Source organism: Choloepus didactylus, chromosome 2 (assembly GCF_015220235.1).
Source record: "Choloepus didactylus isolate mChoDid1 chromosome 2, mChoDid1.pri, whole genome shotgun sequence".
NCBI lineage: Eukaryota > Metazoa > Chordata > Mammalia > Pilosa > Megalonychidae > Choloepus > Choloepus didactylus.
In genome coordinates this window covers 117,107,844-117,179,932 of record NC_051308.1, presented here as the reverse complement: position 1 = coordinate 117,179,932, position 72,089 = coordinate 117,107,844, and the positions used below count along the sequence as shown (strand labels likewise).

The following is a 72,089-nucleotide window of genomic DNA, read 5'->3' as shown; positions in this document are numbered from 1 at the left end:
GGATTTCATCAGATTTAAAATTTTCTGCTCATCAAAAACCACCATAAGGAAAAAAAAACACCATAAGAAAGTGAAAAGGCTAGGCATAGACTGTGAGTAGATGTTTACAATATGCTTATCTGAAAAAAGAATCAAGTCTTGAATATTAGAGAACTTTTAGAACTCAATAATAAAAAGCCAAGCCAATTAAAAATAGACAAAATTCTTGAATAGGATTTCTTCACAAAGGATAACATTTTTTTCAAGCAGTTTTATTCACACACCACACAATCCATCCAATGTGTACAATGAATAGCTCTCAGTACAATCACAGAGTTGTACTTTCATCACCACAATCAATTTTAGAACATTTTCACTGCTCCAGAAAGAAAAACCCCATACCCTTTGTACACTCCTATTATTGGCACTTAACATTGATGTGGTACCTTTGTTAGAAGTGATGGAAGAATATTATATTACTGTCAACTATAGTCCATAGTTTGCATTAGGTATATTTTTTCTCATATATCACCCTGTTATTAATACCATGGAATAGTGACATATTTTGTTCTAGTTCATGGAAGAACATTCTTATATTTGTACTATTAAGCACTTCATCATCCACAACAGGGTTAACTATGTTATACAGTTCCATGTTTCATCCTCTAGCTCTCCTTCTAGTAGCATATATGACCCTAAACTTCTCCTGTCAACAACAATAACAAACATGATTCAGCACTGTTGATTACACTCACAATAATATGCTACATCACCTTTATCCATTTCCAAATATTTACAATCAACCTTATTAAAAATTCTGCACAAATTGAGCTTCAGCTTCCCATTCTCTACCCTCTTTTGATCTTCTGGTAACCTATATTATAGATATTAATTCCTTCAGTTTGCTCATTATATTTAGTTCACATTAGTGAGATTCTTGCAATATATGTCCTTCTGTGTCTGGCTTATTTCTCTCAACATAATGTCCTCAAGGTTCATCCATGTTGTTGCATGCATCAGGATTTCATTCCTTCTTACAACTGAATAATATTCCATTATAAGCATATACAACATTTTTTTATCCAGTCATCAGTTGATTGTCAATTGAGTTGTTTTTATCTTTTAGCAACTGTGAATAATGCCACTATAAACATCAGTGTGAAAATGTCTATTTGCGTTTGTGCTATCAGGTCTTCTGAGTACATACCTAGTAGGGGGATTGCCATATAATGTGCAGTTCTATACTTAGCTTCCTGAGGAAATACCAAATCATCTTCCACAGTGGCTGTACATGAGCATCTTGCACATCCTCTTCAACACTTGTAGTTTTTTGTTTGTTTAATAGTGGCCATTCTAGTAGTTGTGAAATATCTCATTGTGGTTTTTGTTTCCATTTCTCTGATAGCTAGTGATGTTAAGAATCTTTTCATGTGCTTTTTAGCCATTTGTACTTCCTCTTTGGAAAGATATCTATTCACATCTTTTTTGTCTGTTTATTGTTGGGTTTTAGGATTTCTTTATATATTCTGGGTATTAAACACTTATCAGATAACCTTTTAAAAATTCTGGCTTTAATATGTGGTTTTCAAATATTTTCTCCCATTGAATAGGCTGCCTTTTCACTTTCTTGGCAAAGTCCTTTGAAGCACAAAAGTTTCTGATTTTGAAGAGGTCCCATTTATCTATTTTTTCTTTCATTTCTTGAGCTTTGGGTTTACAGTCTAAGAAACCACCACCTACCAAGATCTTGAAGATGCTTCCCTACATTTTCTTGTAGGAGTGTTATGGTCTTGGCTTTTATATTTAGGCTTTTGATCCATTTTGATTTGATTTTTGTATAAGGTATGAAAAAGGGGTCCTCTTTCATTCTTTTGCATATGGATATCCAAATCTCCCAGCACCATGTATCGAAGAGATTGTTCTGTTCCAGTTGAGGGGTACTTGGCAGCCAAATCAATTGACAATAAATGTGTGGGTATATTTCTGAACTTGCAATTCAGTTCCAGTGATCAATATGTCTATTGATCCATTGTGAATAGATACAATCTATTGAATATTATACCTGGGATAAAACCCACTTGATTATAGTGTGTAATGCTTTTAATGTGCTGTTGGAATTGATTTGCAAGTATTTTGTTGAGGATTTTTGCACCCATATTCATTAGACCGATTGGTCTGTAATATTCTTTCAGCATCTTTATCTGGCTTTGGTACTAGGGTGATTCTGGCTTCCCAGAATGAGTTAGGTAGTGTTCCCTCCTCATCAATATTTTGGAAGAATTTGAACAGGATTTGTATTCATTTTTCTTGGAATGAATGGTAGAATTCACCTGTGAAGCCATCCTGGGTTTTTCTTTGTTGGGAGGTTTTCGATGACTATTTCAGTCTCTACTTGTGATTGCTTTGTTGAGGTCTTCTATTTATTCTAGTGTCAATGTAAGTTGTTCATGTGTTTCTAGGAAATTGCCCATTTCATATAGGTTGTTGAGTTTGGCATACAGTTGCTCATAATAACCTCTTATGATCTTTTTTATTTCTGTGTGGTCAGTAGTAATGCCCCCCCCACCCCTGCTAATTTCTGGTATTATTTATTTGCATTTTTCTCTTTTTTTCTTCATCAGTCTAGCTAAGTGTTTGTCAATTTTATTGATATTCTCAAAGAATCAACTTCTGGTTTTGTTGATTCTCTCTACTGTTTATTTTGTTGTTGCTTTTGTTTTCAATTTCATTTATTTGTGCTCTAATTTTTGTTATTTTCTTTCCCTCTGCTTCCTTTGGGATTGGTTTGCTGTTCTTTTTCTAGTTCTTCTAGGTGTACAATTATGTCTTTGATTTGATGCCTTTCTTCCTTCTTAATGTAGGCATTTAGGGATATAAGTTTCCCTCTCAGCTCTGCCTTCGCTGCATCCCATAAGTTTTGATATGCTGTGCATTTTCATTCATCTGGAGATAAGTCATTGATTTCTCTTGCAATTTCTTCTTTGACCTGATTGTTTAAGACTGTGTTGTTTCTAACGTCTATATATTTGTGAAGTTTCCAGCTCTCCAGTTGTTATTGATTTCCAGCTTCATTCCATTATGATCAGAGAAAGTGCTTTGTATAATTTCATTCTTTTTAAATTTATTGATACCTGTTTTGTGACCAAACATGTGATCTATCCTGGAGAATGATTCATGATCACTAGAGAAGACTGTATATCCTGCAGTTTTAGGATTTAATGTTCTCTATATGTCTGTTAGGTCTAGTTCTTTTATCATATTATTGAAGTTTTCTGTTTCATTATTGATCCTCTGTCTAGATGTTCTATCTGTTGAGAGAGATGTATTGAAGTCTCCAACTATTGTTGTACACACATCTATTTCTCCCTGTAGTTTTGCCGGTATTTGCCTCGTGTATTTTGGGGCACCACAGTTAGGTGCATAAATATTTATGATTGTTATTTATTCTTGGTGTTTCACCTCTTTTATTAATATGTAGTGTCCTTCTTTGTCTTTTATAACAGTATTGCATTTAAGGTCTATTTTGTCTGATATTGGTATAGCTACTGCAGCTCTTTTTTAGTTACTGTTTGTGCAGAATATCTTTTTCCAACCTTTTACTTTCAACCTATTTGTGTCTCGGAGTCTAAGATGAATCTCATATAGGCAGCATCATCTGAATAGGCCTATGCCAAGACACTGAATAATCAGATTATCAAACATCAAAGGCAGAGTATAGATGGAACATTTTTTTTTAATCCATTCTGCCAAACTGTGTTTTTTGATTGGAGAGTTTAATCAATCAACATTCAATGTTATTACTGTAAAGGCAGCTTTTATTTCAACCATTTTATCCTTTTGCTTAGAATTTCTTTCTTTCCACTGAATATTTTTGCATTTGATTTGCTTTTGTCTTTCTTTTCAGAGTCGTTCTAATCTTTGAGCTGTGTTTGAGCGTCTTCTAAAACCAAAGTCCCAACTTGAGGTAATACCTACTGACTGCGCATATACATAGCCCTGAGTCTCACCATTGCTTCCCTGAATTTCTGACCCACTGTCTCCAGGCATTGAAGGAGGATGAATCTTCTCTAGGTCAACATCATGATCAATAAGAACCATCTCACACATTCCTGTGTCATCACTGGTTGCATGTGACTGTCGAATATGAGCTAGAATGATATTTGGATTGTCCAAGAAGGCCATCCTTTCTGTGGGCCAGTTTCCTTAAAAGCCTATTTTCCCCTCTTCACCTTGTTTCATGGGCTCACCTACCTGAAGTTGCTCCCACACAGCGGGCCAGGCTGGCCCCAGGACACGTTTCAGAGGAAAGAGCCAGGTTCCCCGGCACCTCCCGGCCCCTACTGCGAACTCCACACTCTCGGGATCCTCGGGGGTCCGGTTCTTCCAGCCCAATCAGCTGCCACGTCCCAGACTCGCCCTCATGCCCCCATCGCCGTGTCCATATACTTTTGAAATTAAATTAATCTTATCCTTTTGGTTACAAATCATGCTGCCGTCATCTATCTTGTACACATCTTTGGCAGCTTGTGCAAGTATTTCTATTGGGTTGAGTCGTGGAACAGCAATTGCTCTATCATAATGTTTTCATGGATTTTAGTGATTCCATTTTTATCTCCTTTGTTGGTCTATTGGCTATAACCTTTGTCTTTTGATTTTAGTGACTACCTTAAGGTTTATAGCATATATCTTTATCTTATCACAGCCTGCCTTCAAGTAATATTATAGCTCTTCATACTTCTCCCCTTCCAGCCTTTATGCTTTTACTTTTATACATGTTATAAATGCCATAATCCATTGTTATTGATTTTTGTTTAAATGGTCAAATGTTTTAAAAAGAGATTTAAATAATAATAATAAAATATATCGACCAATGTAGATGCCATTTCTGGTGCTCTTCACTCTTTCGGACAGATCCAGATATTCATCTGCTCAGTTTCCTTCTCTGGGAAACATGTCTTTCTAACATTTCTTGCAGTGTGGGTCTGCTGCTGATAAATCCTCTCAGCTTTTGTATATCTGAAAATGTCAATGTTTCACTTTCATTTGGGGAAGAGATTTTTTTTTTTCAGCATCAAATTCCAGGTGAACTTTTTTTACTCTTACAGTTGTTTAAAGACTTTGCCCCACTATCTTCTGATGTAATCCTTATTTGTATTCCTCTGTGTACTTGTTTCCTAGGGCTGCCATAATACATTACCACAAATTGGGTGGCTTAAAAACAGCAGATTTTTATTCTATCAGGCTAGAAGTCTGAAATCAAGGTGTTGGCAGGGCCAGGCTCCCTTTGAAGCCTCTAGGGGAGGATCCTTCCTTGCCTCTTCCAGCTTCTGGTAGCCCCAGGCATTCTTTGGATTGTGGCAGCGTAACTCCAGTCTCTGCCTCCATGTTCACATGGCCATCTTTCTTCTGTGCCTGAACATCTGGGTCCAAATTTTCCTCTTCTTTAAGGGCAGCAGTCATATTGGACTAGGGCCCATTCTAATCCACTATGATCTCATCTTATCTAATTACATCTGCAAAGACTCTATTTCCAAATAAGTCCATATTCCCAGGTTCCAGGTGGACATTAATTTGGGGAGGATACTATCTGACCCAGTAAAATCTCTGGGAAACATGTCTTTTCCTCTCATTGCTTTTAAGATTTTTGTTTTTTGCTAGACTTGAGGAATTTGATTATGATGTGCTGATGTATGGTTTTCTTAATGTTTCCTGTGCTTGGGGTTCATGCTTGGATTGATGGGTTTATAATATTCATTATGATTATGACTCAAAATTTTTTAGCCATTATTCCTTTAATACTTTCTCCCTCTTTCCCCACCTCCCGCCACCCCACCACACACACGATGCCTTTTCAAGGACTCTAATTATTCATATATTAGGCTTCTTAAAGTTGCCCTACAGTTCATCAACGTGCTTTTTATTTTTGGAAATTCTTTGTCTGTGAATTTCATTTGGGATATTTTCAATTTCTGATGGCTTTATGTTCCCTGATCTTTTATTCTGCGATGTCTACTCTGCAGTTAATCCCATGTGATGAATTTTTAATCAGACGTTATCTCTAAAGTCTGGTTTATGCCATTTTTATAGCTTCTGCGTCTCTACTTAACTCTTGAACATATGGGATACAGTAATAATAACTGTTTTAAGGTCCTTAGCTGCTGTTCTAGTTTGCTAATGCTGTGGAATGCAAAACACCAGAGATGGATTGGCTTCCATAAAAAGGGGGTTTATTTGGCTACACAGTTACAGTGTTAAGGCCATAAAGTGTCCAAGGTAACATCAGCAATCGGGTACCTTCACTGGAGGATGGCCAATGGCGTCCGGAAAACCTCTGTTAGCTGGGAAGGCACGTGGCTGGCGTCTGCTCCAAAGTTCTGGTTTCAAAATGGCTTTCTCCCAGGATGTTCCTCTCTAGCAAGCTTGCTCCTCTTCAAAACGTCACTCACAACTGCACTGAGCTTTTTATCTTTGAGTCAGAATGTTTATATGGCTCCACTGATCAAGGCCCACCCTGAATGGGTGGGGCCACGCCTCCATGGAAATATCCCATCAGTTATCATCTACAGTTGGGTGGGGCGCATCTCCATGCAAACAACTAATCCAAACGTTCCAACTTAATCCCCACTATTATGTCTGCCCCACAAGATTGCATCAAAGAATATAGCTTTTTCTGGGGGACATAATACATTCAAACCGGCACATTCCACCCCCTGGACCCCAGAAAAAACATATTCTTTCCAAATACAAAATACATTCATCCCACAATACCACAGAAGCTTAAATCATTTCAGTAACAATAGTTAAGTACAAGATCCCATCAAAATCAAATATAGGCTTGGTCAGTCCTAAGGCATACTTTTCCTTTAGCTTTGGATCTGTGGACTTAGAACAAGTTATATGCTTCCAATATACAAAGGAGGGACATTCATAGGATAAACATTCCCAATGCCATAAAGAGAAAGAGTAAGGAAAACAGGGTTAACAGGACCAAAACAGTTCCTAAAACCTGCAGGACAAACTCCATTAGATTTTAAAGTCTGAGAGTCATTAACAGAACGAAGTTGCATCCTTGGGGCTTGAGAGAGCGGGAGTCTAACCCTTCTTAAGGGCCTTTCTGGCAGCCCTTTCCTCTCCAAATGCTTAGGTGAGTGCTCCAACATATCCACACATTGGGGAGACCACCTTCTCAGCCCCACCCTCCTCAAACGTTGGGGCAGATCCCAGATTCCCTTCCATCTCCAGGGCACATGCTCAACCCTGCTCAACCCCTTCAGAACAGTGTGGTGGCAGCCAGGCTCTCCCCAATTCCCTGGGAATGTGCTCCACCCTCTTTGGGGCTTGGGGTGGCAGGACATTTCCTGAGCATCGAGGTGGAAGACCCACCCTCGACCTCCAGGGCAAACTCACCCTTTCCATGCATGTGGGCTGTTCTGCTCTCCTAGCCCGAGACCTCTTGACTCCAGACATCAACCTCCATGGCTCTGTCTTTGAAGAAATTTTTCCTTCAGTTTTTTCCTTGTCTGTCTCCTCCAGTCCAGACTGGCAATGTCTCTGTCAGTAAAGATCTTGCAAGAATTCTGTTGGCTTCGCATGAAGCATACAGGGGTCAAAGCCATCAGACAATAGGACTTTCCACAAATCCTTTCTGGATAATTTCTTTTCCAATCTTGGCTTGTACTGAAATGGCAGCTGGGTTCCATGTTTGGTTACATCCTCACGTTGGGCTGTAGCTTCTGGGATTCCACCCCCTGGAAGCCCATAATTTTCCAAACCATCAGCTTCTGGTTTCTTTGAACCCAAGAGTTCAGTTCTAAGTTTATCTCTCTCCACTCGCATTTTACTATAAGCTGCAAGGAGAAGCCAGGGTACATCATCCACACGTAGTCTGGAGATCTCCTCAGCTAAGTATTCCAGGTTGTCGCTTTCAAATTCTTCCTTCCATCCGACACCAGGAAACAATTTTGCCAAATTCTCTGCCACTTTAAAACAAGGATCGCCTTCCTTCCAGTTTGCAACAACACTTCATCATTTCTGTTCAAGGCCTCATCAGAAGTATCTTTAGAGTCCATATTTCCACAAACAGTCTCTTCAAAGCAGTTTAGGCCTTTTCTATCAAGAGTCTCACAATTCTTCCAGAATCTTCCCCTTACCCATGTAAAAAGCCATTCCAACATGTTTGGTATTTGTAGACTCAGCAGCAAAAGCACCGCACTCTCGGTACAAAATCTGTTTTAGTTTGCTAATGCTGTGGAATGCAAAACACCAGAGATGGATTGGCTTCCATTAAAAGGGGGTTTATTTGGCTACACAGTTACAGTCTTAAGGCCATAAAGTGCCCAAGGTAACACATCAGTAATCAGGTACCTTCAGTGGAGGATGGCCAATGGCTTCCGGAAAACCTCTGTTAGCTGGGAAGGCACATGGCTGGCATCTGCTCCAAAGTTCTGGTTTCAAAATGGCTTTCTCCCAGGATGTTCCTCTCCAGCAAGCCTGCTCCTCTTCAAAACGTCACTCACAACTGCACTGAGCTTTTCCTCTTTGAGTCAGCACATTTATATGGCTCCACTGATCAAGGCCCACCCTGAATGGGTGGGGCCACGCCTCCATGGAAATATCCCATCAGTTATCATCTACAGTTGGGTGGGGCGCATCTCCATGCAAACAACCTAATCCAAACGTTCCAACTTAATCCCCACTATTATGTCTGCCCCACAAGATTGCATCAAAGAATATGGCTTTTTCTGGGGGACATAATACATTCAAACCAGCACAGCTGATAATTCTAAAATGTGTCATCCTGGATAGGTTTCAATTGATTGATTATTCTCCTCATCATGGGTCACATTTCCTGCTTCTTTGTATGCCTGGTATTCTTTGATTGCATGCCAGACATTGTGAATTTTATCTTCTTAGGTATTGGCTATTTTGCTTTTCCTATAAATCTTCTTGAGTTTGTTAACAACACTAGGATGCAGTTAAATGACTTGGACCCAGTTTGATCCTTTTGGGTCTTATTTGTATGATTATTTAGGTGGGTGAGTAGTAGTGCTCAGTCTAGGGATGATTATTCCCCACTACTGAGGCAAGACTTTCCTGAGTACTCTACCCACTGCCCCATGAATTATGAGTAGCCCAGTCTGGCTAGTGGGAGCAGGCACTCTTTCCTGTTCTGTGTGAGCTCCAGGCCCTGTTCAAATCTTGTTAGATGTTTTTCTTTGACCTCAGGTAGTTATTTCACAAGTATGTGCTGCACAGAACACTACTGAATGCTCCAAGGGGAACCTCTACATATCTTATTCCCAGATTCTCTCTCTTGCCAGTTCTCTCATCACTGAATCTTTTATTTGTCCTGTGAACTCTAGCTGCCTTGCTGTCCCTAGACACTCAGCTTCAGCTCCTCAAGCCAGGTAGTCTTCCTTAGATTCCCCTGCTTGTGTTCAGTTTGGAAACTATGAAGGCAGTAAGCTGGGGCAATCATAGAGCTCACCTTGTTTGTTTCCTGTCTCTGAGGGATTACTGTCTTTTTTTTTTTTTTGCCTGATTTCCAGTGTTTTGAAAACCATAATTTCATACAGTTTGTCTTTATTGGGATCAGAATATTTCAGTTCCCTGTCACTCCACCTTTGCCAGAAACAGAAGGCATCTCTTTAAACATTCTTAGTTTGATTTCAATAGGAGGTGAATGAATTTACAATCCAATGTAACTTTCCAAATCAATGAGAGAGAATTTTTTTTTCATTCTCTTGCCAGCACAACAAACTTTCTATACATCTATCTGATATTATAATAAGGGGAGTGTTGCCATCCTTACTTAACTAAGTGGGAGGTACAACAGAAAGATATGATAGACATTATGCAGAGATATCCTGTTGTATATATTCAACAGCTAAACTTCAAAGATGTTTTGAAAGTCTTCCAATAACTAATTTTTTTTTCTGTGGTGACCTAATTTAACCTGGTCTAGAAAATACTGGCCATAGTGTTCACTCATAGCTTCCTGCCAAACAGCTTATCCAAAGGAGAAAAAACTCACTCATATCAGACTTGTTCGTCTTCCCTTTTCTTTATGAATTGCATTTTTGCCTTTGTTGGATGCAAACAATCTAATGACTGTTCTCCCTCTTATCCAAGGGTAAATTCACATACTGATAACTTTCTCTGTATTAATCCTGGATAATGTTTGATTATTTCTGCAAAACTTATCCCACTTGAGACAAATTGTTGGAATCCTACACCTGATTGTGCACTGTGCAGATGTGGACCCTTACATGTATTGGCTCAGGTTCCCTTGGTTCTTCTGTTGAATCATATTGACAAAAATGAGCTCTTTGGCTTTTATGCACTAAATCTGGTTCTTGGGCCTATTGTCTCTCTGAGTGTTTCTGTCCCTCATACTCCAGGCCACCCCCAGGTGCTAACTGCCGTTTTGTGGTATAGTCATTTAGGGTTGTTTTGAAAATTAAAAGATTAATCATTAGGTAGGGCCCCCTCAAGGACATATTTATCTTAAAATTCTATCCCTTTGAGCCTCCATTGTTCCATAGCTCCATTGTTCCATAGCCAGCATCTACCTCAACTCAGATGATGAAAATCCTGCCTGAATGCTCAACAGTATTAGGAGAAGAAAAACATTTTGCAAAAGGTGTATTTTAGGCAAAAATTCAGTTCTGGAGCTCCAGAGCCTATGTATCCCATGTTCGCTGCACACCTTCCTTCCCTTCCCTTTCTTTACCTCAGGCTGGGAGTTTTTGTTTTTGTTTTTGTTTTTTTAACAGTTACACCTCCCTGAAAGGCTGGAAATTCCTAGTAAGAAGAACAAGAGAACCTCAGATTCTAATGAGGCCACAGACTCAGGGAATCCTGATTCAGTCATGGTGAGACTTTAAAGAAGTTATTGAAGTTTTCTGTCCTGCATTTCTGCATAGGAGGACTCCCCATATGCATTGTCCAAATATAAATGAGACACTCAGATAAAGCTTTGAGCCCAGTGTTGAGTACATACAACAAGCTCAATCAACATTAATTAGCAGTGGAGTAGTAGTAGTATCACCACCACCATCATCATCATCAGTAGTCTCATAGTCACTATCATCATTATCTATATCAAACTTTTAATATCTCCATAGACTTCCATGGTATTATTGTATCATTATTTATTTAAACATTCCCAAGTTGATGGACATAAAATTAACTCCAATGCTTATTATTACAAATACTGCTACAGGGAACACCCTTATACATTTATCCATGGTCACACGTGAGTTTCTCTAGGATAACTTCCTAGAGATGGAATTGCCAACTCTAATTTTGCTAATTCCTGCCTGATCGCCCTATAAAGAAGATGTAGCAAGTCATATTCCTAACAGTTCTGAGAATGATTTTTCCTCCATCCTCTTGTCAACACTATACAATATCTCTTGTTGGATGATTTTCACAAATGTATGTACACTCATTTGGACGCTGGACTCTGGACATTTGGTTACAACTTTACTGTTCTCCTGGAAAGTGTGAAACAAATACGACTTTTCTCTGTTCACTTCTTTTTTCTCTCTGCTCTGGTCTCTTAGATAATCTGGCATCCAATAGCAGTGCAAAACCATCACTATCTTGGGGGATACAACTGCTTGTTGGTTTCATACATTGTTCAGTATTTTATGGGTAAGGGACTGGTTCACAAAAGAGACTTGAATTTGGGTTAACTTGACTGCAGAGATGCTTACAGAGGTAAATCTGCCCCTGCAACAGAGAGCCCAGGCTGCAGTGAACTGGAAACACACACACTGTAAGGAGTGCAACCACCATATTTGGGCCTAAGAAGAATAAAAAATTGTAAAGGGGAAATTTTTAAGTTTAAAATTTCATTATATTGGGACTTTAAATAATGGAGTATGTCCTTAACTTCCTGTAGCAACAAGAGAAGAGATTGCATTGTTAGGACTTTAGTTTATTTGGAGGGATTTAATAATAATGATTGATCTATTGCTGTTGCTGAATTGTTTGGTATGTTTGTTACAACTGAAGAAAACACATTTTTATAACTGTACTATTAACTGTGGTCCATGGATTAACTTAGGGCTCACTATTAGTATTGTGCTGTTCCATGGATTTTTTTAACTTTTTTTCTAATAACATATATATAACCCAAATTTTCCCCTATTAACCACATTCACATATATAATTCAGTGCTGTTAATTATATTCACAATGTTGTGCTACCACCATTCATTACTAAAACTTTACTATCAACCCAAATAGAAACTCTGTACAATTTAAGCATTAACTCCACATTCCCTACACACCACCCACCCCCATCCCCTGGTAACCTGTATTCTAGATTCTGACTCTTGAGTTTGCTTATTCTAATAATTTCATATGAGTGATGTCATACAATATTTGTTCTTTGTGTCTGGCTTGTTTCACTCAACATGATTTCTTCAGGGTTCATCCACATTGTCGCATGTATCAGAACTTCATTCCTTTTTATAGCTGAATAATATTTTTTTGTGTCTATATATGCCAGATTTTGTTTATACATTCATCATTTAATGGACACTTAGGTTGCATCCTTCTTCGTCTAAAAGGTGTTCCAAGTCAGGTAGGAATAAAATGTTTCCCCCTTTCCATTAAACTTGAAATCACATTCCAATTACTTAGGAGATTTCATCTAATAGGTTAACCTAGGAGGTATCACTAAGTAGGAAAGAATGCATTTCTGTGAATGTTCCTAAGATAACTGATATTGGGCCAATTTGGAAGTGATTTGAACTTGATTAGAGACCCCCACAATATCTACAGTATATTTACTCTGAGGTATGGACTGCTTCCATAGGAAGGGATTAATAGCAGAGAGAGTAGCACTGGTACTGAGTAAGATGGTGCAAAATTTTCCATTAGTTTTGAGTTTTCGTGCCCCTTGCTGGTTAATTGTGAGGGCTGGAAGAAACCCAAAGTAACCTCAGAGGGCAGTCAGTGGCTATTACATGGTGGATGGAGGACATGGATTGGCAGCTTTTTCATGATGTTTGATTTTAATTTAAAGCAGTCCTTTTCCCAGTACCCCAGTTTTCTGCAATAATGACAGAACCCAGGAGGCCTTAGGGTATGGGATTTCTTAGGAGGGGCTTGCAACTGTAAATATAGGGAAAGTAGTTTGACTTGTTTAGTAGTCTTTTTGGTTTCTAGAGAGCAAGCTTACTGTTCTGTTAAGTGTGTCTTTCTACTAAGGTGTTCCAGTTTGCTAATGCTGCCATTATGAAAAATACCAGAAATGGATTGGCTTTTATAAAGGTTTATTTGGTAACAAAGTTACAGTCCTATGGCCATAGAAGTGTCTAAATTAAGGCATCAATAATAGGATATCTTTATTGAAGAATGGCTGGTGTTACCTGGAAAACCTCTGTTAGCTGGGAAGGTATGTGGCTGGCGTCTGTCCCAGGTTGTGTTTCAGTTCCTCTCTCAGCTCCTGAGTGTCCTTAGCTTAGCATATCCAAAAGTCTCCAAGCATCTGCTTTCAATGGCCATCTCCAAAATGTCTCTCTCAGCTTCTTTTGGGGTGTTTTGTCCTCTCTTAGTGTCTCTGGAGCAAACTCTGGACCAGCATTTCTTAGCTAAGGATTTGGGTCTTGGCTTAGCATATCCCAGGGCATTTTCATCCCTCTGCTCTCTATGAGAGCTCCCTTTAAAGGACTCCAGTATACTAATCAAGACCTACCCTGAATGGGTAGGGTCAAATCTCCATGGAAATATTCAATCAAGAGGTCACATCCTAATCAATGAACTAATAAATCTGCCCCCACAAGATTGTATTAAACAATATGACTCTTTGGGGGACATAATACATTCAAATCAGCATATAATGTAATGAGGTCAAGCTTTAGCACATTGACAAACATAACATTAAAAGCAATTCCAACTCTATGTTCATATAGGGATAGTCTGGAGTATTCAGCAATGTTTTTGCTAGTCTTTCTTGAAAATCAAAGACAGGTTCCTCTTTGCCTTGCTTGCAGCCTTGGACCTTGGCTCAATTAATTTCATGGGGGATGGCTTTAGGAACGGCATCTAACGATTGTTGAGATATGGTTTTAGATCTATCTAGAGCTAGGGGAGATACTTTAATAGTCATATCTTTTTTGGGTCCTTCCACTTTGCATTCTATTCCAATTTTGAGCTTTTCTGGATCCAATTAACATATGAATGAGTTGATAAAATTCATGTAGGCTGGCTTGATAGGCCTGATATAAGATGGAAAATTCTTCAGTAAACTTCTGAGTGTCTTCTTTTGGTTTAAAGAATTCTTTAGCTATAGCCCCAAGTTTAGCCTTAGATCAGGGGACTAGGTAATTTTGTCAGGCCTCTGAGTGCCATCAGAGTTTGTGTTTTCTGCAGGTTTTATCAAGGCATTTGAAAATGAGCCTCAGAGTGGAAAGGAAGTTTGGATAGTGAAGAAGAGGGAGCATGGTAAGCTGGCAAAGGGATATAGAGGTAGTATGGATCCAGGGGAATTTGGGGTATATATTTGGGATTTTAGTTCCTGATTAGCTTGAGATAATTTAGAGACATTGTCTTCTAGGGATGCAATTTTAGAATCTTCAGCCAGTTTTGAGGCTTGTAAGTACCAATTGAAATAAGCACCACATTGTACTTGTCTCATTTTAGAACTTCAGTTTTCCAATTGCAATCATAAAACACAAGTTTATCTAATGAAAAGATCCCCAAATTGGCTGTTGATTAGACAGACTATCCTGGGTGAAATTTTGCCACTGACCTGGAAACAAACATGAATGAGTAACGTAATGCTTAAAGATGTAGTGGTAGGGAGTCCCTGAAGGGAATTCAGAAGCCCTTTGTTTGAATTACTGGCACCCATGACCAGGACAATAAACAAAGATACTTACCTAAACTCAAGTAACAAACTGAAATTAAAGCTTGAAGTGCAGCAACACAAAGAAGTGGATCTTGGATCTGAGAGAACTTACCTTTTGCCTTCGAAAATGCTGGAGGAGGTGGAGAGCCTAAAGGATTCAGTGAGTAACAGCCCTCATGTCCAGCAGAGACCTCAGAGGCCAATGGAGAGTGTCTTCAGATCCCACTTCTGACACCAAAATTGTAAAAGTAACTGCTACAGTAAATAGATGAAACCTTTATTAACAGTGAGACATTTCATAAATTTGGCAACACCAAGTGAATAAAGGGGGATCTAAAGCATTTAGGGGCATTGGGAATTCATGGTCCAAAAAAAAGGGAAACTGCAGTTGTCAGGTGAGGTCTGTTCTAGTGGCTTATTGGAACATATTTTTAAAATCTTCTAGAAATCAACAATAAAAAGTCAAGGCTTGCCCTCATGGAGCTCATTACTGCAAAGGAGAGGCTAAACCTTCTAATACTTGTGCCTAAGAATCTCCCCCTGAGTACCTCTAAAAAGGATAAAGGGAGTGTGATCCACAAGGCTTTCACAATCACACTTTCACCACTTGTAAGCTACATTGTTATACAATCATCTTCAAGAGTCAAGGCAACTGGGTTGCGGTTTGATAGTTTCAGGTATTTACTTCTAGCTATTCCAGTATATTAAAACCTAAAAAGGGTTATCTACATAGTATGTAAGAGTGCCTAACCGAGTGACCTCTCTACTCCATTTGTAATCTCTCAGTCACAAAAGCTTTATTTTGTTTCATTTCACATCCCTTTTTTGGTCAAGATGTTCTCAATCCCACAATATTGGGTCCAGATTCATCCTTGGAAGTCATATTCTGTGTTGTCAGGGAGATTTCCACCTCTGGGAGTCAGGTCCACATAGGGGGGAGGGCAGTGAGTTCACTTGCTGAGTTGGGTTAGCTGGAGAGAGAGGGCCATCTGAGCAACAAGGAGGTACTCAGGGGGAGACTCTTAGGCACATATAAATAAATGCAAATATCTTTTCCCAGGATGGGGCTTGCCATTTTACTTTCTTACTCATGACTGATGAGCAGAAGTTGTTAATTTTGATGTAATACAATTTACCTTTATTTTCTATTTCAGAGCAACAGCCTTTTGTATTCTCTAAAAAGAAATCTACCCTACCCCAGGATCATAAACAGATTTTCTATATTTTCTTAAAAAAGCTTTAGAGTCTTCACTTTCATTTTAAAATCTATGACTCCTCTTAAATTGATCTCCTCACCACAGCATGCTTGGGACACTAACCCCTAGAGAATCATGGCAGAGCCACTTACAACCAGGCCTTCCAGAAATCTTTATACCCTTGGAGCTAAAATCATGCTTTCTTGCTCTGTTTCTCAACAGCTACCTTTCTTGACCACCTTTCCTTCTCTCTCCTTTTCTCACCCCTACAGCTGAAAAAATCAGAAATACCTATATCTGAGAAGAAAAAAGACCTAGTCTAATCTGTGCTCAAGAACACAGGTTCTGGGTTGTAAAGCTACATTTGCCTGGGTGTGTTCTTTCACACGGAACTTAAACTTATTGGCTATTTATATATCTTTCTTTCTAAAGTGTCTGTAGGATTCTTTTGCCCATTTTTAATGGGTTTTTTCATTTTCTAAATTAAGCTTTAATAACTCATAATATATTCTGGAAACAGGTACTTTGTCAGATATATTTCATGAATATTTTTTCCCAGTCTGTGGCTTGCTTTTTCACTTTCTTAATGTCATCTGTTGATAGGAAGTTAACTTTTTAATGTCAGCGAAGTCTAATTTATCATTACTTTCTTTTCTACTGATTGTTTTTTCTGTCCTGTGTGAGGAATCTTTGCCTACCACCAGGCAACAAAGGTATTCTCATATGTTTTCTTCTAAAAGCTTTTTCTCCCTAAAAGTCCTTTTTCACGTTGGAGATACTGAGCACTGCCTCCTCTCCTACTCCCTGCAACCTCATCCACTCATCCATGGCCCCAGCCCCTATGACTGTCTCTACACATTTGTGCCTTCTAAAGGTCTGTCTCTGGGCCAGTGTTTGAGTACAGCCCAGAAGATCCACTTTGTGCCCTGGGCTTGTGGTCCTGGAAGAGAGGAAATGGACATAGGGGAGGAAAGAGATGGCAGACCAGGATGCTGAGGCAAACAGAGCAATTTTCTTTTTTTTCCCCCTAAATTGTTTTGTTTTATTTTTTTAAAAAAGATGTGGTAAAATATACAGAACTTAAAACCATTTTAAGCATTTTTAAGTGTACAATTCTGTGGCATTAAGTACATTGACAATGTTGTGTAACTTCCACCACTATTGTAGACTATTTCCATCATCCCAAACAGAAACTCATGGCCATTAAACAATAATTCCCCATTCCACCCACTCCATAGCTCCTAGTAAGGACTTATTCTGTTTTCTGTCTATATGAATTTGCCTATTCTAATGATTTCCTGTAAGAGAAATCATACAGTATTGGTCCTTTTTTGACTGGCTTTTTTCTCTCAACATGATGTCTTCAATGTATCAGTACTTTGTTTCTTTTTGTGGCTAAAAAATATTCCATTGTATGTATATACCACATTTTGTTTATCCATTTTTCTGGCAATGGACTCTTGAGTCATTTCTAACTTTTGGTTGTGAGCAATGGTGCTATGAGCCACTGGTGTCTGTTTGAGTCCCTGTTTTCAGTTCTTGAGGGTATGTACCTAGATGTGATATTTTCAGGTCATATTGTAATTCTATCTTTATCTTTTGGAGGAACTGCCAAACTGTTTTCCGTAGCAGTTCCACCATTTTATACTAACATTAGAGGAAGCTTCTTAGTTCTCAACATCCTCACTAACACTTGTAATTTTCCATTTTTTTTTTTAAATAATTGCCATCCTAGTGGATGTGGAGTGGTATCTTGTACTTTTAATTTGCAGTTCCCTGAAAGCTAATGATATTGAGCATCTTTTTATGCTCATATTGGCCATTTATATATCATCTATGGAAAAATGTCTGTGCAAGACCTTTGCCCATGTTTTAATTGGCTTGTCTTTTTGTTGTTGAGTAGTAAGAATTCTTTACATATCCTGGATATTAAACTTGTATTAGATACACGATTTCCAAATATTTTCTCCCATTCTATATGTTGTATTTTCACATAAAAGTTTTTAATTTTGATGAAATCCCATTTATCTATTTCTTCTTTTGTTGCTCATGCTTTTGGTGCCATAGCTAAGATTCCATTGCATAATAAAATGTTCTGAAGTATTTCCCTGTGTTTTCTTCTAAGAGTTTTATAGTGTTGTCTCTTATATTTACATCATTGATCCATTTTGAGTTTATTTTTGTATACACTAAGATTTAGAGGTCAAAATTCATTCTTTTGCATGTGGATTTCCAGTTGTCCCAGCACCATTAATGAAGAGACTATGTTTTCTCCTTTAAATAGGCTTGGCACCCTTGTCAAAAATCAACTGGCCATAGATGTGTGGATTTATTTCTGGGCTCTCAATTCTATTCCACTGGTCTAGCACCACACTGTTTTAACTATTGTAGCTTTGAGTAAGTTTTTAAATCAGGAAGTGTGAGTATTCCTACTCTGTTTTTTTTCAAAATTGTTTGGATATTCAGGGCTCCTTGCATTTCCATATGAATTTGATGATTGGCTTTTCCATTTATGCAAAAAAAAAAAAAGGGGGCTGCTGGAGTTTTAATAGAAATTGCATTTACTTTGTATTGTTTATAGGTAGTTTTGATATCTTTTTTTTTAATCTTCATTTTATTGAGATATATTCACATGCCATGCAGTCATACAAAACACATCGTACATTCGATTGTTCACAGTACCGTTACATAGCTGTACATTCGTCACCTAAATCAATCCCTGACACCTTCATTAGCACACACACAAAAATAACAAGAATAATAATTAAAGTGAAAAAGAGCAACTGAAGTAAAAAAGAACACTGGGTACCTTTGTCTGTTTGTTTGTTTGTTTCCTTCCCCTATTTTTCTACTCATCCATCCATAAACTAGACAAAGTGGAGTGTGGTCCTTATGGCTTTCCCAATCCCATTGTCACCCCTCATAAGCTACATTTTTATACAATTGTCTTCGAGATTCATGGGTTCTGGGTTGTAGTTTGATAGTTTCAGGTATCCAGCACCAGCTACCCCAATTCTTTAGAACCTAAAAAGGGTTGTCTAAAGTGTGCGTAAGAATGCCCACCAGAGTGACCTCTCGGCTCCTTTTGGAATCTCTCAGCCACTGAAGCTTATTTCATTTCCTTTCACATCCCCCTTTTGGTCAAGAAGATGTTCTCCGTCCCACAATGCCAGGTCTACATTTCTCCCTGGGAGTCATATTCCACGTTGCAAGGGAGATTCACTCCCCTGGGTGTCTGATCCCACGTAGGGGGGAGGGCAGTGATTTCACCTTTCAAGTTGGCTTAGCTAGAGAGAGAGGGCCACATCTGAGCAACAAAGAGGCATTCGGGAGGAGGCTCTTAGGCACAATTATAGGGAGGCCTAGCCTCTCCTTTGCAGCAACCGTCTTCCCAAGGGTAAAACCTATGGTAGAGGGCTCAACCCATCAAACCACCAGTCCCTTATGTCTGTGGTCATGTTAGCAACCATCGAGGTGGGGTAGGCCAATACCCTGCATTCTCCACAGGCTCCTCAAGGGGGCACTACATATTTTTTTCCTTGTTTTTCTTTTCTTTTCTTAACTTTCCTTTCCTTTTTAAATCAACTGTACGAAAAAAAAATTAAAAAAAAAAAACACATACAATAAAAGAACATTTCAAAGAGACCATAACAAGGGAGCAAGAAAAAGACAACTAACCTAAGATAACTGCTTTACTTCCAAACTGTTCCTACTTTACCCCAAGAAAGTTACCTAATATAGCAACATTTCTGTGAACTTGTTCCTACTATATCCATCAGAAATTAACAGACCATAGTCATTTCTGGGCATCCCCGGAACATTAAATAGCTTATCTGTTCTTCTTGGATTATTGTTCTCCCTTCCTTAATTGCTCTCTATTGCTAGTTCCCCTACATTCTACATTATAAACCATTTGTTTTACATTTTTCAAAGTTCACATTAGTGGTAGCATATAATATTTCTCTTTCTGTGCCTGGCTTATTTCGCTCAGCATTATGTCTTCAAGGTTCATCCATGTTGTCATATGTTTCACGAGGTCGTTCCTTCTTACTGCCGTGTAGTATTCCATCGTGTGTATATACCACATTTTATTTATCCACTCATCTGTTGAAGGACATTTGGGTTGTTTCCATCTCTTGGCAATTGTGAATAATGCTGCTATGAACATTGGCGTGCAGATATCTGTTCGTGTCACTGCTTTCCGATCTTCCGGGTATATACCGAGAAGTGCAATCGCTGGATTGAATGGTAACTCTATATCTAGTTTTCTAAGGAACTGCCAGACTGACTTCCAGAGTGGCTGAACCATTATACAGTCCCACCAACAATGAATAAGAGTTCTAATTTCTCCACATCCCCTCCAACATTTGTAGTTTCCTGTTTGTTTAATGGCAGCCATTCTAACCGGTGTTAGATGGTATCTCATTGTGGTCTTAATTTGCATCTCTCTAATAGCTAGTGAAGCTGAACATTTTTTCATGTGTTTCTTGGCCATTTGTATTTGCTCTTCAGAGAACTGTCTTTTCATATCTTTTGCCCATTTTATAATTGGGCTGTCTGTACTATTGTCATTGAGTTGTAGGATTTCTTTATATATGCAAGATATCAGTCTTTTGTCAGATACATGGTTTCCAAAAATTTTTTCCCATTGAGTTGGCTGCCTCTTTACCTTTTTGAGAAATTCCTTTGAGGTGCAGAAACTTCTAAGCTTGAGGAGTTCCCATTTATCTATTTTTTCTTTTGTTGCTTGTGCTTTGGGTGTAAAGTCTAGGAAGTGGCCGCCTAATACAAGGTCTTGAAGATGTTTTCCTACATTATCTTCTAGGAGTTTTATGGTACTTTCTTTTATATTGAGATCTTTCATCCATTTTGAGTTAATTTTTCTGTAGGGTGTGAGGTAGGGGTCCTCTTTCATTCTTTTGGATATGGATAGCCAACTCTCCCAGCCCCATTTGTTGAAAAGACCATTATGACTCAGTTCAGTGACTTTGGGGGCCTTATCAAAGATCAGTCGGCCATAGATCTGAGGGTCTATCTCTGAATTCTCAATTCGATTCCATTGATCTATATGTCTATCTTTGTGCCAGTACCATGCTGTTTTGACAACTGTGGCTTTATAATAAGCTTCAAAGTCAGGGAGTGTAAGTCCTCCCACTTCGTTTTTCTTTTTTAGAGGGTCTTTAGCAATTCGAGGCATCTTCCCTTTCCAAATAAATTTGATAACTAGCTTTTCCAAGTCTGCAAAGTAGGTTGTTGGAATTTTGATTGGGATTGCATTGAATCTGTAGATGAGTTTGGGTAGAATTGACATCTTAATGACATTTAGCCTTCCTATCCATGAACATGGAATATTTTTCCATCTTTTAAGATCCCCTTCTATTTCTTTTAGTAGAGTTGTGTAGTTTTCTTTGTGTAGGTCTTTTACATCTTTGGTTAAGTTTATTCCTAGGTACTTGATTTTTTTAGTTGCTATTGAAAATGGTATCTTTTTCTTGAGTGTCTCTTCAGTTTGTTCATTTCTAGCATATAGAAACATTACTGACTTATGTGCATTAATCTTGTATCCCGCTACTTTGCTAAATTTGTTTATTAGCTCTAGTAGCTGTATCGTCGATTTCTCAGGGTTTTCCAGATGTAAGATCATATCATCTGCAAACAAAGACAGTTTCACTTCTTCTTTTCCAATTTGGATGCCTTTTATTTCTTTGTCTTGCCGGATTGCCCTGGGTAGCACTTCCAGCACAATGCTGAATAACAGTGGAGACAGCGGGCATCCTTGTCTTGTTCCTGATCTTAGAGGGAAGGCTTTCAGTCTCTCACCATTGAGTACTATGCTGGCTGTGGGTTTTTCATATATGCTCTTTATCATATTGAGGAAGTTTCCTTCAATTCCTACCTTTTGAAGTGTTTTTATCAAAAAGGGATGTTGGATTTTGTCAAATGCTTTTTCAGCATCTATTGAGATGATCATTTGATTTTTCCCTTTTGAATTTTTAATGTGTTGTAATACGTTGATTGTTTTTCTTATGTTGAACCATCCTTGCATGCCTGGAATGAACCCCACTTGGTCATGGTGTATGATTTTTTTAATGTGTCTTTGGATTCGATTTGCAAGTATTTTGTTGAGGATTTTTGCATCTATATTCATTAGGGAGATTGGCCAGTAGTTTTCCTTTTTTGTAGCATCTTTGCCTGGTTTTGGCATTAGATTGATGTTAGCTTCATAAAATGAGTTAGGTAGTGTTCCATTTTTTTCAATGTTTTGAAAGAGTTTGAGTAAGATTGGTGTCAGTTCTTTCTGGAAAGTTTGGTAGAATTCCCCTGTGAAGCCATCTGGCCCTGGGTATTTATTTGTGGGAAGATTTTTGATGACTGATTGGATCTCTTTGCTTGTGATGGGTTGGTTGAGGTCTTCTATTTCTTCTCTGGTCAGTCTAGGTTGTTCATATGTTTCCAGGAAATTGTCCATTTCCTCTACATTATCCAGTTTGTTGCCATACAGTTGTTCATAGTATCCTCTTATAATTTTTTTAATTTCTTCAGGATCTGCAGTTATGTCACCTTTTTCATTCATTATTTTGTTTATATGGGTCTTCTCTCTTTTTGATTTTGTCAGTCTAGCTAGGGGCTTGTCAATCTTGTTGATCTTCTCAAAGAACCAACTTTTGGTGATATTTAACCTCTCTATTGTTTTTTTGTTCTCTATGTCATTTATTTCTGCTTTAATCCTTGTTATTTCTTTTCTTGTACTTGGTTTAGGATTGGTTTGCTGTTCATTTACTAGCTTCTTCAGTTGATCCATTAGTTCTTTGATTTTGGCTCTTTCTTCCTTGTTAATATATGCGTTTAGTTCTATAAATTTCCCCCTGAGCACTGCTTTTGCTGCATCCCATAGGTTTTGGTATGTTGTGTTCTCATTTTCATTCGTCTCTATATATTTAGCAATTTCTCTTGCTATTTCTTCATTAACCCACTGATTGTTTAGGTGTGTGTTGTTTAACCTCCAGGTATTTGTGAATTTTCTAAGTCTCTGATGGTTATTGACTTCTAATTGTATTCCATTGTGGTCAGAGAATGTGCTTTGAATAATTTCAATCTTTTTAAATTTATTGAGGCTTGTTTTATGTCCCAGCATATGATCTATTCTGGAGAAAGTTCCGTGAGCACTAGAAAAGTATGTGTATCCTGGTGATTTGGGATGTAATGCCCTGTATATGTCTGTTAAATCTAATTCATTTATCAGATTGTTTAGGTTTTCAATTTCCTTATTGGTCTTCTGTCTGGTTGATCTGTCTATAGGAGAGAGTGATGTGTTGAAGTCTCCCACAATTATTGTGGAAACATCAATTGCTTCCTTTAGTTTTTCCAGTGTTTCTCTCATGTATTTTGTGGCACCTAGATTGGGTGCATAGACATTTACGATTGTTATTTCTTCTTGTTGAATTGCCCCTTTTATTAGTATATAGTGGCCTTCTTTGTCTCTCAAAACATCCCTGCATTTAAAGTCTATTTTATCTGAGATTAATATTGCTACACCTGCCTTCTTTTGGCTGTAGCTTGCATGAAATATTTTTTTCCATCCTTTAACTTTCAATTTCTTTGTGTCCCTGTGTGTAAGATGAGTCTCTTGTATGCAACATATTGATGGTTCATTTTTTTTGATCCATTCTGCAAATCTATATCTTTTAATTGGGGAGTTTAATCCATTTACATTCAATGTTATAACCGTGAAGGCATTTCTTGAATCAGCCATCTTATCCTTTGGTTTATGTTTGTCATATTTTTCCCCTCTCTCTATTAATATCCTTAATTGTACCCATACCAAATCTTTTTAGTACTGAACCTTTCTCCAAGTCTCTCTGTCCTTTCTTTGTTCCTCTGTCTGTAGGGCTCCCTTGAGTATCTGCAGTAGGGCAGGTCTCTTGTTAGCAAATTCTCTCAGCATTTGTTTGTCTGTGAAAAATTTAAGCTCTCCCTCAAATTTGAAGGAGAGCTTTGCTGGATAAAGTATTCTTGGTTGGAAATTTTTCTCACTCAGAATTTTAAATATATCATGCCACTGCCTTCTCGCCTCCATGGTGGCTACTGAGTAGTCACTACTTAGTCTTATGCTGTTTCCTTTGTATGTGGTGAATTGCTTTCCTCTTGCTGCTTTCAGAACTTGCTCCTTCTCTTCTGTGTTTGACAGTGTGATCAGAATATGTCTCGGAGTGGGTTTATTTGGATTTATTCTATTTGGAGTTCGCTGAGCATTTATGATTTGTGTATTTATGTTGTTTAGAAGATTTGGGAAGTTTTCCCCAACAATTTCTTTGAATACTCTTCCTAGACCTTTACCCTTTTCTTCCCCTTCTGGAACACCAATGAGTCTTATATTCGGACATTTTATATTATCTATCATATCCCTGAGGTCCGTTTTGATTTTTTTCAATTTTTTCCCCATTCTTTCTTTTATGCTTTCATTTTCCATTCTGTCATCTTCCAGGTCACTGATTCATTGTTCAACTTCCTCTAGTCTTGTACTATGAGTGTCCAGAATCTTTTTAATTTGGTCAACAGTTTCTTTAATTTCCAGAAGATCATCTATTTTTTTATTTAGTCTTGCAATGTCTTCTTTATGCTCTTCTAGGGTCTTCTTGATATCCTTTGTATCCCGTACTATGGTCTCATTGTTCATCTTTAGTTCTCTGAGTAGCTGCTCTAGGTGCTGTGTCTCTTCTGGTCTTTTGATTTGGGTGCTTGGGCTTGGGTTATCCATATCGTCTGGTTTTTTCATATGCTTTATAATTTTCTGTTGTTTTTGGCCTCTTGGCATTTGCTGAACTTGATAGGGTTCTTTTAGGATTTGTAGACCAATTGAAGTCCTTATCTCTAGTTTATCAGATCTACAGCTTCGTGGAGTACACTTTCTCTAACTAACCAGCAGGTGGCATTCACGAGCCACCTGTTCTCCACAAGCCAGTTCTCCCCTGCTTAGCCTTTGTGGTGAGTGGGGGAGTGAGTCTTGTGGGGTCCAATTGGTGTACCAAGCTTGCGTGTGTAGTTGGTGTTGCCCGCCCTGTATGTGGGGTGTGTTTCTGGGCAGTCGGGGGGGGGGGGTGGCTCTAACAATCAAATCTCCCTGGTGATCCTGGAGTTTTAAAGCTGCTATAATAGTCTAATCCTTCAGTTCAGTCCTGCCACAGTTTGTCTCTGCCACTGACCCACAAGTCCTTGGTATTGGCGTATGGCTTCTGAGACTTGCAAGTGGGCCCCTCTTCCAGGCTGTGCACCCCCTGGTCCTCTGTTGAGGGATGACTGTGCTATGTCACAGGTGAGTACCATCCCCTCAGGGCAGTTCTGGGCTGCTGGGCTGTGTAGGGAGGCTCCCAGTCTGCTGAAATGATGGCTGAATGGGGCTTTGTTAATTCACACTGCTCCACCTTCCCAACTCTGGGACAATCAGCTGAGGTTGCAGGGAAGGCTAATGTCCACGCCCAGTTTTGTGGTGTGTGCCTGTTATTTGCAGCACTTCCGTCACACTGGGTTGTCTGGGGCAGCTCTGGGCTATGGGGCTGGCGATGGGCAGGAGTGTTTCCTGTCCACCAGGATGATGGCTGTGAGCAGACACCCCCCTTTTCTTGGGAAGTTGTGGTGTTTAGTGAATTTTCTCAGCCACTGGATTATTGCCTTTTGTCTCAGAGCTCTCTTAGTTCTGCTCTTGACTTGACCTGCCCAAATTGCAAGTCTTTGAAGCTTTCTGTATTGGGCTTCTTAGAGTAATTGTTTTAGAAAAAGAAAAAAGGCCCTCCTCAGAGATCTAATGGGTTATTGAAATGTTAAGAGACAAAGCAATTAGGGCCATTAAGAAAAGGTCCACAGGGCAGAGAGATCAGCTTTTCTTCGGGATTTGCATATGAGCCTCAGGGCCTGAGCTCTGCCCTTCCCCTTTCTATGTTCACCAGAACTCCAAAAATCCTCCACTTTTATTTTGGAGTTTTTCATGTTGTTTTTTTCTATGCCTGTTTCCTCTCTGCTGGGCTGGCTGCTCTCAGATTCTCTGGTGTCTGGTCTCAGTCTATCTATGTTTGGAGTTTGGATCAGTAGAATGAGTTTCTGATAAGGGCTGCCACTGCAGTTCTCCCTTCTCCTTCCTGGAGCTGACAGCCCCTCCTCCCATGGGACTGAGCCTGGCAGGGAGGGGTGTGGGTCCCCTGGCCACAAACACTTACAGATTTCGCTGATCTCAGCAGTTTGACGTTTTCATGAGAGTTGTATGAAGTATGCCCAAAGTCAGATTGCTCTGTGGTGTCCAGTCCACGCAGTTCCTGGCTTTCTACCTACTTTCCTGGAAGAGTAACTAAAACATACAGCTCTCCAGTCCGCCATCTTGCCCCGCCTCAGTATTGATATCTTAATAATATTTAGTATTCAATCTATAAACATGGGGTGTCTTTGTATTTAAGTCTACTTTAATTTCCTTCAGCAATGTTTTGTTGTTTTCAGTGTACAAATCACTCACCTCCTTTGTCAAATTTATTCCTAGGTATTTTATTCTTTTAGATGCTATAGAAATTGGATTGTTTTCTTACTTTCTTTTTCAGATTGTTCATTCCTAGTGTATAGAATCACCACTGATTTGCATGTTGATCTTGTGCCATGCAAATTTGCTGAGTTTGCTTATTATTAGTAGTAGCTTTCTTGTGAATTTTTCAGGATTTTCTCCATATAGAATTATATCATTTGTGAATATAGTTTTACTTCTTCCTTTCTATTGTGGATGCTTTTATTTATTTTCTTGCCTGCTTGTTCTGGCTAGACATCTAGTATAATGTTGAATAAGTGATGCTGGCAGTCATCATCGTCTTGTTTTTGGTATTAGGGAAAAGCTTTCAGACTTTCACCATTGAGTATGATATTGCCTGTGGATTTCCACAAATGCCCTTTATCATGTTGAGAAAGTTCCCTCCTATTCCTAGCTTTCTGATTTTTTTTTTTAATAATGAATAGATATTGTATTTTGTCAAACATCTTTTTGGCACCAATGAGATGATCTTGTGGTTTTTCCCTTCATTCTATTAATGTGGTGTATTCCACTAATTTTTTTTTTTTTTAATAATGAATAGATATTGTATTTTGTCAAACAGCTTTTTGGCACCAATGAGATGATCTTGTGGTTTTTCCCTTCATTCTATTAATGTGGTGTATTCCACTAATTTTTTTTTTTTAATGTTGAGCTACCCTTGCATTCCTAGGAGAAATCTCACTTGGTCATGGTATATAATCATTTTAATAAACTTTAATTCAGTTTTCTATTTTGTTGAGAAATTTTGCATCTATATTCATAAGAGATATGACTGTAATTTTCTTGTGCTGGTTTTATCTGGTTTTGGTATAAGGGTAATTCTGGCCTTATAGAGTGAGTTGGGAAGTTTTTCCTCTTGTATTTTTCAGAAAGAGTTTGAGAATAATGAGTTTTAATTCTCCTTCTCCTCCATCCAGTCCAGGAATTTTCTTCATTAAGAGGTTTGTGATTATTGATTCAATATCTTTACTTGTAATAGGTCTGTTGAGATTTTCTACTTTTTCTTGTGATGGTTTAGATTATTTGTCCATTTCATCCAGTTTATCCAATTTATTGACATGAAAACATTTATAACCCATTTTATTTCTGAAAGGTCAATAGTAGTGGCCTCACTTTCATTCCTGATTTTAACCATACGTGTGTCTCTTTTTTCTTCTGGCTAAAGGTTTGTTGATTTTATTGATATTTTTAAAGTACTAACTTTTGGGTTCACTGATTCCCTTCTCCCTTGATTTTCTATTCTCTATTTCATTTATCTCTGCTTTAAAATATATAGTATTGGGATTTTGCCTGGCACCAGGTACATGGTCACCATGAAGTTCACCCTCTTTGTGACCTCGGACTGCAGCAAGAACTGCAAACGTCACTTCAGTGCCCCTTCACACATGCGTAGGAAGATTATGTCGTCCCCACTTGCCAAGGAGCTGTGGCAGAATACTATGTCCGTTGCATGCCCATCCGCAAGGGCGACGAGGTCCAGGAGGTTCAAAGACACTACAGAGGTCAACAAATTGGTAAGGTTGTCCAGGCGTACAGAAAGAAATATGTCATCTACATCAAGAGGGTGCAGCGTGAGAACGCTAATGGCACAAATGTCCACATAGGGCATTCACCCAAGCAAGGTGGTTATAACCAGGCTAAAACTGGACAATGATGGGAAAAAAATTCTTGAACTCGAAGCCAAATGTCAACAAGTTGGAAATGAGAAAGGCAAATATAAGGAAGAACTTATTGAGATAATGCAGGATTAAATACATCTTGTTATGCAACCGCAGTTTAACTGTACATTTTAGCCTAGTGTTGTGTTCTTTTGGAACTTTTCAAGATGTCTCTGGAATATTTCATTTCTATCTTGTTTTGTTATTGATATGTGGCTGTGTAAATCTACCTATGCAGTTTTTATTCATAATTTTATGAATAAAAACTGGAAATGTTAAAAAAAATCTATACTGTTACCTTCCTTCTACAAATTTTGGGTTTCATTTACTCTTCTTCTTCTATTTCTTTGAGATGTGAAGTTAAGCTATTAATTTGTAATTTTTTTCTTTTTAAATGTAGGCATTTACAGCTATATATTTCCCTCTGGCACTGCCTACACTGCATCTCATAAGTTTGTGCATGTTTGGTTTTTCTTTTCATTTCCAGTTTACCTGGTGATTTTGTTGTCCTGTTGGTTATTTTTAGAGTGTGTTATTTAATTTGTATATATTTGTAAATTTTCCAGTTTTCCTTCTGTTTCTAACACCTAGCTTTATTCCTTTGTTGTTGGTGATGATATTTTGTATGATATCAATCTTTTAAAATTATTAAGGTTTGATTTGTGGCTTAACATATGGCCTATCTTGGAGAATGATCCATATGCATTTGAAAGGAATGTGTACTCTGCTGCTGTTGAGTTTAGTGTTTTGTATTTGTCCATTAGAACTAGTTAGATTATAATGTTACTCAAGTTTCTTTGATGGTATTCTGTCTATATATTTTTTTTATTATTGAAAGTGTATATTGACATTTCCAACATCTTATTGTAGATGTAACTACTTCTCTCTTCAATTTTGGGACTCTGTTAGGTGCAAATATGTATATAATTGCTATATCTTTTTGTTGGATTGACTTGTCTGTCAACATATAATGTCCTTCTGTGGGGAAAGGGTTTAAATGACTTTTTTGGTCCAGTCTTCTTTCCTTCAATTTGTCATGAATGTTTGGAGGCACCTGTGGAAGTGGCCATGTGTTGTGTAGGCCACCTGCCTAGGCCAGTCAGGCCGCTGAAGTGAAGAGACAGATGTTCCAGGGGAGTCTCCCTAGTCTCAGTTTCAACAAACCAGAGAAAAATTGGAACCTAAGAAGTGAGGCAGTGTGTCAGGAGATCGCTTTCTCTCCTGTCTCTCTGTGCTTTTCTTTAGAATCTTAGCTTCTATGCCACTAAACCTCATTGCACAGGAATGCTGTGGCTCACCACCAACCAATGCAGACTCATGACCTTAATTTTACCATGCTCTGTTGGAGACAACAACCGCAGGTCAATGGCTTTGGATCAACACCAACAGATCTATCAATCAGTGTTCCATAACAACTGCTCCTGGACATAAAGAATAGCATCAGTTTACAAGCCTTCCCAAATTATGTGGCCACTAGATGTGTTCAAAGAAATAAACCATTTCAATGACTTTGACAAACTGGAAAGAGAACCTATGGAGATAAAATGAAATTCATAAGTGACAAGTGCAAAATATGCATGTAGAGATTAGAAAACAAAAGCTCCTAAGATTTCATGTCACACACACACCCTTAACTTCCAGTTCTGTTACTGCAACTCCAGATGATTGCCTGGTTTGCTGGGCCCTAACTTTGGCACTCCTCTTGGATCCTGAGCACAAGCTCTGAGCTCTGGCACCTCGAACCTTGTTTGTGTGGTTAAGGACTCTTAAGTGTTGGCATATGCTAACAAAGTTTGTCCCAAAAGTAAGTTAAAAGGAATAGAGCTGGTTGAGCCTTCAAAGTCCTAAAATGCATGGCCATGTTTCCAGGGTTTATTGATGAATTTTGCTGTTGCAGGGACCTCTGCAGAGAGAGTTAGCGAGATATGGACATAGACAAACCAGTTCCTTTAGAGCTGTGGAGCAGGACACCCTCTGATGTGAAAGAGCTTGCCCTGGACAACTGTCAGTCAAATGAAGGCAAAATTGAAGGCCTCTCAAATGATTTGAAGAACTGGAGCTCTTAAGTACAATCAATGTAGGCCTCACCTCACTTGCAACTTAATAAAGTTTAAACAAACTAAAGAAGCTTGAACTAAACGATAATAGAATTTCAGGAGACCTGGAAGTATTGGCAAAAAAGTGTCTGAACATCATGCATCTAAATTTAAATGGCAACAAGATTAAAGACCTCAGCACAATAGAAAAATGAAATAAGTTAGAAAACCCTGAGAGTTTAAACCTTTTCAATTGTGAGGTCACCAGCCTGAGTAACTACCAAGAAAGCATGTTCAAGCTCCTCCCACAACTCATGTATATCTATGGCTACCACCAGGATGACAAGGAGGTTCCTGACTCTGATGCTGAGGGCTATGAGGAGGGCCTGGACCACGAACAGGAAGATGAGGAGGAGGAAGAGTATGATGAAGATGCTCAGGTAGTGGAAGATGAGGAGGAGGAAGAAGAAGGTGAAGAGGAAGATGTGAGTGGAGAAGAGGAGGAGGATGAAGAATGTTATGAGGACTGGGAAATAGATGACGAGGTAGATGAAGAAGACCTTGGTGAAGGAGAAGGGGGTCAAAAGTGAAAACCAGAACCTGAAGATGCAGGAGAAGACGATGACTAAGTGGAATAACCTGTTTTGAAAAATTCCTATTGTGATTTGTATGCTTTTACCTGTGTTCCCCTGCCTCCTGAAACTTGATTTTTTTCTCCTGATTGTAATACATTGCTGTGGGAACAAGAAGGGAAAAGTATACTGGGAGTTGTGGGGGTAGGGGTGAGGGGTGGAATAAAATACCATTATTACTGCCACTATTTTTTACCCCTCCTTTTTCTTTGGATGATTCTGTCCCTGTAAATGCAATAGCAGAGTATACACCAAGTGAGCATTTTTTCCTTACTCTCAAAGAGGATGGCTTGGAGGTCTTTTATATTTCCTGGTATTTCCCCCTCTCCTGTTGGTTGGAAGGCCATGCCTGACCTCAGTTGGGTTTCTCAATAAAAGCCCAGGAGGGGCTAATCTCCAGCCATAACTTAAACTTCATGTGATTTCTGCATTTCCTGGGCCTGCTACAAGCATCAAATGCCCTAGTTTGTAAATGGCAACATAAAGGTTGGGTTTTATTTTATATACCTGAGCTCAGGAAAATTTATACAAAATTGTATTTTCTTACCTAGTAGAAATCTGAAATGACTGCAAATTCCTAGTGAATGGAATTTTCAGGCTTGCCTTCATGTCCCTCTTTTGGATTGCTTTAGAAGTGGTGTGTTATTTCCTAGCCCATGTTTCATTTGTATAAAAGAACATCTGCACAAGTTTCTTTCTTCCCCCTCAGAAGAGCCAAACTTTGAGTTTTATTTCTGTCATTGACAAATTTCAGTAAATCTCTTTGTACAAAAAAAAAGTCAGTTATGAATCACAGTTGCCTCCCATAGACCTGTTAAATCCACTTTTTCACTTTAAAAAAACTTTATTGAGGGATAATTTACATACTTTAAAATTAATCCTTTTTAATTGTACAATTCAATTATTTTTAGTAAATTTACCAAATTTTCTAAACAACGCTATAATCCATTTACTTTAGTTTTTTTAATGCAGTTTATTGAGATATGTTCACATACCCTACAATCATCCACAGTATCATTCTATTCACAGTATCACCATATAGTTGTGCATTCATCACCAGAATCAACTTTTGAACATTTTTCTTACTCAAAAAAGAAAAGAAAAGAAAAGAAAAGAAAGAAAAGTAAAAAAGGAAACACAAAACATTCCATCTCCTCTATCCCACCCTGTTTTTCGTTTGGGTTTTGTTTCCATTTTTCTACTCATCTGTCCTTAAACTGGACAAAGGGATTCCTTCACTTGGTTTTAACTTGGTATTTGTTTGGGTTTCTTCTCCACAGTCTCTGGCTCCACCTCTTCCACCACTAGCTTTATGGCAGTATCTCTCAACAGTTTCTCCTGTCTGAGAGCAGAAATGAGCATCCTAGAAACCAACCAGTACTTGCGCTCCCAGCTGGCAAAAAGCAATCAGCAACTCCAAGACCTCACAGAGAAGTTCCTTATATCCAAAGCTACTGTCTACTCCTTGGCCATCCATTTGCAGAAATATAGTAAGTCTCACAGGGTCCCCATCACCAAAGTGATGAATGACTGTCCATATTCCCCCTGAGAAAGTAAAAGCTCTCCACTTAATCAAAATAAATTTCATCCAATCTTAGTCATAGAAAGGCAGAAATGAGTATTTTACCTTCAATCTGCAGAAGATGGAAACACTGAGGCACAAAGAAGTAAAGCAACTTTCCCAAATTTGTGAGCGCATAAAAAGGAACTGAGGCTAAAATCCTGGTTCAGGCACTAGACTGCCTTTTTTCTATCACAAATGTGCCATATTCTACAAACATACATCACTGTTGGCATAAATATCTCAGAATTTAATTCAAACTTTTACTGAATACCCATATGCCAGATGCACTGGGTCAAAAGAGGTAATAGTATACCATCTCTGCCTTAAAGCTGTCTGTTCCCAACCAAACCTCTGGTGTCTGAAGATAAGGAATTCAACAGTAGATATGCAGGAAGGTCCTGATGCCTAAAGCAGGACATTTTTCCCACAGAAGTTCAAAGAAGCCTTTCCTTATGCTCTAGTGAGATTGAGAGAATTTCCAAGAAAATTAGAGAATCTGTAAATAATGCCTTTTCTATCTCTCCCTGATTATGAACATTGTGTACCAAGCAAGTTCAGATGGACCTCCAGGATCTGTGCCATGAGATATACGGCCAAAATGAGAAGTCGGACAAGTAGAGGAGGCCACTAGTCTCAGTAGCAGGCCAGGGTGGTACAGAGGCTGGCCCTTCCCTCTCCACAGACAGCTTTCCCATTTGGGAATCCTGAACCTGTTAATAAAAAGGGGAAGGAGGTGGAAATGTAGTCACTAACAGGAACTTGGCAACAGGGGCATGAGAAGGACAGGGATATTAGAAGAGGATCCTTGCTGGAAGTTTGCTTTCAAATTTCTACAATTATTTTTCAATAAATAAATTGGGGTAAACATTTTTATCTAAATTCTTGTCATAGGGAAAAAGTAAAAATTAAAGCCTAATTATTAAGAAGGGAAAAGATGTGCTTTGGGGTTAGGTAATTAATCTAAGGCTTTTTGAGGCTGCAAGTCTAGGTAAAGGGGCCCAGGATTTGGAGTCAGACCTGAGGAGATATGAATTCTTGCTCTGAGGCATCCCAGTTGAGTCATATTGAGCAAATTCCTTCACCAGTCTTTGAGCTTCTTCTTCCGCCTCTCTAGAATGGGGAGTAATCAAATGTCATGTAGTTGGGATATTGAGAAATTAAGAGGTGGAAATCCCAGCATAGAGCCTTGAACTGGGGTTATTTTTGGCCTTGGGATGAACCTAGCCTTCTCCCTTGAGGGCAGTGACCACAGCAGTATATCTAGCTTTCCACTGAAGCAAGTGTGTATATGTTTTCTCAGAATGTGAAGAGTACAAAGACCTCATTGAATCTGTGCTTGGGGAGAAGCCATGGTTTGAGGAGGTTGAGCAGGCAGAAAATCCAAGACTAGCTGCAAGGCTTGGGTAAGAAGGGCTCTGTGGTGGGCAGGCTCTGGGAAATTTTGTGAATCTGTTTGAAGTGGGGCAGCCCAGGATGGCAGAATGAAGAGCAAATCTGCACAAGGACAGGGCAGAAACATACATGGCAGATGATACAGAATTAGACAAAGATGCCAGGGGGATTGGGAGCTGGATGAAGGCTGGTTCTCTATGTTTCTCCCTTAAATAGTACATGAATAAAATGTAGACAAGTGTTTAGGTTGGAATAGTATTCAGTGTGACTTCTAGCTGTGTAAACTTGGGCAAGTTTACTTAACTTCCCTCCTGTCTCAGTTATCTCAGCTACTTCATCTGTAAAATGAAGATATCAACAGTACCTACCTCAGAGGGTTATTGGCAGCTGTTATCTGAAAATGTATTATTAATTTGCTGAGGACCAGTATTGCAGTCTTAGAAGGTTTCAGAGGTGGGGTAGATTGTGGCATTCAAAACTTTTTTTACCCCTTTGTTGAAATGCAGGATACACTAAAGCAGAGATACTTGATTGAAGGGGGCATAGATCTTGAGCCCCTGTTCTCCCCAGTCTATACCTTCACTTCCCTGACAATTTATAGGAACTCTAACAAATAGAGTTTGAAAAACAATCTGTACATGACCACTTAGTAGGACACTAGGGAGGAGAACCAGGCATCAGGTGGGATAGAATATTCTAAATGTCCACTTCAGCTTTAGTATTATGTGATTTTAAGTACTCACTGAAAGCCTAGTTGTGTGTGTACAGTCAACCAGCTGCTATAAGTTGGGTGGTACATAAGTCACAAAGCTAACATTCTAGGTTGGGACCCATGACAAATACTTATACAATAATTAGAAAACAATGAAATCCCACATTGGGTAATGTAATTGTTACTCAGAACCTTCTTTAATCTCAGTTACCTCTTTACTGATCGCAGGTTATCCTCACATCATTCAAAAGTATGCTGTCTTTTTGACCTTTTCATTGATTTTTCTTCATCCTTTCAATTAACACCAGAAATACCTGCCAACACTTCTTTTAAAAAACTTTTTACTTTGAAATACTTTCAAACTTACAGAAGAGTTATAGAAATAATACAAACCCAATAAGAAAACCCCAATATACCCCTACCCCCCTATACCCGGATCCACCAGTTTGAACATTTTGCCACATTTGCCATATCATTCTTTTATCCCTCCCCCCCTCCATCATCCCTCCCCCCCTCCATGCCCCCTCCATCTCATCTTTCATTCTTTGTTTCTGAGCACTTAAGTATAGATTGTATACATCACGCTTCTTGAACACTTAATGTTGCCATATACATTTCCTACAAGTAAGGATATTCACTTATGAAACCACCTTCCAGTTATCAAAATTCAAGCAATGTGACATTGATATAAAGCTTACAGTCTATATTCCAATATTTAAATATGTCCCAATAATGTCCTTTTTTATTAGAGAAGTTGTGGGTTTACAGAACTCTCATGCCACTTACCTCATTATTTTTGACATACATTACATGGAAATGGACATGGGCTGACGTAAGGAACTGAAGACCAACATTTAAAGTGAAGTTAGTAAAAAAAAACAAACAAACCTAATGATGTTTCCTCATTCCCTCTGCCACAGGCATGTCATAGAACTTGTGCAATAATTCAATTTGGGGAGTTCCTTGGGAATTTTCTAAGAGATGTCTCTGCTAAAAATCCCATAACAGTCATTCACTACATTCACTATTGCATTTTATTCTTCTTTCCCACCTTAGAAAATACGATTTTCTAATTCAGGCTCAGGCCCGAGAACTGATCCACTTACGACAAAAGATACAAGAAGGAAGAGGTATCTGTGACCTTTTCACCCAGCATGCAAAGAAAACTGTCAAGTCCTTTGAAGTTCTCCTCAGAAGCACTGGCATTGCCTACCACCAAGGACAGAGATTCTGTGAGCAACTGGCCCAAGGAAGCCAGCTTGTAGAAAGCCTCACCAGCAAGCTCACCACAGGTAAGTTGACCACAGGCTCTGAAGACCCTAAGCCTTGACCTCACATAGGACTCCCAGCCCCCACAACTCTATGAATGACTTTTTAACTGGATGTCTGTTCTAGTTTGCTAATGCTGTGGAATGCAAAACACCAGAGAAGGATTGGCTTTTATAAAAAGGGGATTTATTTGGCTACACAGTTACAGTCTTAAGGCCATAAAGTGTCCAGGGTAACACATCAGTAATCAGGTACCTTCACTGGAGGATGGCCAATGGCGTCTGGAAAACTTCTGTTAGCTTGGAAGGCACATGGCTGGTGTCTGCTCCAAAGTTCTGGTTTCAAAATGGCTTTCTCCCAGGACATTCCTCTCTAGCAAACTTGCTCCTCTTCAAAATGTCACTCACAGCTGCACTGAGTTCCTTCTCTTTCAGTCAGCTCCTTTATATGGCTCCACTGATCAAGGCCCGCCCTGAATGGGTGGGGCCACACCTCCATGGGAGTATCCCATCAGAGTCATCACCCACAGCTGGGTGGGGCACATTCCAAGCAAATCTAATCAGCACCAAAACGTCTGCCCCACAAGACTACATCAAAGATAATGGCATTTGGGGGACACAAGACATTCAAACTGGCACAATGTCCTACTTTCCTTCTCACATTCTGGGAGCCTACACTGGAGAAATACACAGAGCTGGAGTTCCCATTATTACAACTGCCTTCTTCATCACAGGCTTTTGGGGCAGGAGGCAGCATCCGTCCAATTTTTATGGTTTTTAAGGAATCACTGATATAAAGTAAAAATGATCCATTTTAGTGTACTGTTCTGTGAATTTTGACAAATGCATTCAGTTATGTAAGCACCACAAAAATCAAGATATTGAACAGTTCCATCACTACCACCACCACTCAATTTCCTTCGTGTCTTTTGGTGTCATTCTCCCTCAAAACCAGGCCCTGGCATCTACTGATCTGTTTTCTTTCCCTAGAGGTTTTCCACCTCCCAAATTTCAAACAAATGGAATCATATAATATGTGGCCTTTTGAAGTGTGCCTCCTTCCTTCATATTTTATGCTGTACTGTAGATTTATCCATAATTTTGGGTGTTATCAATAGTCTGTTCCTTTTTTTAATTACTAAATAGTATTCCATTATAGGGATGTGTCAACTTGTTCTTTTTTTAATGCAATTTTCTTGAAATATATTCACATACTGTACAATCATCCGAGGTATACAGCAGTTCATCACCACAATCAATTTTTGAACATTTTCGTTACTCCAAAAAATAAAAAGAAAAGTAAATATAAGAATAAAAATAAAAGTAAAAGTAAAAATAAGAATAAAAATAAAAGTAAAAAAGAACACCCAAAACATCCCATACCATAAAAAGAAAAGTAAATATAAGAATAAAAATAAAAGTAAAAGTAAAAATAAGAATAAAAATAGAAGTAAAAAAGAACACCCAAAACATCCCATACCCCTCCTCCCCACTATTATTCGTTTACTGTTTTTCCCCATTTTTATACTAAACTGTCCATACACTGGATAAAGGGAGTGTGAGCCATAAGGTTTTCATAATCACCCAGTCACATTATATAAGCTATATAGTTATACACTCATCTTCAAGAATCAAGGATACTGGATTGTGATTCAACTGTTTCAGACATTTTCTTCTAGCTATTCTAATAAACTAAAAACAAAAAAAAAAGGGATGTCTATATAATGCACAAGAGTAACCTCCAGAATGATCTCTCAACTCTGTTTGAAATCTCTCAGACACTGAAACTTTTTGTTTCCTTTCTCTTCCTCCTTTTGGTAGGGAAGGCTTTCTCAAGACTATGATGCTGGGTCCAGGCTCATCCCCTGGGGTCACGTCCCACATTGCCAGGAAGACCTATACTCCTGGCAGTCATGTCCCACGTAGGGTGGGGGGCAGCAAGTCCACCTGCCAAGTTGGCTTAGAGAGAGAGAGGCCACATCTAAGCAACAAAAGAGGTTCTCTGGGAGTGACTCTCAGGAACAATTAGAAGTAGGTACAGCCTCTCCTTTGCAATACCAAGCTTCATAAGGGTAAGCCCCAAGATCGAGGGCTTGTCCTACTAAACTGGTAGTCCCCAGTGTTTGTGAGAATATCAGGAATTCCCCAGGTGGGGAAGTTTAATATTTCCACATTTGTCCCCAGTCTCTCAAGGGCCTTTACAAATACTTTTTATTCTCTGCCCAAGATACTCTGGGATGTATTGAGGCTTCACACTAACCTACACAAACCAACCAGATCTCACTCCCTGTTCAAGGTTCCATGTAATTATGGTATTTGAGTAAACTAACCATACAAGTTAAATTATATAGTGTGCTACAGAGAATATAGATTTTGCACCAACTAAATGTTTCTTCCTTTGGTCCCACAACAGAAGCCGAAATTTTAAAACACAGTCTATATCATCCTCTACCCTTTACTCTGATCTACCCCAGTTTCAACCAAGTCCATTTCATTCATATCTCCAATCAAAGTCTGATCTCCTTTCAGCCTCTTTAACAGTTGCCTCATGGGATGATGCCAACACTCACAGCTGCCAAGTCCCAGGTGCCAGACAGACACCTGAAGCTCCAGGGACTGACCAGGACACACACAAACAGCTCAGCATCTCAGAATTTAGAAATAACCATTGCAGCACATGAATACATGTGACTGCTATAAGAGCTTACAATCTAGGAACCTTAACAATAAGCCTTCCCCTGATAACCCATGCTCCCAGATTCAATTATCAGAGTTTGTGCATAATTGTTAGTCCATGTTAGTGAGGCACTGTAATGTTTGCCTTTTCATCTCTGGCTTACTTCATTCAACCTACTGTCCTCAAGGTCCGTTTACCTAGTTGCATGCCTCATAATTTCATTTCTTCTTGCCACTGCTCAATATTCCCTTGTATGTATACACCACAGTTCACCATTCCATTTACCAGTCAATATACCCTTAGGCCATCTCCATCCATGGCAAATCATGAATACTGCCACAAACACCTGTGTGCAAATGTCCACTCATGTCCCTGCTCCTGATAACAGGGTTGAAGGACCATATGGCAACCCCAGTGAATAGATATATCCCTCTCTCCACATTTTTTCCAGCACTTGTATCCTTCTGTTTATTTTTTAAACAGTTTTATTCGCACACCATACAATCCATCCTAAGTAAACTATCAATTTTTCCTGTTGTAATCACTTAGTTATGCATTTACCACCACAATCTATATGAGGATCTTTCCATTTCTACTGCAAATAAAGAGGAAGAGGAGAAAAACATGAGGAATAAAAAAATAAAAGATAGAAGAAGAAATTAAAATAAAATAAAATGAAATGAAAATATCATATAACAACAATACCAAGAATCCCATACCACTCTCTTATATCCCCCTCTTACAGACATTTAGCTTTGGTGTATTGCCTTTGTTACAATTAATGGAAGCATATTACAGTGTTACTGTTAACTATAGACTCTAGTTTGCATTGATTGTATTTTTCCCCTACCATCCAACACTTTGCAATGTTGACATTCATTTGTTCTCCCTCATGTAAAAACATCCTTATAGTAGTACATTTAATTACCGTCATTGACCACTCTAGGTTTCACTAAGTTGTACAGTCCGAGTCTTTATCTTCTATCTTTTCTCCTGGTGTCATACATGCCCCTAGCCTTCTGAATCTGTCTCTCTGTCTTTTCCTATCTGCCAGTAGTGCTCCCTTTACTATTTCTTGTAGAGCAGATCTCTTGTTCACAAACTCTATCAGTGTCCGTCTAAAAGTATTTTAAACTCACCCTCATTTTTGAAGGACAGTTTTGCCAGATATAGAATTCTTTGTTGGCAGGTTTTCTCTTTGAGTATCTTAAATACATCATGCCATTTTCTTCTCACCTCTATGGCTTCTACTGAGAAATCTGCATGTAGTCTTATCGATCTTCCTTTGCATGTGATAGATCACTTTTCTCTTGCTGCTTTCAGAATTCTCTGTTTTTGACGTTTGATAATCTGGTTATTAAGTGTCTTGAGGTAGGTCTATTCAGATCTATTCTGTATGGGGTATCCTGTGTATCTTGGATCTGTAATTTTATGTCTTTCATAAGAGATGGGAAATTTTCAGTGATTATTTCCTCTATTATTGTTTCTGCCCCCTTTTCCTTCCTTTCTCCTTCTGGGTCATTCATGACACATATATTCATGCCATAAGTTCTTCATGTTGTCATTCAGTTCCCTGAGATGCTGCTCATATTTTTCCATTATTTTCCCTATCTGTTCTTCTGTGTGTAGGATTTCAGATGCTGTGTCCTCTAGTTCCTGAATCCTTTCTTCTGCCTCTTCAAATCTGCTTTGTATGTCTCCATTGTGTTTTTCATCTCTTCTATTGTGCCTTTCATTCCCATAAGTTCTGCCATTTGTTTTATCAAGCTTATGAATTCTTCTTTATGGTCACCCAGTGTCTTCTTTATATCCTTCATCTCTTTTGCCACATTTTCTTTATCTTGCTGATTTGATTTAGCATATTTGTTTGAACATCTTTAATTGGTTGTTTCAATTCCTGTATTTATTTGAAGTGTAAGTTTGTTCCTCTGACTGGGCCATATCTTCGTTTTTTCTAGTGTGACTTGTTATTTTTTGTTGTTTAGGCATCTGATTTCCTTGATTGCCCCAATCAGATTTTCCCAGACCATAAAGGCCCAAGTCTTAGGAAGAGGTTGTAATCAGTATCAAATTTCCCTGAGGATGAGACCCAAAAGATTGTCAGACTTTCCTGTGTAGCCTACAGAGTCTGCTTTTCCTATCCTGCCCAGCAGGTGGTGCTTGTCAGCCCGCAGCTCCCCACTGGCATAGAGAGGTGTGGTGCCTTTAGTTCTCAGCTGACTCTTTCCCTGCTGAGGAGGAGTGGTCAAAAGCCAAGCTTAATCTGTTTCTGTTTTTGTTTTTTTTTTCTTTCCCCAGCCCCTGGGGTCTGAATTCTCTGAGGGAGGGCAGCCACTTAAGCTGGACCCTGCCCTCCCTTTTCTTAGGGAAGATATGCCCTATAGGGGAATATCTCCTTCACTTGACTTCTTTTGTCTTTCTGATTATCTTAACTCCACCTTGCCTGGGTCAGCACTGACAATTGAAAATGCTGGATGCTTTCTCTAATGAGCTACTTGGAATGAGAGAAAACAAAACAAAACAGAAAGAAATCCCCTTTTCAGAGCCAGTCCCCAGCCCCCCAGTTTCCCTAGTCAAGAGCTGGATTTGGTACCTGGTTCTATGGGCCCCTTTTCTTGGGACACAGCCATCTTCCAGTATTCTCAGTTCAGCAATCTCCAAAAGCCTCTGTTTTTATTTATTTACTTTTCCATCAGCCCCATCTCCTCTCTGCCAGGAGAGACCTCAGGGTTCTTTCCTGCTTGCTCTGGGTTTATCTGTGCTCATAGCTTGTATTCAGTATTCCAAGTTTGTTAATTAAAACTGCAGTTGAAGCTTGGTTGAGTTACCTTCCCTTGCTCCCAGCAGAGACCACTTCTTATTTCCACAGGGAAGTTTTCTAGCTCAGCCTGCCATGCCAGTGGGGGAGGGGCACCACCACCACAATTTGGGGGGCTTTACTTACAGGTCTATGCTGTGGTCTTGGTCCTTTCACCCCTTCCAAACTGGTGTATGGTATGTGTCCAGTCATGGATGTCCAAACAGTTGTTCCAGATTATTTACTAGTTGTTCCTGGCTATTTACTAGTTGTTCTAGAGGACTAACTAAATTCTATACCTCCCTGTGTCACCATCTTTCTCCCTTATTTCTGAAAGACAATTTTGCCATATATTGTCCCTTGTTCTTTTTTTTCTTTTTTTTATTGAGATTGTTCAGATACCATACAATTATTCAAAAATCCAAAGTGTACAATCACTTGGACACTGGTACCCTCATATAGCTGTGCATCCATCACCACACTTAATTTTTGTTCAATTTTTAGAACCTTTTCATTACTCCAGACAAGAAATAAAGTGAAAGATGAAAAAAGAAAAAAAAAAAAAAAGGAAAGGAAACTCAAATCCTCCCATATCCCTAACCAACCCCCCTCAATTGTTGACTTGTAGTGTTGGTATAGTACGTTTGTTGCTGTTTATGAAAGAACCTTGAAATACTATTACCTGTAGTATATAGTTTGCAGTAGGTATATATTTCTTCCCTATATGCCCCTTTATTATTAACTTCTAATTGTATTGTCATACATTTGTTCTGGTTCATGGAAGAGATTTCTAATATTTGTACAGTTAATCATGGACATTGCCCACCATAGGATTCAGTTTTATACATTCCCATCTTTTGACCTCCAACTTTCCTTCTGGTGACATATATGACTCTGAGCTTCCCCTTTCCACCTCATTCACTCACCATTCAGCACTGTTAGTTATTCTCACATCTTGCTACCAACACCTCTGTTCATTTCCAAACATTTAAGTTCATCCTAGCTGAACATTCTGCTCATACTAAACAACTGCTCCCCATTCTTAAACCTCGTCCTATATCTTGGTACCGTATATTTCATGTCTGTGAGTTTACATATTATAATTAGTTCGTATCAGTGAGACCCTGCAATATTTGTCCTTATGTGTCTGGCTTATTTCACTCAGTATATTGCCCTCGAGGTTTTGTCATCAACCCATTTTTTTTAAGATAGTTTTGTTCACACACCATACATTCCATCCTAAGTAAACAATCAATGGTTCTCTGTATAGTCACATATTTATGTGTTCACCACCTTCACCACTATCTATATAAGGGCATCTACATTTCTTCCACAAGGCAGGAGGGAGAGTCAAAATAGGTAGAGAGGCAAAAGAAGGAGGAAAAAAAAATGACAGCTAGGAAGAAACGAAAGGAAAAATAGCCTTAAATCAAAGTAGAGCAAAGAGTCAGACAACATCACCAATGTCAAGTGTCTAACATGCCTCCCCTATCCCCCTCTCTTATCTGCATTTACCTTGGTATATCATCTTTGTTACATTAAAGGAAGCATAATACAATGATTCTGTTAGTTACAGTCTCTATAGTACGTTGATTGCATCCCTTCTCCAATGCCTCCCCATTTTTAATACCTTGCAAGGTTGACATTTGCTTGTTCTTCCTCGTAAAAGAACATATTTGTACATTTTACCACAATTGTTGAGCCCTTCAGATTTCACCAAGTTACACAGTCCCATTCTTTATCTTTCCTCCTTTCTTCTGGTGTCTCACACGCTCCCAACCTTCCTCTCTCAACTGTCTTCATAGTTATCTGTTCAGTGTACTTACATTGCTGTGCTACCATCTGTAATACAATACAGAATCATTGTATTATGCTTCCTTCAATGTAACAAAGATGATATACCAAGGTAAATGCAGACAAGACAGGCGGATAGGGGAAGCATGTTAGGCACTTGACATTGGAGTGTTCCAAACCATGCACCCCTGTCTTCTTCTATCACTCTGTAGTGCTCCCTTTAGTATTTCCTGTAGGGTGGGTGTCTTGTTCACAAAGTCTCTCATTATCTGTTTGTCAGAAAATATTTTGAGCTCTCCCTCATATTTGAAGGACAGCTTTGCTGGATATAGGATTCTTGGTTGGCGGTTTTTTTCTTTCAGTATCTTAAATATATCACACCACTTCCTTCTTACCTCCATGGTTTCAGCTGAGAAATCTGCACATAGTCATATTAAGCTTCCTTTGTATGTGATGGATTGTTTTTCTCTCGCTGCTTTCAGGATTCTCTCTTTGTCTTTGACATTTGATAATCTGATTATTAAGTGTCTTGGCTTAGGCCTATTCAGATCTATTCTGTTTGGAATATGCTGTGCTTCTTGGATCTGTAATTTTATGTCTTTCATAAGAGATGGGAAATTTTCATTGATTATTTCCTCTGTTATTGCTTCTGCCCCTTTTCCCTTCTCTTCTCCTTCTGGGACACCAATGATACATATATTCTTGTACTTTGTTTGATCCTTAAGTTCCCAGAGATGTTGCTCATATTTTTTCATTCTTTTCTCCATCTGCTCCTTTGCGTGTAGGCTTTCAGGTGTTTTGTTCTCCAGTTCTTGAGTGTTTTCTTCTGCCTCTTGAGATCTGCTGTCGTATGTTTCCATTGTGTCTTTTGTCTCTTGTGTTGTGCCTTTCATTTCCATAGATTCTCCTAGTTATTTTTTTGAACTTTCGATTTCTGCCTTATGTATGCCCAGTGTTTTCTTTACAGCCTCTATCTCTTTTGCCAAATCTTCTCTAAACTTTTTGAATTGACTTAGCATGATTTGTTTAAATTCCTGTATCTCAGTTGAAGTGTACGTTTGTTCCTTTGACTGGGCCATAACTTCATTTTTCTTAGTGTAGGTTGTAGTTTTCTGTTGCCTAGGCATCTGACCTACCAGGCCACCCCAATCAGGTTTTCCCAGAGAACAGGCTCAGGTCACAGAAGGAGGAAATATTCAGTATCTGGTTTTCCTGATGGTTTTTCTTAGAGGATTGACACACCTGTGCTTTTCTGCCCAGCAGGTGCACCTGTCAGCCTGTCACCAGTGGGTGTAAGGGGGTATGGCCCATGGCTCTCCTCCCCCAGGCTTTGGGGTTTGGTTCTGGTAAGGCAGGCAGTAGAGCTGGGCCCCTCCCTTTCCTCTTGGGAAGCTATGCCCCCTCCAGAGAGGTCATCTGAATATCAATAAGTTCTTTGTTTCTCTGACTTTACTGGTCAAAGTGCTATGATTTTAAAATGGCTGAGGCTTTCTTTACTGCAAAGCACTGCAGGCTGAAAATGGCTGAGGCTTTCTCCACAGAGAGAGAAAGGGACAGAAAGCTCCCAGATTCACCCATCAGCTGAAGATAGCACCCGATCCTCTGAGCAACCTGTCCTGAGACAGATATGTCCCCCAACTCTCCCAAAGTCAGTTGTCACCAAAAGCCTCTGTCTGCTTCTTGGAGATTTACTGTCTGTATTGAGCAGTTAACATTAAAACCCCAGTTGGAGCTGGGCTGAGGTACACTAGCTTGTTTGGAGAGTGCTGTTCTCTAGCACAGCGAGGCTTCCATGAGGGAGGGGCTCTCGGCTCTCGGCTGGGGTCTGCAGTTTTTACTTACAGATTTTATGCTGTGATCTCGGGCACTCCTCCCAATTCAGGTTGGTGGTTGATGAGTGGACAGTCATGTTTGTCTCCCTGCAGTTATTCTAGGTTATTTACTAGTTTTTTGGTCATTTATGAATTGTTTCAGGGGGAACTAACAGTCTTCCACTCCTCTCTATGCTGCCATCTTAGCTCCTTGTCACTTGTTCTTTATCCATTGAAGGACATTTGGATTGTGGCTAGATTTTGGCAATTACAAATTAAAGCTATAAACATTTGCATACAGTTTTTTGTATAGAAATACAATTTTCACTTCACTAGGAGTGGAATTGCTGAGTAATGTGGTGTTCTAGTTTGCTAATGCTGCCAGAATGCAAAACACCAGAGACGGATTGGCTTTTATAAAAGGGGGTTTATTTGGTTACACAGTTACAGTCTTAAGGCCATAAAGTGTCCAAGGTAACACATCAGCAATCAGGTACCTTCACTGGAGGATGGCCAGTGGTGTCCAGAAAACCTCTGTTAGCTGGGAAGGCATGTGGCTGGCATCTGCTCCAAAGTTCTGGTTTCAGAATGGCTTTCTCCCAGGATGTTCCTCTCTAGGCTGCTGTTCCTCAAAAATGTCACTCTTAGTTGCACTTGGGATATTTGTCCTCTCTCAGCTTCTCTGGAGCAAGAGTCTGCTTTCAATGCTGTCTTCAAACTGTCTCTCATCTGCAGCTCCTGTGCTTTCTTCAAAGTGTCCCTCTTGGCTGTAGCAAGCTTGCTCCTCTTCAAAACATCACTCACAGCTGCACTGAGTTCCTTGTGTTTTTCAGCTCATTTATATGGCTCAACTGATCAAGATCCACCCTAAATGGGTGGGACCACACCTCCATGGAAATATCCAATCACAGTCATCACCCACAGCTGGGTGGGGTGCATTCCTAAGAAACACTCAAAGAAATCTAATCAACACTGATAAAGTCTGCCCACACAAGATTACATCAAAGATAATGGCATTTGGGGGACACGATATATTCAAACTGGCACATGTGGTAAGTGTATGTTTAACTTGGAAGAAAATGCCAAACTATTTTCCAAAGTGGCTGTAGTTCGGAAATGAGTTTCCAGTGCTTGAGAGTCCCAATTGCTTTGCAATTTCGGATTTTTTTTTTAGCAAATCTTAGAAGTGTGTGAATGGTATATCAACATGATTTTAGGTTGCATTTCCCTAATAACTAATGATTTTTAGGATCTTTCCATGTGCACACTGACTGACCATCCATATATCTTTTATGATGTGAGCATTCAAATTTTTTGCCCATTTTTTAAGTCGAATTGTTTGTTTCTTATTGAGTCTGGAGAACCCCTCATATATTGTGGATATGAGACCTTTATCAGATATTTGATTGCAAATATTTTCTCACACTTGTCTTTTCATTCTCTTCACAGTGTCTTTCAAAGAATGAACTCTTAATCCAGTTTATGGATCATGCCTTTGGTGTTATATTTAAGAGTTCTTTGCCTAAACTAAGGTCACAAAGATTTTCTTCTAAAATTTCTTGTAGAACTTCCATAGCATTAGGTTTTATATTTAGGATATGACCTGTTTTGAGTTAATTTTTGTATATGGTGGAGGCACTGACGCAGTTCATTTTGCTTTTTTGCATTTGAATATCCCATTTTTCCACCACCATTTGTTGAAATGACTCTCCTTTCACCGTTGACTTATCTTTATACCTATGACAAAAATTAACTTACCATACTTACATGGGTATATTTGTGGACTCTATTCTATTCCATTTACATGTTCATATCTTTTCACCAATGTCACCCTGCCTTGATTACAGTAGCTTTATTGTATGTCTTAAAAATAAAGTAACTTCTCCAATTTTTTTCTTTGTTTTCAAAAAATTTTTGTCCTATTTCCATTGCCTTTCCATATAAATTTTAGAATCAGCTTGTCAGTAACTACAAAAATTCCTGCTGGAATTTAGAGGGGGATTGCATTGCATCTGTGATCACTTTGGAGAGAATTTAACTTTTTAATGATATTGAGTTTTCCAACATTCCAATGATCATGGTGCCTTTCAGCAGGTTAAGGAAGTTTCCCTTTTTTTTCATGTTTGCTGAGAGTTTTATCTTGAATAGATGTTGAATTTTGTCAAATGCTTTTTCTCAATGTTTTAAGATGATCATGTTTTATATTATGTTGAATAATTTTAGATTGTTATCCAGACATTTTGAATATTTTGCTGTTAGACTCTGCATTCTGTTAAAATCCTCTGGAAATTATTCATTTATTAGCAGGCAATTAACTCTGTTAGGTCAGATTACAAGATCTGTCTAACCATGTTTGGGCCCAGACTGAGTTCATGCAGAGCATGAGCTTGTGCTGCTGTGAGACCAAAAAACAAGCCAGACGCAGAAGTAGACATAGATTTATTAGGACTTATGAACAGGAGAATAGGAGAACTGGCAGCCAGTCCAGAGGATTAGTGCTCTGCAAGGGACAGGGGGGTGTGAGGAGCAATATATGATCTCATAACAAAGACATTTTCCATATAGTATGAGGACATCAGGCCTCTAGTATAATTATTAAAGGGGACTGTGCTGGTTTGTATATATTATGTCCCCCAGAAAAAGCCATATTCTTTGATGCAATCTTGTGGAGGTAGATGTAATAGTGTTGATTAGCTTGGAATTCTTTGTGTGTTTCCATGGAGAGATGACTCAATCAACTGTGAGGAAAACATTTGATTGGATAATTTCCATGGAGGTGTTACCCCGCCCATTCAGAGTGGGTGTTAATTGGATCACTGGAGTTGTATAAAGGAGTTCACAGACAGAGGACTTCAGAGCAACTGAGAGTGACATTTTGGAGGAGCTGCAGCTTACAGAGACATTTTGGAGAACACAAAACAGGAGCAAGCAGATGCCTAGACAGCAGCATATGGGAGAAAGTCATTTTGAAACCAGAACTCCAGAACAGACACCAGCCACGTGCCTTCTGAGTAAACAGAGGTTTTCCGGACACCAATGGTCATCCTTCGGTGAAGGTACCTGATTGTTGGTGTCTTACCTTGGCCACTTTATGGCCTTTGGACTGTAACTTTGTGAGCAAATAAACCCACTTTATAAGAAGCCAATCCATTTCTGGTATTTTGAAAAATGGTGGCGTTAGCAAACCAGAACAGGGCCTAAGACCGCATGTTTTACTAAGATTCATGTTTAAGACTAAGATATCATCAGTGCCACTTTACATCTGTGATTATCTTCTTCCCTCTCCAGGGAGATAGTTTACTTTGTTGACCTTTGTCCTTGGCTAAAGCAGGTCTGCTATGTGCTGTATAGGAGGAAACCCAGGCCCTGAGCCACCACAATATTGGCACTTATTTTCATAAGGGAAATTGACTTGGAATTTTCTCTTTTTGAGATACCTTTACCTGGCTTGGTTATAAAGGTGATGCTGGTCTCATAGAATGACTTAAGAAGTGTCCCCTCCTCTTCAACTTTTTGGAAGACATTGAGTGGATTGGTGTTAATTCTTCTTCGAAAATTTGGTAAAGTTTGTCAGTGAAGCCATGTGATACTGGCCTTTTCTTTGGAGGTTTTTGGTTAATGATTAATCTCTTGTTACTTGTTGATTGAGATCTTCTACTTATACTTGAGTCAGTGTAGGTGGTTGTGTGTGTCCAGGAATATGTGCATTTCATTTAATTATCTAATTTATTTGGTGTACAGTTGTTCGTAGTATTCCCTTATGGTCCTTTTTATTTCTGTGGGGTCAAAATCCTTTCTGATTTTAGTTATTCTTTACCTCTTTTTTTCTTTGTCAATCCAGCTAAATGTGTCAGTTTTATTGATCTTTTTGAAGAAACAACTTTTGGTTTTGTTGAGTCTCATTTTTTTTTCTCTATTTTATTTATCTCCACTCTAATCTTTGTTATTTCCTTCCATCTACTCACGTTGGTTTTACTTTGCTCTTCTTTTTCTAGATCCTCCAGTTTTGAGCTTTGGTCTCTTATTTGAGATCTTTCTTCTTTTCTAATGTAACAAGTTAGAGCTATAAATTTCCCTCTCATCACTGCCTTCATTGCATCCCATAAGGTTTTTTTTATTTTTTTTTATTATTATTGAAATTGTTCACGTACCATACAACTATCCAAAGATCCAAAGTATACAATCAATTGCCCGTGGTACCACCATACAGCTGTGCATCCATCACCACAATTAACTTTTTTCAATTTTTAGAACACTTTCATTACTCCAGAAAAGAAATGAAGACAAAAAAAGGAAACTCAAATCCTCCCATACCCTTAACCACCATCCCTCCATTATTGATTCATAGTTTTGGTATAGTACATTTGTTACTGTTGATCAAAGAATGCTAAAATACTACTAACTGTAGTATATAGTTTCCAATAGGAATATTTTTTTCTATATGCCCCTCCATTATTAACTTCTAGTTATAGTATCATACATTTCTTCTAGTTCATGAGAGGGATTTCTAATATTTGTACAGTTAATCACGAACATTTCTACCACAAGATTCACTGTTTCATACATTCCAATTTTTAATCTCCAACTTCCCTTCTGGTGACAAACATGACTCTGAGCTTACCATTTCCCCCACCTTCACATACTATTCAGCACTGTTAGTTATTCTCACAATGTGCTACCATCACCTCTGTCCATTTCGAAATACTTAAGTTCATACTACGTGAACGTTCTGCCCAAAATAAGCAACTGCTCCCCACTCTTTAGCCTTGTTTCTATATCCTGGTAACTTATATTTCATGTCTATGTGTTTAATATTATAATTAGTTCATATCAGTGAGACCCTGCAATATTTGTCCTTATGTGTCTGTCTTATTTCAGTCAATATAGTGCCCTCAAGATTTCTCCATCAACTCATTTTGTTAAGACTGTTTCGTCCACACACCGTACATTCCATCCTAAGTAAACAATCGTTGGTTTCCTGTATAGTCAAGTATTTAGGTATTCAGCACCATCACCACTATCTATATAAGGACATCTCCATTTCTTCCACAAAGAAAGAGGAAGAGTCAAAGACAGTAGGGAGACAAAAGAAAAAGAAAAAAGAAAGAGAAAAAAACCATGACAGCTAGAAAGCAACAAAAGGAAAGATAGCATTAAACTAAAGTAGAATAAAGAGTCAGACAACATCACCAATGCCGGAAGTCCCATACCCTTCCCCTATGTCCCCCCCCGCCATATGAATTTGGCTTTGGTATATTGTCTTTGTTATATTAAAGGAACCATAGTACAATGTTTCTGTTAATTAGAGTCTCTAGTTTGCATTGATTGTATCCCCCGCCCAATCCCACCCTATTTTATTTTTTTTCTGTATTTTCTTTTTTTTTTCTTTTTTTTTTTTCATTTTATTGAGATATATTCACATACCACGCAGTCATACAAAACAAATCGTACTTTCGATTGTTTACAGTACCATTACATAGTGGTACATTCATCACCCAAATCAATCCCTGACACCTTCATTAGCACACACACAAAAATAACAAGAATAATAATTAGAGTGAAAAAGAGCAATTGAAGTAAAAAAGAACACTGGGTACCTTTGTCTGTTTGTTTCCTTCCCCTATTTTTCTACTCATCCACCCATAAACTAGACAAAGTGGAGTGTGGTCCTTATGGCTTTCCCAATCCCACTGTCACCCCTCACAAGCTACATTTTTATACAACTGTCTTCGAGATTCATGGGTTCTGGGTTGTAGTTTGATAGTTTCAGGTATTCACCACCAGCTACCCCAATTCTTTAGAACCTAAAAAGGGTTGTCTAAAGTGTGCATAAGAGTGCCCACCAGAGTGACCTCTCGGCTCATTTTGGAATCTCTCTGCCACTGAAGCTTATTTCATTTCCTTTCACATCCCCCTTTTGGTCAAGAAGACGCTCTCCGTCCCACGATGCCAGGTCTACATTCCTCCCCGGGAGTCATATTCCACGTTGCCAGGGAGATTCACTCCCCTAGGTGTCTGATCCCACGTAGGGGGGAGGGCAGTGATTTCACCTTTCAAGTTGGCTTAGCCAGAGAGAGAGGGCCACATCTGAGCAACAAAGAGGCATTCGGGAGGAGGCTCTTAGGCACAACCATAGGGAGGCCTAGCCTCTCCTTTGCAGCAACCGTCTTCCCAAGGGTAAAACCTGTGGTAGAGGGCTCAACCCATCAAACCACCAGTCCCCTATGTCTGTGGTCATGTTAGCAACCATGGAGGTGGGGTAGGCGAATACCCCTGCATTCTCCACAGGCTCCTTAAGGGGGCACTACATCTTTTTTTTTTCCTTGTTTTTCTTTTTTTTTTTTTTAACTTTCCCTTCTTTTTTAAATCAACTGTATGAAAAAAAAGGTTAAAAAGAAAACAAACATACAATAAAAGAACATTTCAAAGAGACCATAACAAGGGAGTAAGAAAAAGACAACTAACCTAAGATAACTGCTTAACTTCCAACATGTTCCTACTTTACCCCAAGAAAGTTACCTAATATAGCAACATTTCTGTGAACTTGCTCCTACTATATCCATCAGAAATTAACAGACCATAGTCATTCCTGGGCATCCCCAGAATGTTAAATAGCTTATCTGTTCTTCTTGGATTATTGTTCCCCCTTCCTTAATTGCTCTCTATTGCTAGTTCCCCTACATTCTACATTATAAACCATTTGTTTTACATTTTTCAAAGTTCACATTAGTGGTAGCATATAATATTTCTCTTTTTGTGCCTGGCTTATTTCGCTCAGCATTATGTCTTCAAGGTTCATCCATGTTGTCATATGTTTCACGAGATCGTTCCTTCTTACTGCCGCGTAGTATTCCATCGTGTGTATATACCACATTTTATTTATCCACTCATCTGTTGAAGGACATTTGGGTTGTTTCCATCTCTTGGCAATTGTGAATAATGCTGCTATGAGCATTGGCGTGCAGATATCTGTTCGTGTCACTGCTTTCCGATCTTCCGGGTATATACCGAGAAGTGCAATCGCTGGATCGAATGGTAACTCTATATCTAGTTTTCTCCCACCCTATTTTAAACACCTTGTAATATTGACATTCATTTATTCTACCTCATGTAAAAACATATTTGTACCTTTGATTACAATTGTTGAGCACCCTAGGTTTCACTGAATTATACAGTCCCAGTCTTTATCTTTTCTCTTGCCTTCTGGTGTCCCACATGGTCCTAACCTTCCTCTTTCAACCATGCTCACAGTCAACTTTGTTCAGCATACTTACATTGTTGTGCTACTATCTCCCAAAATTGTTTTCCAAACCTCTCACTCCTGTCTTTTCCTTTCTGTCTGCAGTGCTCCCTCCTTTAGTGCTTCCTGTAGAGCAGGTATCTTGTTCACAAACTCTGTCATTGTCTGTTTGTCAGAGAATATTTTAAGCTCTGCCTCATATTTGAAGGACAGTTTTGCTGGATATAGGATTCTTGGTTGGTGGTTTTTCATTTTCAGTATCTGCAATGTATCACCCCACTTCCTTCTTGCCCCCATGGTTTCTGTTGAGAAATCTGCACATAGTCTTATCAAGCTTCCTTTGTATGTGATGGATTGCTTTTTTTTTTTTTTTTTTTTTTTTTTTTTTTTTTTTTTTTGCTGCTTTCAGGATTCTCTCTTTATCTTTGATGTTTGATAATCTGATTATTAAGTGTCTTAGCATAGGACTATTCAGATGTATTCTGTTTGGGGTATGCTGTGCTTCTTGGATCTCTAATTTTATGTCTTTCATAAGAGATGGGAAATTTTCATTGATTATTTCCTCTATTATTGCTTGTGCCCCTTTTCCCTTCTCCTCTTCTTCTGGGACACCAATGACACACACATTCTTGCATTTCATTTTGTCAGTAAGTTCCCGGAGATGTTGCTCATATTTTCCCACTCTTTCCTCTGTCTATTCTTTTGTGTGTAGGCTTTCAGGGGTCTTGTTCTCCAATTCCTTAGTGTTTTCTTCTGCCTCTTGAGATCTGCTGTTGTATGTTTCCCTTGTGTCTTTCATCTCTTGTGTTGTGCTTTTCATTTCTATAGATTCTGCCAGTTGTTTTTCCAAACTTTCGACTTCTACCTTATGCATGCCCAGTGTTTTCATTATATGCTCCATCTCTTTTGTCATATCTTCCCTAAACTTTTTGAATTGACTTAGTATTAGTTGTTTGAATTCCTGTATTTCAGTTGAAGTGTAAGTTTGTTCTTTTGACTGGGCCATAACTTTGTTTTTCTTAGTGTAGGTTGCAGTTTTCTGTTGTCTAGGCATTTGGTTTCCTTGGTTACTCCATCAGGTTTTCCCAGACCAGAACAGGCTCAGGTCTCACAAGGAGGCAATTGTATCAGGTCTCCCTGAGGGTGTCTTAGAAGATTGGTACACCCTGTGAGGCCTCAAGTCACTGTGCTTTTCTGTGCAGCAAGTGGCACCTATCAGCCTGTAGCTCCAGACTGGTGTAAGGAGGTGTGGCCTGTGGCTCTTTTCCCCCAGGCTCTGGGGTCTGGTTCTCAACGGAAGATGGGTAGTAGAGCTTGGCACCACCTTCTTCCTCTTAGGGAAAATAAACCCCTAGGGAGAGGTCATTTACATTTGAATAGTCTCTCTGCCTGTGCTATCTCCACCCTTGTCTGGGTCAGAGCACTGGGAACTGAAAATGTCTGAGACTTTCTCCACTGAGCCAAAAAAAGGGACAGAAAGCTCCCCTGGGGCCAGTCTGTGGCCACCCTCCAGCTCTCCAAGGTCAGTCATCACCAAAAGCCTCTGTCTGCTTGTTGGGGATTCATAGCTTGTACTGAGCAGTCCATGTTTGTTAATTAAACCCCCAGTTGGAGCTTAGCTGAGCTATATTTGCTTGCTCAGAGAGTGCTGCTCTCTAGCACCACAAGGTTTTGCAGTTTGGGCTGTGAGGGGAGGGGGTTCTCAGCTTGGATCTGCAGTTTTTACTTACAGATTTTATGCTGCAATCTCTGGTATTCCTCCCAGTTTGGGTTGGTGTATGATGAGTAGACAGTCATGTTTGCCCCCCGCAGTTGTTCCAGATTATTTACTAGTTGTTCCTTGTTGTTTATTAGTTGTTCCATGGGGACAAACTAGCTTCCACTCCTCTCTATGCCACCATCTTCTTCCCACCCATAAGTTTTTGTATGTTGTGCTTTCATTTTCATTCACCTCAATATATTTCATAATTTCCCTTGTGAATTCTTCTTTGACCCATTGGTTGTTTAAGAGTATGTTGTTTAATTTCCGTACATTTGTGAATTTTTCATTTCACCATCAATTGATTTCTAGCTTCACTCCATTGTGTTTAGACAATGTAAATTTTATGATTTCAATATATTTTAATTTATTCAGACTTGTTTTGTGACCTAACATATGGTCTATCATGGAGCACCACATACACTAGAGAAGAATGTGCATTCTGCAGCTGTTGAGTGAAGTGTTCTATATATGTCTGTTAAGCCTAGCTGGTTAAGAGTATTGTTCACTCTTCTATTTCCCTATTAATTTTCTGTCTAGATGTTCTATCCACTATTGAAATCCCCTACCATTAATGTAGAACTGGTTACTTCTCCCTTCAAATCTTCATTATTTGCTTCATATATTTTGGAGCTCTGCCATTAGATGCATACATACTTAAAATTTTTATGTCTTCTTTTTGAGTGGACTCCTTTATCAGTATATAGTGCCTTTCCTTGCCCTTCATAACAGTTTTTGACTTAAAAGTCTATTTTATCCAATACTAGTAGAGCTACATCTTCTCTTTTGGTTATTACTTGCATGGTATATTTTTTTCAATCCTTTCACTCTCAGTCTACTTTTGTCTTTGAATTTAAGGTGAGCCTCTTGTAAACAGCATGGGGTTAGGCTACACTTTTTTTTTAATCCATTCTACAAATTTCTGCATTTTCATGGGAGATTTTAATCCATTTACATTTAAAGTAACCGCTGATAATGCAGGGATTTCTTCTGCCATGGTGCTATTTGGTCTTTGTAAGTCTTATACTATTTTTGCCCCTCAATTATTCTGTTAATGCCTATTTTCATATTTATTTGTTTTTTTTATATTGTACCATTTTGAGTCACTTCTCATTGCCTACTGTATATATTTTTCAGGTATTTTCTTTGTGATTACAATACTACTTAAATTAACATCCTAAATCTATAACAATCACATTTGAATTGGTTTGTCACTCCCCAGTTTGTCAACCCTTTAAGTATTATTTTGAGGAAGAGAGCTGTGCCAGTTTTTGCTAGTTGTTCAAAGATTCTGTGGGAAATAGAACACTGGAATGTCTTAGGCTGCCATCTTGGTTGGACAGAAGTTGTTTCATTCATTTTTATTGTATCTTTTTTTTTCTATTTCATTTTGGATCATTTCTATTTCCTTGTCTTCAATTTCATTAATTTTATTTTGGAATTATCTAATTGCCTGTTAATCTTGTCCATGTATCCCAGGAATTGTATTTTTCATCTACTTAAGTTTAATTTAGGTCTTTTTAAGTGTCTTCCATGTATCTCCTTTTCATGCTTATATTTTCCTCTACCTTTTTATCCTAAGAAATATACTTAAAATAATTATTCTAATGCCTTTTTCTGTGTGTTTTATGATCTGGGTCATTTTGATTCAGTTTCAATTTATTGATTCTTGTTTCTTTCATCATGGACCATACTTTTGTGTTTCTTTGCATGCCCAGGTATTGTTTGATTGGATGCCAAACATTCTGCATTTTACCTTATTGGATACTAGATTTTTATATTTTGAATTTTTAAACAACACTTTTTAGATTTGTTTTGCTATACAATAAAATCGTGTTAAAATATTTTGATCTTTTTAAAGCTTGCTTTTAAATTTTGTTAGGCAGGACAAAAGCACATGTTAGTCTAGGGCAAATTTTTCCCATGTCTGAGGCAATACCCTTTTGAGTACTCTACCCAAAGTTTCATTTATTACAAGGTTTTCTCACTCTGGCCAGTGAAAGCATCAACTCTGCAGGCTCAGGGTGAGCCCTTGATATTATTCCACCTGCTCTTTTGGGAAGTTCTTTCCCCAAGATTACATAGGCTTCTCCAACACATGTAGTAATCAGTACTTCAATGAAGATTAGAAGTGGGGTGAGGACCCTCTCTATATATCCAAGGTACTATCTCTGTGCAGCTGTCTCTTCCTTCATACTCTGCTTTATGATCTCTAGCCTCTTTGACCTCCTTGAACTTACCACCAGGCCCTGTCTGGGTCATCTCTCTGCTTTGTAGTCTAGGAAGCTCAGGAAGTAAGCTTGAGCAATTGTAAGGCTCTCCTTCTTTGTTTTCCCTTTCTTACAGATCACTGTACTATAGTGCCTGGTATCCAATGTCAAAAGCCATTCATTGTTTCAACTATATTTTCATTTTTCAGTTGATTACAGTGGTAGGATAAATCTATTCCCTATTACTTCACTTTTGCCAGAAGCAGATGTCTCCATTCAATCTTAGAAAGAAGGGTATGATATGAGGGAACTTGTTAGAGTGAATAGAGACCTGTATTAACAATCACAACTATCCAGATTATAGTCTCAGTGCTGTCTTTACATTTTGCAAGTGATTTATTCTTCCTACATTTCTGTTTCATCATTTGTAAAATGGGTCAAACAAAACATTCCTTGACTTCTGTAGAAATCAAGTGAAGTAATGTTCATGAGTGTATTTCAAAATTGAATGAGGCTGGAGGCCAAAAGAAGATGACAGCATAGAGAGGAGTGGAAGCTAGCTAGTTCCCCTTGGAACAACTAATAAACAACAAGGAACAATTAGTAAATAATCTGGAATAACAGCAGGGGGATAAACATGACTGTTTACTCATTATACACCAACCTGAATTGGGAGAATGCCTGAGATTGCAGCATAAAATCTAAGTAAAACCTGTGGACCTGCACCAAGAGCCCCTCCCCCACAGCAGCCCAAACTGCAAACCTCACTGTGATAGAGAGCAGCACTCTCTGAACAAGAGAATATACCTCAGCCCAGGTCCAACTGAGGTTTTAATTAACAAACATGGACTGCTCAATACAAGCTATGAATCCTCAACAAGCAGACAGAGGCTTTTCATGATGACTGACCTTGGAGAGCCAGAGGACCTCTCTGGGAAAGAGGGGTTGCCCAGAGGACTGGATGCTATCTCGGGCCAATGGGTGAAACTGACAGTGGCCATGGATTGGCCCTGAAGGGAGGCTTTCTGTACTTTTTTCAGCTCAGTGGAGAAAGCCTCAGCCAACTTCAGTTCCCAGCACTCTGACCCAGACAAGGGTGAAGATAGCAGAGTCAGAGAGACTATTCAAATGCAAATGATATCTCCCCAGGGGGTGTATATTCCCTAAGAGGAAAGAAGTGGGCACTAGCTCTACTACCCACCTTCCATTCACAACCAGACTCCAGAGCCTGGGGGAAAACAGCCACAGCCACACCTCCTTACACCAGTCTGGAGCTACAGGCTGACAAGCACCACCTCCTGGGCACAAAATCATGGTGACTTGAGGCCTCACAAGGTGTACCAATCTTCTAAAACACCCTCAGGGAGACCTGATATGATTGCCTCCTTCTGAGACCTGAGCCCATTCTGGTCTGGGAAAACTTAATTGGGATAACCAAAGAAATCAGATGTCTAGATAACAGAAAACTACAATCCAAATTAAGAAAAATGAAATTATGGCCCAGTCAAAGGAACAAACCTACACTTCATCTGAGATACAGCAACTGAAACAACTAATGCTAAATCAATTCAAAAAGTTTAGGGAAGATATGGCAAAAAAGATGAAGCATATAATGAAAACACTGGGCATGCATAAGGTAGAAATCAAAAGTTCAAAAAAACAACTGGCAGAAACTATGGAAATGAAAGGCACAGCACAAGAGATGAAAGACACAAGGGAGACATACAACAGCAGATCTCAAGAGGCAGAAGAAAACACTCAGGAATTGGAGAACAAGACCCCTGAAAGCCTACACACAAAAAAATAGACAGAGAAAAGAGTGGGAAAATATGAGCAACATCTCCGGGAACTTACTGACAAAATGAAATGCAAGAATGTGTGTGTCATTGGTGTCCCAGAAGAAGAGGAGAAGGGAAAAGGGGCACAAGCAATAATAGAGGAAATAATCAATGAAAATTTCCCATCTCTTATGAAAGACATAAAATTAGAGATCCAAGAAGCACAGCATACCCCAAACAGAATACATCTGAATAGGCCTATGCCAAGACACTTAATAATCAGATTATCAAACATCAAAGATAAAAAAAAAAAAAAAAAAAAGCAATCCATCACATACAAAGGAAGCTTGATAAGACTATGTGCAGATTTCTCAATAGAAACCATGGAGGCAAGAAGGAAGTGGGGTGATACATTGCAGATACTGAAAATGAAAAACCACCAACCAAGAATCCTATATCCAGCAAAACTGTCCTTCAAATATGAGGCAGAGCTTAAAATATTCTCTGACAAACAGACAATGACAGAGTTTGTGAACAAGATACCTGCTCTACAGGAAGCACTAAAGGAGGGAGCACTGCAGACAGAAAGGAAAAGACAGGAGTGAGAGGTTTGGAAAACAATTTTGGGAGATAGTAGCACAACAATGTAAGTATGCTGAACAAAGTTGACTGTGAGCATGGTTGAAAGAGGAAGGTTAGGACCATGTGGGACACCAGAAGGCAAGAGAAAAGATAAAGACTGGGACTGTATAATTCAGTGAAACCTAGGGTGCTCAACGATTGTAATCAAAGGTACAAATATGTTTTTACATGAGGTAGAATAAATGAATGTCAACATTGCAAGGTGTTAAAAATAGGGTGGGATTGGGGGGAAAATACAATCAATGCAAACTAGAGACTCTAATTAACAGAAACATTGTACTATGCTTCCTTTAATACAACAAAGGCAATATGCCAAAGCTAAATGCATATGGGGGGGGAGGGACATAGGGGAAGGGTTTGGGACTCTTGGCATTGGTGATGTTGTCTGACTATTCTACTTTAGTTTAATGCTATCTTTCCTTTGTTGCTTCCTAGCTGTCATGTTTTGTTTTGTTTTGGTTTGTTTTCTGTATCTTTTTTTTTTTGTCTCTCTATCTTCTTTGACTCTTCCTCTTTCTTTATGGAAGAAATGGAAATGTCCTTATGTAGATAGAGGCAATGGTGGTGAATACATAGATATGTGACTATACAGGGAACCATCGATTGCTTACTTAGGATGAAATGTATGGTGTGTGAACAAAACCGTCTTAAAAAATGGGTTGATGAAGAAACCTTGAGGGCACTATATTGAGTGAAATAAGGCAGACAAATATTACAGGGTCTCACTGATAGGAACTAATTATAATATGTACACTCATAGACATGAAATATTAGTTACCAAGATATAGAGCAAGTCTAAAGAATGGGGAGCAGTTGCTTATTATGAGCAGAATGTTCAACTAGGGTGAACTTAAATATTTGGAAATGAACAGAGGTGATGGTAGCACATTGTGAGAATAAGTAACAGTGCTGAATGGCATGTGAAGGTGGTGGAAAGGGTAAGCTCAGAGTCACAAATGTCACCAGAAGGAAAGTTGGAGGTAAAAAGATGGGAATGTATTAAACAGTGAATCTTGTGGTAGACAATGTCCATGATTAACTGTACAAATATTAGAAATCTCTTTCATGAACTAGAACAAATATATGACAACTCTAACTAGAAGTTAATAATGGAGAGGCATATAGGAAAATAAACATACCTATTGGAAACTATGTACTACAGTTAGTAGTATTTTAGCACTCTTTGATCAACTGTAACAAATGTACTATACCAAAACTATGAATTAATAATGGAGTGGGGGGGTGATTAGGGGTATGGGAGGATTTGAGTTTCCTTTTTCTGTCTTCATTTCCTTTCTGGAGTAATGAAAGTGTTCTAAAAATTGAAAAAAAATTAATTGTGGTAATGAATGCACAGCTGTATGATGGTGTTGTGGGCAACTGATTGTACACTTTGGATCTTTGGATGGTTGTATAGTGTTGTAGCTTGCTAATGCTGCTGGAATGCAAAACATCAGAAATGGATTGGCTTTTATAAAAGGGGATTTATTTGGTCACACAGTTACCATCTTAAGGCCATAAAGTGTCCAAGATAACACATCAACAATTGGGTACCTTCACTGGAGGGTGTCCAATGGTGTCCAGAAAACTCTGTTAGCTGAGAAGTCACGTGGCTGGTGTCTACTCTGAAGTTCTGCTTTCAAAATGGCTTTCTCCCAGGATGTTCCTCTCTAGGCTTCAGCTTCTCTCCAAAATGTCTCTCTCAGTTGCTCTTGGGGTATTAGTCCTCTCTTAGCTTCTCTGGAGCAAAAGTCTGCTTTCAAAGGCCATCTCCAAAATGTCTCTTTAAGCTGAAGCTCCTCTCCCAGTTCCAGTGCATTTTTCAAATTGTCCCTCTTGGCTGTAGCAAGCTTGCTCCTTCTGTCTGAGCTTATATAGTGCTCCAGTAATTTAATTCAGACCCACCCTGAATGGGTGGGGCAACACCTCCACGGAAATTATCCAATCAGAGTCATCACCCACAGTTGGGTGGGGCTCATCTCCGTGGAAACACTCAAAGAATTACAATCTAATCAATACTGATACATCTGCCCACACAAGATTACATCAAAGATAATGGTGTTTGGAGGGACATAATACATTCAAACTAGCACTTATAGTATGTGAACAATCTCAATTAAAAAAAGAACCTAAAAAACAAAAAAAAGAATGAAACTGTTAGATCCAAGATGGCTGATTAGGGAGAAGCTGGAAAAAACAACTAGCTGGCAGGCAGAAATTGCCTGCAACAATGGATCTGGGTTGCTGGAAATCACGGGGAATGCTCTTCAACACCCAAGAACATGCAGGAGGAAGAGACAGAGAAGCTGCAGTGAAAGAACATGAGTGACCCCTCTCAACCTCCACTCTTGGACAGAAAGCATCCAGTTCTCCAGTCTCTGGTGGGCAGACAGCTCCAGAATGAAAGGGCAACAAATGTCCACTCTGCCAAGAACAGGGTGGGACATGATCTAGCACTGTGCCAGCTTTTGGCTGTCAGATTTGGCCTGCTGGGACCACTGGCAGTTTAAATCCACCCTACCTGGCAGGCTAGCCATTGTCTGGAGTCACCGGGAGCTAAGAAGAGCCTGCTTTCTGAGGGCTGAGGAGACTAGGTTGCCTAAGATCACCATCTGCTGGCAGGCTGGGAGAGCATGTCTCCAGGAGGATATCTAAAAGGTTTTTGATGAAGAGGGCCATATGCCGGGCAGGCCAGGAGAGTGCAAACTTGGGAGGCAGAATTAAAGGCTTTTAGGCATATTTACCTGGCCTTCTACCTGGTGCCCTTTGGAGCTGGTGTGTGCCCCCAATGTGGGTTCCTGCCCCAGCCCAGGTTGGGTAATACTGATGAACCTAGTGTCAAAGAGGAGCATCAACACAAATCCAATCAAAACCGAAGTTTTGACAAGAGAGAGAATCCAACCTTCAGAGTAAACTCATCAAGATAATCCTATGCCCAGATATCAGCAAAAAATAATCTGTATAAAGAAACAGGAAGATATAACCCAGTCAAAGGAGAAAATTAAATAGTTGGAGGAGATACAGAATCTGAAACAACTAATCAAAGATGTTCAAAAAATCTTCTAAACAAATTCACTGAGATGGCTAAAGAGATAGTGCATATTAAGAAGACACTGGGTGGACATAAAGAATTTGAAGCATGCGAAGAAAAATAACCAATCTTATAGAAATGGAAGTTACAATAGATGAAATTTAAAACAGTTGAAGCACACAACAACAGATTTGAACAGGGCAGAATAAAGTATCAGCAAGCTAGAAGACAGAGCATCTGACTTCAAACAGATAAAAGAACAGAAAGAGAAAAGAATTGAGGAATATTGAGCAGGGTCTCTAGGAATTTGTTGGCAACATGAAGTGCATGAACATTCATGCCATGGGTGTTGCAAAAGGAGAAGAGAAGGGAAAAAGGACAGAAGGATTATTTTGAGGAAATAATGGTGAATTCTATCAGTCATTCCAGGAAGAATTAATACCAATCACACTCAAAGTCTTCCAGAAAATTGAAAAGGAGAGAATGCTCCTAACTCATTCTGTGAAGCCAACATCACCCTAATACCAAAACAAGATAAAGATACTACAAGAAAAGAAAATTACAGATCAATTTCTCTTATGAATATAGATGTAGAAATCCTCAACAAAATACTTCCCAATTGAATCCAACTGCTCAATAAAAGAATTATATACCTTGATCAAATGGGTTTTAGTGCAGGTATGCAAGGGTGGCTCAACAAAAGAAAATCAATCAATGCAATGCACCATATTAACAAATTGAAGGAGAAGAATCACATGATCATCTCAATTTATACAGAAAAAGCATTCAACAAAATCTGGCACCCTTTCTTGATCAAATATTTAGAAAGAGGGGAACAGAAGGAAACTTCCTCAACATGATGAAGGGCATATATGAAAAACTCACAGCTAACATCATACTCAATGGCAAAAGACTGAAAGTTTTCCTCCTGAGATCAGAAACAAGGCAAGAATGCCCACTGCCACCACTGTTATTCAGCATTTTGCTAGCAGTTCTAGCTCTAATGGTATAATTAGGCAAGAAAAAGTAATAAAAGGCATCCAATTCAGAAAGGAAAAAAAGTAAAAATTTCACTATTTGCAGATAATAAGATCCTATACCTAGGAAGTCTTGAAAATTCTACAACAAAGCTACTACACCTAATAAACAAGTTCAGCAAAGTGGTGGGATACAAGATAAACATGCAAAAATCAGTAGTGTCTCTATACACTAGTAATGAGCAACCTGAGGAGGAAATCACGGGAAGAAAACATTTAGAATAGCCACTAAAGGAATAAAATACCTAGGAATAAACTTAACCAAGGATGTAAAGAAACTTTATTCAGAAAACTAATAAGTGGGAAGGACATTCCATGTTCATGGATCAAAAAACTAAATATCGTAAAGATGTCAATTCTACTTAAACTGATTTACAAATTGAACACAATCCCAATCAAAATTCCAACAGCCTACTTTGGAGAATTGAAAAAGGCAATCATCAAATTTATTTGGAAGGGTAAGAGGTCCTAAATAGCCAAAAATACCTTGAAAAATAAAAATGAAGTTGGAAGACTGTCACTTCCTGACTTTAAAGCATATTACAAAGCTACAGTGATGAAAACAGCATGGTATTGGCAAGAAGATAGACATATTGATCAATGAAATAAAATTGAGAGTTCAGAAATAGACCTTCACATCTATGATCAATTGATTTGTGACAAGGATGCTAAGTCCATCCATTTGCAACAGAGCAGTTTCTTGAAAAAATGGTGCTAGGAGAACAGGATATCCATATGCAAAAGAATGAAAGAGGTCCCCTGTCTTATATTTTATACAAAAATTAACTCAAAATGGATCAAAGACCTAAATATAAAAGCCAGAACCACAAAACTCCTAGAAGAAGATGTAGAGAAGTATCTTCAAGATCTTGTGGTAGAAGGTGGTTTCTTAGACCTTACACCCAAAGCACAAGAAATGAAAGAAAAAATAGATAAATGGGACCTCCTCAAAACTGAATGCTTTTGTAGGTCAAAGGACTTTGTCAAAGGATGAAAAGGCAGCTTACCTCAGTGGGAGAAAATATTTGGAAACCACATATCTAATAAGGGTTTAATATTCTGGATAAGAAATCCTAAACAGACAAACACTTTTCCAAAGAGAAAATACAAATGGCCAAAAAAGCACATGAAAGAATTTTCAACATCACTAGCTGTTGGAGAAATGCAAATTAAAAATACAATGAGATATGATTTCACACTACTAGAATAGCTGCTACTGAAAAAACAGAAAACTGCAAATTTTGCAGAGGATGTGGAGAAATAAGAACACTTACTGTTGGTAGGAATGTAGAATGGTGCAGCCAAGCTGTAGAAGATGATCTGGCATTTCCTCAGGAAGCTAAGTATAGAACTGCCATGTGATACAGCAATCCTGCTACTAGGTATATGCTCAGAAGAACTGAAAGCAGGGACACGAACAGACATTTGCACAACAATGTTCATAATGGTATTATTTACAATTGCCAAAAAGATAGAAACAACCCAAATGACCATCAACCTATGAAAAAATAAAAATGTGATACATGCTTATGATGGAATATTATTCAGCAGTAAGAAGGAATGAATTCATAATGCATGTGACTACATGGGTAACACATGAAGACATTAATTTGAGTGAAACAAATCAGACACAAATGAACAAATATTGCATGGCCTCATTAATATGAACTAAATATAACTAGCAAACACACGGTGTTAATATCTAGAACATAGGTAACCAGAAGATAGAATGAGGGCAGAGAATGGGGAGCTGATGCTTAATTTGTGCAGAATATATAATAAGGTAGATGGTAAATGTTGGAAATGGATGGAGGTGATGAAAACATGTTACACTGAGTGTAACTAACAGCAATGATATGTGATGTGATTGTGGTCAAAAGGGAAAGTTTAATGTTGTATATGTCGCTAGAAGGAAAGCCAGAGGATGAAATTTGGAGCTATAGAACATAGTGAGCACTCTTCAGTGTGAAAATGCCCTGTAATTGATTGTGGTGCTGTATGTACAACTCTGTGAATATACTAGAAGACAATGATTGTACACATTAGACAGATTGTATGGTATGTGAATTTATCTCAATAAAACTGCTTTTAAAAAATGAAGCTCCTCACTAATTTGTGGTTAGTTTAGGCACTGGGTGTAGTAGAACCTTGTGGTAGGAAAGTTGATTTATCCCACAACAGTTTATTTCATGGAGAGAATTACCCTTGAGAACACCTGAGGAAATACATTGGCAGACTTGTAGTTACCCATGTAGTCCTCTGAATTTGGAGTAGAGGTGGGACAGAGTTGTTTGTTCCCTCTAGACAGACTGGTGTAGGTTCTGTGTGAAAATAATAAAGGGACATATAATCCACCTTGCATTACGAATGAAGGCTTCTTTTCAGAGAAGTCCAGAGGGCAGCCTGGCAAGCATTTTTTGATCTGGGATCAAGACATTTAAAACTTTTTTGTCGTGACTCAGGTAGCAGACATCATGGCAATGATTCACCACAACAGGAACACTCTGTCCAGTGGGCTCAGGAAAGCACACTCGACCATTTCTTTAAAGACACAACCTAAGACCTCATGGAATAGTTCTCTCAGATCATTCTGAATAGAGATATATTTATGACTTTATTCAGATAGGCCCCTGGGTTTGTAATGTATGAAATGGAACCTGCTTAATTTCTGACACACTCTTTCAATATTTGGTTCACAGAAAATCATAATGATAAGAGGGATGAAGATGGACAAGAACCACTGGCCTCGAGGTAACTCTGAATGATGACATGCTTGATAATGGAATACTGAAATTTAGAGAGGATTCCCAAAGCAAGGGACTGGGAGGTCAAAGATCCCAGATCCAAAAAATCAGAAACTTCTGATTGCAACTATTTTATTCATTCATCATAAAAAGATGTGTTCTTTTAAACAATGTTGTCTATTCTCTTTGCAGTTTTTGTATTGCTTCCATTTCCTATTAATTTCTCAAGCTTATTTGAGTACAGTCAGTCTAATGTAAAGGTAAACAAAAGAGGGATCCCTGGTTTCTATTTTTTTTTAACTGTGTGGCTAAAAGCTACAGTGAAATGTATATCTGGCACCGTCAATTATCCTGAGGCATGTTGGCAGATGTGTCATAGTCAGAAAAATTACTTTGAAAAAAATCCAAACTATACCATATCAAACAGAGAGAGGCCTAAAAAATGAAAGAGCTCTTGAAGTTTGCATTATCCCAGGAGCCAGTATTCAAAGGACCATTTCGTATAATATTAAATATCTGTATTTAATATTAAATATCCAGTATGATAGATCTCTGTGTGTTCTCTGTGTCATGAGAATAGTTTAGAGTGGTAGTTGAGTCTACATCACCCACATGAGGACAGAGCACTTGCTGCTCTCTGTCTCTACCCCAACTCTGAGGCATGCTCAACCCTAGTCAGTATTGCATTATTGTACTTCCTCTCTGATGCAGTGGCAGTTTTTAATTCTGGTGCCTCTTGCAAGAGCATCATATCAGGACCTGCTGTGAAGATGTGATTCCAGATAGCCTTAGTATAATCTTCTGTCCTTCCTAATCCACCAGGCTTATTAGGGAGCACCAGGAGGAGGAAGTGAACGAAGTCCTGGAAGAATCACTAGATGAACGATATTTGACTCATTCCAGTTGCCATGACCTATTTGACTCCCAACAGCCTCCAAGTAGCACCTCCTTCTTTTTTGATGAGTAGGAAACCAGCTGTGCTCTAGATGTAGCTGGTGAGTACTCCTAGCATAAAAAGAACTAAGCTTCAACAGCTTTCCAGTAGCTTCTACATTCTATATTCTCACCATCTCTGGCTAGGATGAGAGATATCTCTGTAGGCAGTTCTACAAATTCAGCTTGGTGTGGATTAGGCTGAAAAAAGCTTGGGGACCAGGTGTCAAACATATGTCCCAGGTGGGTGAGGTAATTCATACTCTTCCTGGTCCCACACCTCACTTTAGTTGCTCTGGCCCCTCACTGGCATGTACAAGCTGATGGACTCAAGGCCGGCCAGAGAAGGGAGAAAGAGCAGCTCATGAACAACTCTGCCACCACTGTAGTGACAGATCTCTTTCTTTAAGATGGAGCATGTCATTTCTACTGGAAGGTACTTGCTAATTGTAGTCCCAAACAGTGTAGCCTAAGCTTTTCTAGCTATCCCAGAATGTTTGCAGTCTTTCCCATATTTTTGGAGGTGCAACTATCATGGTTCCTGGGCTTCAAGCTTCAGTCTCCATCTCCCCTCAGGCTGCTTTCCAGAACATTGGGCAATTTCACTAAGGACAAGGGTCTGGTCTTGGCAACTCTTGGATAAATGGCCGGGATTCGAAACCTTTGTGCAGCACCACACTTGTGGGTTCACAGCTACCACCTATCAATCTAGTCACAGCGCTCTAATCCAGTCTAAACCAACAACCAGCAAATCAGTTTGGGGAAAAGAAATCTAAAAGCAATCATGTCCTGTTCCTAAAATAATGCCCAGCTAGCCAGTGAAATTCTCATTGCTCTAATCCAATCTAAACCAACAACCAGCATATCTGTTTGAAGAAAAGAAAAGAAATCTAAAACCAACATGCCCTGTTTCTAAAATAATGCCCAGCTAGCCAGTGAAATTCCTCCAAGTATATAGGTGCCCCTTGGAGAAGCAGCCTCCCTGGTGTGTATGTAGATTGATACTTCAACTTTCATATCCTCCCCTTACTTGACTGTTTGACTTTCCTTTGGGGACAAGAATTTAGATTGATAGGGGACTGTACATGTGATATCCTCTTCTAAGCAAGAGAAAGAGACTGTCTTAATTCACTCACTATTAGCTGAGTTTTTAAAATAGTGAAATAAATCATGTCATGTTTTGTCTTTATACTTCTTTTTGCTAGTGGTGGATATAAGTATGTGCCTTTTATTACTCAGACCATCCCACTTCATCCTGACATATAAAAAGGATGGTCTCTGTTATCTGTTAAAGATGTTCAGTCATGAATCAGGTAGGAGAGAGATTTACTAGAGAGGGAGACATTCCCTATTGCCCACAGAGTCATACCCAGGGAGCACCCACACCTTTCCCAATGCTAGACAAACCCTACACAGAGACCTTCAATATTTTCCCACCTCATTGCAACCACCTTTTCCCCATTGCAGACCTTTTGGGAGGTGGCCCTGTGGATTTTGCTTAGCACTTAGCCATGCTTTGTTTGAAAGGGCTTCTTAAAGAAGTTGCCTGTTGTCGCTGATGGGAGTATGATGTTGGCAGAATTATGAAAGGCGGGGATCTTGCTAAGAGGCCTATGCCCACCCCATTAGTCACAAGGATTCTCCCACCTCTTTCCATGTCCTGGTATGAAATCTGCAGAAAAGGAGATGCAGAACCTGCACCAGCACCTGAAGGAAACCCTTTTTCTCCATGACTGCCTAAGAAATGCTGGAACATCATTCAGCATCTCTGACCAAGGAGATGGTAGGACAGGCCCATATCTGCCTGTTTCTGACAATAGGTAGTGATCTTTTTAAGTGGATACCACTTGGACAGGGCTTCACAGATTTCGAGTACTTTAATATTCCTCATTTATTTCCTACAAATGACCCAGCTAAGGAGGTAGGGAAGATACTATTATTCCAAGTTATGGATGAGTAAATAGGGTTGGATAGTGACTTGCCCAAAAGCTGACTGATGCCTCCATCTTTACATCTTCAGATTGGCAAAAATTTTTACAAACCTGCAAAATATTCTTAGCTTATCCCTTATACCCCAAGGTTAGTCTTTGCTGAGTTCCTGCTGTATGCAATGCCCACCTCAATATCCACTCCAGTATAGGATCTGTTAAGTGATCAGGCCAGATCACTTGGGATCCCTTTTAGCCTCTCATGACTATGGTTTGCTTTTGTTTCCAAGGACCCTTCTGAGTTGGTCTGCCCTCAAACTACTGGAACCATTTTGCCTGATGTATCAGAGAGATAGAAGTACCTGGGAGTTTATGTCAATCCCATAGCACCCAGGACCCCCTACCTGCAAAAGCATTTACCAATGACTGACAGGTGCTGGAATTTAGAAGGCCAAGTACTTGATTTCAGGGGGTCTTTGTGGTGAATTAGCTTTGGGAAAAGGGAATCTTTGTAAACACCCAGATAGATAAACAGAAGTGATTCAAGAATATCAAGATAATCTTTGCCTTGGACAAGTCCAACTGAGAAGGAGAATGATTTATTGAGACTGTCAGAAGGAAGACTAAAATCTTTAGGGCCAGTAGGAAAGAAGCCTATGGTACTAGGGGGAGATGGAGAGAAGCAGAGATGTAGGGCAGGTTTAGTCGCATAGCTCTAAATCATGCTATATATTATAAGAACTTGGTCAGCTTTTATCTAACACAAACACTTTGACTCCACACCTAGAGATTATGATTTTCAAATTGTCTGGAGTGGGGTTTGGGCATTAGCAAATTTTAAGAGCTCCACAGGTGTTTCCAATGAGTAGCTAGAGATGAGACAAACCACTGCTTTAGTAGGATCTCAGGCCACCAGCAAATAAGTGTCCCAAATGTGCAGATGCTTCATAGAAATGGCTGAAAATCAGCCATTGATGGAATTTGCATTTCTCTCTCAACAGTTTTATTTACCTAGCATGGAAAAAAAAGAGACATACCTGTCTATGTAGATAAGAGTTTTTCAAACTTTTTTGACCATAGAATACCATAAAAAACATGCAAGTCTTTAGGACCCAGTGTACATTTTAAAGTTGCCCATATTTCATGTAATGGGCCTTAGTATTTTCCCTCTGATTCTTTAAATAAAATCTCTAGTAAATAGTCCACTATTTTGATTTCAATAATGGTTCAGATTTGAAATCAGAAAAACTTTGCCTTTGATCAACACTTTTCGTTAAGCTAAAACCTTAAAAGGGTTTTGTGTTTTTTTTTTAAGTTCTTTCTTGTCCCATTCCAAACACTATAATACTGGGGTGGGGGGTGGGGGTACTTTCCCAAAGAAATAGTTCGGAAAGAATTATGCGATGGGTATCACTAGAAATGAGAAATTAGTAGTTCTTCAATTTTCACTTAAATTTTTTGTTAGTTTATTGGAAATATTGCTAGAAATATCCCTAAGATGTAACTTGATGAGGCATTAACATTACAGAATGTTTGTCTCCACTGGGTGAAAATGGATTGGACCAAGGCTTAACTCATTGCTCTTTATTTGCTAATGCCTATTTTTCTCTTTCTGATGATTCCTTTTTCCTCCTGCTTTCTTTAGAACCAGACTACTTTTGTAAAGACTTATTTCTTTCCCAGCCAGGTAACCCAGCAGCCTCTAGTGCCTGTTGGCTTCCTCCATATTGGAGTCTCTCCTCTCCTTTCCCTCAAACTTTGTGATGTAGTGAAAAAGGCACAAGAACTGGCTTCTAGCCCCAGGATTTTCATTTGCAGGCCTTGTGTCTTAAACTAGTCCTAAGCCTCCTGAGATCACTATCTCCTCATCTGTTAAAAGTAGAACGGCACCTGGATGGTATCTGAGGTTCCTTCTGGCTTTCACATTCTAGGGCTCTTCCCTTGGCACTGCCCTCTCTATTTAAGAGGAATGGGGCTTGGATTTAGGAAGGAGATTTCCCTGAAAATTTTCCTCTCTTTCCTATAATAGGCTGTTTCTGAATGTGCATGTTTGAGGCACATGTGCATGTTTAAGCGCATCACTTCCTGGGAGGTAGTGTGAAAAGCCTTCATCTTTCCCCAGAAGAGTAGAATGCAGAGTAAACTAGCAACTGAGCAGAATGTGGTAGGGATCTGCTTACCCACCCATAGCAGCTTTGAGTAGGGCTATCAGCATCATGAGATGGTGGGGCTCAGTGTCCTACATCAGACCATGTAGTATATTTCAGGAGACTTTACTTCTAACCTGCTAGTATCACTACCTCCTTCCAGACTGTAGTTCAACCACCATAGTTTAACCATTTAACTGCCTTCAGTTTGTATCTGGCCTCTATCACCCTTTACTTCACACTGCAGCCTCAGGTATCAGATGGCCTAACAGAAGATTCTAATTTACCTTTGTTTTCTGTTTCAGGTAAAATAAATGCTGGAACTATGAAAAGATCTTGTTTAATTTCAAAAAATATTACTCACAAGCAGCAAATTCCCTGATAACAAAAATCAAAACCACACCAAAGGGAAGTTCCATTTTAAGAGCAAGAAGTTTCCCCATCCATGAGAATCAGATTACAACAGCCACTCTAGAATTTTACACAGTGTGACTACAGAAATTACAGCCCTTGAGCTTACAAATGTGAAAAGTGCCTAAGACACAATGCCTTGGATTCACAGATAATGTTGAGAAACCCTAACCCTTTTCCCTCCCAACCCCCATTTTGTGGATAAATGGTGTCAGCAGCAGCTCAGGAAAATGGCATGGACTTTGGATGAAGAATACATCAGAATAACGTCATTGCAGACTATTCACAAGCTCTTCAGCACATATCTGTTCTCCTTAAAGGATGGGGGTTTAGAAATAACTGAGAATAGAGTTCATTTGATACACATTGTGTTGGCTATCTTTTGTAGGAATCAAAATTATAAAGCTTTCTTTTTCCAGCTAATGTAAGGAAATTCAGTCACTACATTTATACTACTAGAGTGATAGCAATCAAGTCTAGGTGCATCACATCCTTCCAAAACTAAATCTTACTAAGCACTTTGTATGAGTGAAAAACTAGATGTGTCACAGTATAGGAGCAGAGATAACTCAGTCAAAATAGTCTATTCTTGCGCTGTGTCATCTGTCAGCATGGCAGCAGTCTCACATATGTCTACCCCTGGGGATCCCATGGAAACAGTGGTAGAATCTCTGTCAAAGAAGAATCCTGAGTTTGATGTCCACTCCTGATCAGAAAAAAAATTTCCCATACAGGTAGAGCAGAATTTCTATCCTAGAGATTCAGGGCCCCAGGGCATGCTGGGAACAGATTTCTTCTCATATTATCTTTCTGTATCCCTCTGAATCCTTTTTGAGATTACACACGAAAAAGGTTCAGTGCCAGATCCTGTCTCATGTGGAGCACCTGCCCTCTAGCCTCCTTTCCAAAACCTCTGCCACTGCCCTGTTAAGGTGGTCTTCCCCACACACAAGGCCAGTCTTGCATAAGGCATATCTCTAGGTCAGTTTTGAGGTGTGGCCAAGACAAGGCCACTCACTAAGTGATCTGGTGGGACTTGCAGGCACATCCAATTGACCCAGCAGAGAGGTAGCCTTTTGGAGAAAGCAGACAGGAAATGGTGTTGGGAATGACCGCTGCAGGGGCAGTTGGCACCCACAAATATAGATCCTTGGTGGTCTAGTGGCTAGCATTTGGCGGTTTCGCTGCTGCAGTCCCGGCTCAATTCTAGGTCATAATTTATTCCAGGATGTCTGGTGTCCATGAGCCAGATGCAGAAAAAGCCTCCAAAATGCTCCCAAAGCT

General features: G+C 39.0%; 1 protein-coding gene and 2 pseudogenes across 1 annotated transcript; all 3 read left to right on the top strand.

Annotated features, from left to right (window-relative positions):
* Positions 1 to 27,917: 27,917 nt before the first annotated feature.
* Positions 27,918 to 28,355, top strand: LOC119517836 (annotated as a pseudogene).
* A 1,832-nt stretch (positions 28,356 to 30,187) lies between these two features.
* Positions 30,188 to 30,888, top strand: LOC119517830 (annotated as a pseudogene).
* A 1,354-nt stretch (positions 30,889 to 32,242) lies between these two features.
* LOC119517823 (neuroblastoma breakpoint family member 6-like protein) lies at positions 32,243 to 70,775 on the top strand. Its single transcript, XM_037814868.1, has 6 exons — positions 32,243 to 32,420; positions 33,795 to 33,897; positions 35,655 to 35,890; positions 65,342 to 65,393; positions 66,209 to 66,381; positions 70,700 to 70,775. Exons 1-5 carry the CDS (start codon positions 32,243 to 32,245, stop codon positions 66,351 to 66,353), a joined length of 714 nt encoding a protein of 237 aa, XP_037670796.1. The 3' UTR covers positions 66,354 to 66,381; positions 70,700 to 70,775.
* Positions 70,776 to 72,089: the final 1,314 nt, after the last annotated feature.

What these genes read in the sequence shown, in the direction of transcription:
- LOC119517823 (XM_037814868.1), top strand. Translation starts at nt 32,243, where the DNA reads ATGGCAGTATCTCTCAACAGTTTCTCCTGTCTGAGAGCAGAAATGAGC. An exon ending in CATCCATTTGCAGAAATATA is followed by an intron (nt 32,421 to 33,794) that starts GTAAGTCTCACA and finishes ATGTTTTCTCAG; the next exon opens with AATGTGAAGAGTACAAAGAC. An exon ending in AGACTAGCTGCAAGGCTTGG is followed by an intron (nt 33,898 to 35,654) that starts GTAAGAAGGGCT and finishes TTCCCACCTTAG; the next exon opens with AAAATACGATTTTCTAATTC.